Source organism: Sapajus apella, unplaced genomic scaffold (assembly GCF_009761245.1).
Source record: "Sapajus apella isolate SASKATOON/1434 unplaced genomic scaffold, GSC_monkey_1.0 scaffold10, whole genome shotgun sequence".
Classification (NCBI taxonomy): Eukaryota; Metazoa; Chordata; class Mammalia; order Primates; family Cebidae; genus Sapajus; species Sapajus apella.
Genome location: NW_022436950.1, coordinates 6,160,327 through 6,232,415, shown reverse-complemented (window position 1 = coordinate 6,232,415; position 72,089 = coordinate 6,160,327). Strand labels below are relative to the sequence as shown.

Below are 72,089 nucleotides of genomic sequence, written 5' to 3'. Positions count from 1 at the left end.
AAAACCACATTGAGATACCATCTCATGTCAGTTACAATGGTGACCATTAAAAAATCTGGAGACATCAGATGCTGGAGAGGATGTGGAGAAATAGGATCACTTTTACACTGTTGGTGGGAGTGTAAATTAGTTCAACCATTGTGGAAGACAGTGTGGCGATTCCTCCAGGATCTAGAAATAGAAATTCCATTTGACCAAGCAATCCCATTACTGGGTATATTTCCAAAGGATTACAAATCGTTCTATTATAAAGACACATGCACACGTATGTTCATTGCGGCGCTGTTTACAATAGCAAAGACCTAGAACCAACCCAAATGTCCATTGATGATAGACTGGACAAGGATAATGTGATACATATACACCATGGAATACTATGTAACCATAAAAAACAATGAGTTTGTGTCCTTTGCAGGGACACAGATGAATCTGGAAACCATTATTCTCAGCAAACTGACACAAGAACAGAAAATCACACACTGCATGTTCTCACTCATAGGCAGATGTTGAACAATGAGAATACATGGACATAGGGAGGGGAGCATGACACACTGGGGTCTGTTGAGAGGGACAGTGGGGGGTAGGGAGGTTGGGGAAGGATAACATGGGGAGAAATACCAGATATAGGTGATGGGGGGATGGAGGTAGCAAACCACATTGCCATGTAGGTACCTATGCAACAATCCTGCATGTTCTGCACATGTACCCCAAGGACTATAAAACATTCAATTATAAAAACACATGCAGACACATATTCATCACAGCATTGTTTACAATAGCAAAGACCTAGAACCAACCCAAATGCCCATCAGTGATAGACCGGACAAAGAAAATGTGGCACATAAACACCATGGAATACTATGCAGCCATAAAAAACAATGAGTTTGTGTCCTTTGTAGGGACATGGATAAACATGGAAACCATCATTCTCAGCAAACTGATACAAGAACAGAAAATCAAACACCACATGTTCTCACTCATAGGTGGGTGTTGAACAATGAGAACACTTGGACACAACACTTGGACACAAAGAGGGGAGCATCACACACTGGGATCCGTTGGGGGATATTACAGGAAGGATAGTGGGAGGGAGGGTGGGGAAGGGATAACGTGGGGAGAAATGTCAGGTATAGGTGATGGGGGGATGGTGGCAACAAACAACCTTGCCATGAATGTACCTATGCAACATTCTTGCATGATCTGCACATGTACCCGAGAATCTAAAGTACAATAAAAAAAAGGAATAGATACTTATGTCTTGATTCTTAGCCAGTTACTGAAATGAGTGAGCTAACATAGGGGAGGCACCTAAGCATAGTCCTAGCACATATGGTAAGCACTCAATAAACATTAGCTACGTTTATTGTTATTAAAAAAAAATGGCCTGACTGTATGCTGTCTATAAGAAACTTGTTTCATCAGTAAAGTCACTTATGTACTGAAAATACAGAGATAGTAAAAGATGTTCCACAAAACAGAAACAAAAAGCAAGCAGGAGTAGGTATACTTAAGTCAGATAAAATCAACTTTAAGTCCAAAACAGTAATAAGAGACAAAGAAAGTCATTATATAATGATAAAGGGATAAATTCAGCAAGAATATATAACAATGCTAAATGTATAAGCATCCAACACCTGAATACCCAGCTATATAAAGTAATTATTATTAGATCTAAAGGAAAAAGATAACCTCCAACATTATATTAAAAACTTAGGGACTTCAACACCCCACTTTTAGCATTATACAGATCATCTAAACAGCAAATTAACAAAGAAACATTTAGACTGCACTGTAGACCAAATTTGCCTAACAGACACCAACAGAACATTTATCAAACAGCTGCAGAATACACATTCTTCTCATCAGCACATGGAACATTCTTCAGGATAAATCATATGTTAGACCACAAAATGTCTCAACAATTTTTTTAATGAAATCATACCAAGTATCTTCTCAGACCACAGTGGAATAAAACTGAACATTAATAACAAGAAGAACTTTGGAAATTGCTCAAATACATGGAAGTTATACAATGTTCTCCTGAAAGACCACTGGGTCAATGAAGAAATTTAGGAGAAAATTTTAAAAAATTCTTCAAACAAATGAAGATAGAAACACAGCACACCAAAAACCTATGGGATATAGCAAAAGGAGTGCTACAAGAGAACTTTATAGCAATAAATGCTTACATCAAAAAAGAGAAAGATTTCAAATAAACCATCTAATAATACCCCTCAAGAGACTACATAAGAAAGAACAAACCAACCCAAAAAGTAGAAGAAAGAAAGAAAGAATAAAGATTAGAGCAGAACTATACAAAATAGAGACTATAAAATACAAAAGAACAACAAAATGAAAACTTGGTTATCTGAACAGATAGAACTGATAAATCACTAACTAGACTAAGCAAGAAAAAAGAGAGAAGATACAAGTAAACATAATCTGAAATAGCAAAAGAAATTAAAAACAGTAATAGAAATAAAAAAACAACTGATACCATAGAAATTCAAAAGATCATCAGAGACTGTTATGAACAACTATACATAACAAACTGGAATACCTGTGGGAAATGGATAAGTTCCTGGACACATAAACTCTGCCAATATTGAATCATAAGTAAATAAATATAAAACCTGAACAGACCAATAACGAGTAACACGATTGAATCAGTCAAAAAAGTCTCCAAAGAAGGATCGCTTGAGCCCAGGAGTTTGAGGCTGTAGTGGGCTATGATTGTACCACTGCACTTTGCCTTGGCAACAGAGTAAGAACCTGTCTCAAAGACAATATTTATATATAGGCATCCAATATAAAAGATATCTATCTATCTATCTATCTATCTGTCTGTCTGTCTGTCTGTCTGTCTGTCTATCCATCCATCCCAACACAGAGAAGCCCAGGATGCAATGGCTTCACTGCTGAATTCTACAAAACACACAAGGAAGAACTAACACCAATTCTCATCAAACTATTCAAAAAAATTGAAGAGGAGGGAATTTTCTCTAACTTATTCTAAGAGGCCAGCACTACCCTGACTCCAAAACCAGACAAGGACACAACAACAAAAGAAAACTGTGGGCCAATATCCTCATTGAACATAGATATAAAAATTCTCAACAAAATACAAGCAAATCAAATCCAACAACACATCAAAAAGACAATATGATATGATCAAGTGAGATTTATTCTAGGGCTGCAAGGATGGCTCAACATATGCAAATCAATAAACATGATATATTATGTACACAGAGTGAAGGATAAAAACCACACAATTATCTCAATCATTGCAGAAAAACAATTGATGAAATCCAGCATCATGATAAAAACTCTCAACAAACTAGGCATGGAAGAAACATGTATCAACATAATAAAGTCCATGTATGAAAAAATCACAGCTAACACCATACTGAAGGATGAAAAGCTGAAAGCCTTTCCTCTAGGTACTGAAACAACACAAGGATGCCTACTTTGACCACTCTTGTTCAACATGATAGTGGAAGCCCTAACCAGAGCAGTTAGGCAAGAGAAAAAAAAAATAGAGGCATCCTAATTGGAAAACAGCAAGTCAAATTGTCCCTCTTTGCAGATACATGATCTCATATTTAGAAAAATCTAGACTCCACCAAAAAACTCTTAATCTGATAAACAAATTTAGTAAAATTACAGGACACAAAATCAACATACAAAAATCAGTGTTTTTATACATCAATAATGAAATAGCTGAAAAAGAAATCAAGTAGGCAATTCTATTTACAATAACCACACAAAAAGTAAAATACCTAGGAATAAATTTAACTAAGGAGGTGACAGAGTTCTAACAGGAAAACTACGAAACGCTGATTAAAGAAAATGAAGAGGATACAAACAGATGGAAAGCATCCCATGCTCATGAATCAGAATAATTAATATTGTTGAAATGACCATACAACTCAAAGCAATCTACAGATTCAATGCAATCCCTATGAAAATATCAATTTATTTTTTCAGAGAAATAGAAAAAAACCAATCCTACTGTTCATATGGAACCAAAAAGTTTCCCAAATAGCCAAAGCAATCCTGAGCAAAGAAAACTGGAGCCATCACACTAGCTGACTTCAAAATATTAACATATTACAAGGCTACAGTAACCAAAACAACATGGTATTGGTATAGAAACATACACATAGACCAATGTAACAAAACTGAGAATGCTAAAATAAATGCATGTGTTTATAGCCAACTGATTTTTCACAAAGGCACCAAGAACATATATTGTTGAGCAGGCATACTCTTCAATAAATGGTGGTGAGGAAACGAAATTTCTATATTCAGAAGAATGAAACTAGATTCCTAGACAAAATGGAAGACCTAAAACTATAAAACTATTAAAAGACAATGTAGAGAAAACTCTTCTAGACATTGGTCGGGGCAAAGATTTTATGGCTGAGACCTCAAAAGCATAAGCAACAAAACAAAAATGGACAAATGGGGATATATCAAATTAGAAAGCTTCTGTACAGCAAAAGAAACAATCAACAGGTTGAAAAGACAGCCTGTTAAATGGGAGAAAATATTTGCAAATGATTCATCTGGCAACGGACAAATATCCGGAATACATAAGAAACTCAACTCAATTACAAATAAACCCCTAATAATTCCATTAAAAGATGTACAAAGGACATTAATAGACATTTCTCAAAAGAAGACATAGAAGTGACCACAAGGATATAAAAAATGCTCAATATCATTAATCAGCAGGGTAATGCAAATCAAACCTCAATGAGATATCCTTTTATTCCAGTTAAAATAGCTATTATTTGAAAGAAAAAAAATAGCTGATGCTGGCAGGGATGTGGAGAAAAGAGAACTGTTATCCATTGTTGGTGAGAATGTAAAATAGTACAACCATTATGAAAAACGGCATGAAAATTTCTCAAAAAACTAATAATAGAACTACCATACAATCCAGCAATCCCACCACTGGGTGTTTATTCAAAGGAAGGAAAATCAGTACAATCAAGGGAAATCTGGAACCCCATGTTTCTTATGGCCCTATTCACAATAGCAAAGATATGAAATCAATCTAAGAGTACATCGTGATTTGAATGAATAAAGAAAACGTGGTATATATACCCAAAAGAATACTATTTGGCCATTAAAAACAATGAAATTCTCTCTTTTATGGCAACATATGTGGAACTGGAGGTCATTACGTTAAGTAAAATAAACCAAACATAGAAGGACAAATATTACACGTTGTCACTCACATGTGGGAGCTAAAAAAAAAGATCTTATGGAGGTAGATAATAGAAAGACAGTTACCTGAGTATAGGAAGGGTGTGTGTGTGTGTGTGTGTGTGTGTGTGTGTGAAGGAGAAATGAAATGAGGTTGTTTAATGGGTACAAACATACAGACATACAGATAGATAGAAGAAATAAGTTCCATCATTAGATAGCAGAGTAAGGTGACTACAGCTAATGACAATATATTGTGTATTTCAAAATAGCAAGAAGAGAGGGCTTAAAAAGTTCCCAACACTTATAAATAATAAGTACATTCAGGTGCATCCCCTGAATACCCTGAGTTGATCATTAGACATTTTATGCATATTTCAAAATACCACATGTACCCCACCACAAAATACCACATAAAAATGTACAAATATTATACATCGATAAAAAAATTAAAAAATAAATCTAAGCATGCTTCTTTAACAAATAATAATATAAAGTATTTCATGGAGAAATTAAAGTGTAGAGCTTTTGTGTGCAATTGAAATTAAGTTGCTACAAGCTTAAAATCGATTGTTATAAGATGTCTTATGAAAGCCCTGTGGTAACTACAAAGAAAATACCTACAGAAGATATACCAAAAAATTTAAAAAATTAAACCATGTCACTACAAAAAAGTCAACATAACACAAAGAAGGACAACAAGAAAGGAGGGATGAAATAGCTACAAAAAAGGACAGAAACCAGTTAAAATTTGCTATAGAAACTCCTTCTCTATCAATAATTACTTTAAATGTAAATGGATTAAACATCTCATGCCATGTGTGTACCTATGTAACAATCCTGCATGTTCTTCACATGTATCCCCAAACCTAGAATGCAATAAAAAAAAAAATTCAATCAAAAGATATCGAATGGGGAATATATTTTTAAAAAACAAGATCCAACCGTACACTGTATACAAAATGCTGTCTTTAGAATTAAGGACACATATAGGCTGAAAGTTAAAGAATGGAAATGGATATTCCAAGTAAATGGAAACCAAAAGAGAGCTTGGGTGGCTATTCTTATAACAATGAAAATAGATATGAAGTCAAAACTGTCACAAGAGACAAGGAAGGACATCATATTGTGATAAAAAAAAAGTCAATTTACTTGGAAGATACACATAAAGATAAATACATATGCACCCAACATCAGAGCACAAAAATATGTAAAGCAAATATTGACAAAACTGAAAGGGGGAAATAGCCAGTAACAGAATCATAGTAAGAGCTTTCAATATACTACTTTCAATAATGGATAGAAAATCCAGATAGAAGATCAATAAGGAAGCAGAGGACTTGGACAACACTGTAGTCTGAATGGACATAATGGACGTATACAGAACATCCCACCCAAGAGCAGAAGAATACATGTTTTTCTTAAACACACAGAACATTCTTCAAGACAGAACCCATGTTAGGTCACAAAACAAGTCTTAATAGATTTAAAATGATTGAAATCACACCAAGTATCTTTTTCAACCACAATGGAATAAAACTAGAAATCAATAACAGATGGAAAACAAATATTCACAAATATGTAGAAATTAACACCTTCCTAAACACCCAATGGGACAAAGAGGAAGTGAAAGGGAAATCAGAGAGTATTGATACAAATGAAAACAAGTAATATACCAAAACTTACTTGACACAGACAACACAGTAGTAAGAGGGAAGTGATAAATATTTACATTTAAAAAAAAAAGATCCCAAATAAACAGCCTAAATGTACAACTCAAAGAACAGGAATAAATAACAGTAAACTCACCCTACAGTTAGCAGAATGAAACTATATAGATTCGAACAGAAATAAATAGAGGATAGAAAAACAATAGAAAAATCAGCCAAACTAAGAGTTTGTTTTTGGAAAAGATCAATAAAATTGACAATTTTTTAACTAGACTAAAAAGATTCAAATAAATAAAATAAGAAATAAAAGAGGAGGCATTACTACTAATGCCAAATAAATAAGAAGAATTCTAAGAGACTACTATGAACAATTACATGACAATATGTTGGAAAACAGATTTTTCTGGTAAATAACACATAATGAGAGATCTTCTCTTTAAATTTTAAGTATACTCACAACCCACAAAGACTGAATAATGAAGAAATAGAAAATCTGAACAGGTGTATAACTTGCAAGGAGATTAAATAGTAATCAAAAACTTCCCAATAGAGAAAAGCCCAGGACCAGATGGATTCACTGGTGAATTCTACCAAACATTTAAAGAATTGATGCCAATCCCTAAACTCTTCAAAAATATTGGAAAGACGTGAACATTTTCAAACTCATTATATGAGACCAGAATTACCCAGAAATAGAAACTACAAGGAAAGAAAATTATGGGTTAATATCCCTGGTGAATATAGGTGCAAATATCCTTAACAAAATACTAGCCAAATAAATTAAACAGCTCATTAACAGAATTATACACCATGACCAAGTGGATTCATTTCTAGGATGCAAGAATGGTTGAACATACAGAAATTCATCAGTGTGATACAGCACATTAACAGAACAAAGTATAAGAATCACACAATTATTTAAATATATGCAGGAAAATCATTTAAGAAAATTTGTCACCCTTTCATGATAAAAAAACACTCAGCAAAGTAGGAAGAGAAGAAAATTACCTCAACATAATACAGTCCATATATATAAAGCCGATAGCTAACATCATACTGTTAGCTATTCGTCATACATCAATAGTGAAAAACTGGAAGCTTTTCCTCTAAGATGAAGAAGAAGGCAAGGATGTCCACATTCACCACTTCTACTCAGCATTGTACTGAAAGTTCTAGCCAGAGTAGTAGGCCAGGAAAAGAAATCACAGGCATCCAAATTGAGAAAGAAGAAGTAAAATTATCTCTGTTCACAGATGACATAATCTTATATGTAGAAAATCCTAAAGATTTCACATAGTCCTGTTAGAACTAAAAATGAATTCAGCAAAGCTACCGGATGCAAAATCAACACACAAAAATCAGTTGCATTTCTATACACTAACAACAAACAATCCAAAAAAGAAATTAAGAAAACAATTTATTTACAATAGCATCAAGAAAAATTAAATACCTAGAAATAAATTTAACCAAAGACACAAAAGACTTGCACATTGAAAACTACAAAACATTGGGGAAAGAAGTCAAAGATGACTCAGATAAATAAAAAGACAACCTATATTTTAGGAATTGAAAGACATAATATTGTTAAAATGTTCACCATGCTACCCAAAGAAATCCAAAGATTCAATGCAGTTTCTATAAAAATTCTAAGGGCATTTAAATAGAAATAGAAAAAAAAGCAATTCTATAATTTATATGGAACCAAAAAAGACCACAAATTAATCTTTAGAAAGAATAAAAATGGAGGTGTTACACTATTTGATTTCAAAATACAGCTGTAGTAATCAAAACACTGTGCTTCTTAAAGACAGATAAACAGACCAATAGAACAGAATAGAGAGCCCAGAAATTAATCTATGCAAAAAATGATCCATTGCTCTTTGCCAAGGGAGCCCAGAATAAACAGTGAGGAAGAATTAGTGTCTTCAACAAATATGGTATTGGAAAAACTGGATATCCATGTGTAAAAGAGATTGTATCCTAATCTTGCAGCACACATAAAAATCAACTCAAAATGGGTTAAAAAGTTAAACATAAGACTTAAAACTGTAAAACTCCTAGAAGAAAATATAAGGGAAAGAGTTCATGACATTGGTCTTGGCAATGATTTCTTGGACATGACACCAAAAGCACAGGCAACAAAAACAAAAACAAATAGAATTAATTAAACTAAAAGACTTCTGCAGAGTGAAATAAACAACCAACAGTGTGAAAAGGAAACCTACAAAATGGGAGAAAATATTTGCAAATTGTACATCTAATAAAAGACTAGTGTCTGAAATATATAAGGAATTCCTACAACTCAATGGCAAAAAACCCACAAATAACCCAATGAAAACATAGGCAGAAGATGTGAATAGACATTTTTCCAAGTAAGACATACAGATAGCCAACCAGGTATATGAAAAGATGCTCAACATCACTAGTCATCAAAGAAACGCAAATCAAAACCACGAGAAGATGTCACCTTACACTTGTTAGAATGGTCATTATCCAAAATAACAAGTGTTGGTGAACGTGTGTAGGAGTTGGAACTCTTGAACACTGTTTATGTGAATGTAAAATGGTGCAGCTGGTATAGAAAACAGTATGGTGACTCTTCAAAAACTTAAAAATAATTACCTTATGAGTCATAATCCCAAGTCCGGGAATTTATCCAAAAGAACTGAAATCATGTTTTTGAAGAGATATTTACACTCCCATGTTTATTGTAGCATTGTTCACAAGGGCCGAGAGGAGGAAATACCCTGAATGCTCACTGATGGATGAATGGATAAGGCAAATGTGGTATGTACACAGGAATACTACTTAGCTATAAAAATAAACCTATCGTATGCTATGACATGGATGAACATTATGCTAGGACATAACACTAAGTTAAATAAGCCAATCACAAAAGGATAAATAGCGCATGATTCCATTTATATGAGGTTTCTAAAGCAACCAAACTCATAGAAACAGAAAATATAATGCTGGTTGTTGGAGGATAGGGGTTGGAGAAAGAGGAAAGAGAGTTGTTCAATAGGTGCAGAGTTTCAGTCATGCAAGATGTAAAGATTCAAGGGATCTGCTGTGTGACCTTGTACTTGTAGTTGACAATACTGCATTGTATACTTGAAGTCTGTTAAGACAGCGAATCTACTGCTATGTGTTATTTACAGTAATAATAATAGTAGATGGCTGCTTCATTACCTTGCATCCATTTGTGACTATGATGAACAGAACCCCTCTTTGGACCTGTGGTAGATATGTAGTATAAGCAAAAAATGAAACCTTATTATTTTCAGCTACTGCCACTTTGGAAATGTTTGTTACCACACTATAACCAAGACTTTCCCAACTGATAAACATTTCTTGAATAAATGTTTATTTTTCCTGAAAATAACATTTCATTGAAAAAAAGTGCTTTGTTTTCTTGGTATCTACCAGAAATTAAACTCTAAAACCTTCCATGAGACATATAAATCTCTTCTGAATATTCTTTATCAACGACTCCATTAATTTCATCTTTTCCTTGAGACTTTCCAAGCAAGGATGGCCCTCTAGCCTCCCGCACAACTGTCTTACTGGAGATGCCCTTCACCTCTATACTATGCAGCATAAATTTCCTGGTTTCTGCAACTCAAGTTGGCAACGTCTTGCTTACTATTCCAACATTTATCCTCTCAGTCAGTGGATTACATTTCCTGCCGTTCCTCACAGTAGGTTAACTCTATAACTTATTTCTGGCCAATGAGATGCAGGCAGTAATGCTGTATGTGACCTTTGGGAGGTGTCCTTAAAGAGATGAGGCTCACTCTTCTTTGCCCTTTCCCACTCCAGGGTTTTTCAACTTTGGCACTACTCACATCTTGGACCAGATAATTCTTTCTTGTGGGCATCCGTCCTATGCATTATATTAATAACGTTCAGTAGTAGCTCCCACCTACTAGAGGTCAGTAGAACCCTCTCCTCCAGTTGTGGCAATTGGTAGTGACTTCAGATATTGCCAAGTACTCCCTAATAGGCAAAATCACTCCTGCTGAGAACTATTGCTCTGTACCAGTGAATCTCAGACTTGAGTGTAAGCCAGAATCACAGGGAAACCTGTTCATGCATAGATGGCTGGATCTTCTTCCTCGAGTTCCTGATTTAGCAGGTCTGGGATAGGGCTTGGGAATTTGCAAGTTCCTAGGAGGTGCTGAAGCTGCTGGTCTGGGGACTGCACTGTGAGAACTGCTGATCTGTACTACTTTGCTTAACAGATAAACCTGTGGCTCCTACCAAATAAATGTAACAATAGCATTGAACATGGAAGTGTTGCAAACTATAGGCCATCAAGGTAAATCTTGAGAGTGGAGTTCAGAATTTTAGAAATCATGCTGTTACATGAAATTGGAAGGCAGCACCAAAAACTGTGGTTTATGCATTAGATGAAGGTTTGGTTTACATTTGCACTAAATGCGGTGATTTTTCTCAAACAATAGAGATGATCAAGATGAAAAGAATAATCTCAAAAGAAATGATAAAGATTGTAGCAAGGAATCTTATTAGTCTATAATGTGCATGCCCACTTGTCTTTATTCGATAGGTTTCCAATTGCTCTTGTCAAGCTTTCTGTGGTAAATTTTATATAAATTTCCAGAGGCTATGAAAAAAAAAAAGCTACTATACACAACTCTTTTCACTTAGTGCCACATAATTTTTAATAACTTACCTAAATATTTTGTGTTGGAGCAGCAGAAAACTGGGGGCGTTAGTGCTGTACACATTTCTGCAGATGAGAGAAAGACTAGTAAATGAAATTATTATGGCCCGAAACTTAATAGATGGCTTGTATTTAATCTTCTAGTTTACTAGACATGACAGAAGTTTGTGGAGGCATTTTTAGATCATCACTTTTTAGCGCTAATCAGTGCCTGCCCTGCATGTCTGGTGCCAATGTTTAATTGTAGCCAAGAGAATCTGCGAAATGAAAGCATCTCTCCCCACACCAGCAAGCTACAAACAAAATCAATAGCCCTGTGCTGGCAACATTATTTTATTGTTGTCTCCTTAATCTCCTCTACTCTTTTGCAATTACTTTTATTACTACTGCTCATTTAATGAGACCATGGAGTTTGGTGCCAGATGGTGCCATTAGTTAAATCTGGAAGACTCTAATGGAATTGAGTTCAAAGCAGGTTAAAAGTAACAGAACTACAAATTTTAATGGTCATCACCTCATAGCACATTGCTCTGTGTACCTGTTACATACCAGAAATTAGTGCCGGCTTCAAACAGCAAGACTTGGATTAAAGTCCAGAGAGACCAAGTATGCTCATTCATCATTCACTCATTCAACAAATACTTAATCGTATTCCTATCTGGGTGCTCAGGATATCATAAATAAGACAGTCATGGTTTCTGCCTCATGGAGCTTAGAGTCTACCAGAGGAGAATGACAACATCAAGCAAACCAGCAAGATCATGATCCATTTGTGTTAGGAACAGGGGAAGCAGGGAACTGGCATGGACAGGTAAAGGATAGAGTGGCTTAGGTCAGGGCTTGATCAAGGGAAGCTCTCTGAGGAGGTGCTCTTTAAGCTGAGACTTGAATGGTAGAGAGAAGCTGATTTGGGGACATGCAAGAGGAGTGTCATTATTATTTGATGCAGCGAATAGCATGTGGAAAGGCCTTTGGATGGAAGTCATTTGGTGTCCCCAAGGAACTCAAGGACACCTAGTGAGGGAGGGAGGATGGCTGGAGATGAGGCTGGAGAGTGGCCAGAAGCTGCTGGACCCAGAGTTGTACATGAGTGAGATGAATGAGCATTTAGAAGCTGAGATTATCCAGGGAATTTAAATATGCCTTTGCGCCAAAGTGCTGATGAGTAAGACTTGTAGCAAGAACGTCTTTCGCTACAAGTAAGACTTGTATCAAGAATGTCTTTACATACTGGTCAGTATGTAAAGTCATCACAAGCATACTTTTGTCCCTTGGTGAAGAGGGCAGGTAAAACTGAGGCAATACTTTGATTCATAAAGTTGCCTTATATATTAGTAGCAGGAATTTAAACTTTGCATCACTGCCTTCCTAGAGGGTGCATCTATTATGTTTAGGTCTCCTCCTCCTCCTGGTTGGTAACAGTGCCTGCCTGCTTTTAAAGAACATCCCTGCTTGCCTCTATATCCCTTGGCAAATGACTGCAGTCCCCTTGCCAGTGTTGCCTTTTCTGGTCTTTTGCCCTGGGCTGAGGAAGGATCTCTCCTGTTGAATAAGTTTTCATCCATCAAGGTCAAGGTCAAAGAGACACATGATCTCCTGGGCACTGAACTTGAGAGAATAACATAAACCACTAACGTTTCCACCATCTCCAGGAAGCCTTTCTTCAGCTTCTCTCTGAATTCCTCCAGGGATTTGTACTTCCTGTGTTGGCACACACATTTGCATTGTTTATGAAGGACAGGCTGGATTATCAGTTCATTTCAGATATTCTCTGGACCTGTTGCCTTACACATAGCAGATACTAAAAGTATCTATTGAATGGAGTTCTTACTAGTGGTTACCATTTGTTGAGCAATTAATTGCCAAGCACTCTTCTGAGAGTTTGTTATTCAACCCGTATATGATGACTAAGTTTATGTGTCAACTTGGCTAGGCCATGGTACTCAGACATTTTGTCAAACACCATTCTAGATGTTTCTGGGAAGGTATTTTTTAAAATGAGATAAACACTCAAATGAACAGACTTTGTGTAAAGTAGATTACCCTCCATTATGTGGGTGGGCCTCATCCAATCAGTTGAAGCCCTGAATAGAAAAAGACTGACTTCCCTGGAGCAGGAAGACATTCTGCCAGTCAATTGCCTTTGGCTGAAACAGCAAATCTTCACGAGGGCTCCAGCCTCCCAGCTTACACCAACACTTTGGACTTGCCACCTTTCACAATTGTGTGCGCCAACTCCTCGAAATCTCTTTTTCTCTCTCCCTCTATCTTTTGGTTCTCCTTTCTGGAGAACCCTGACTAACAACACACCTGACATCTAACCACTTAAGCCCATTTTATAGATGAGAAAAGTGAGGTTCAGAGGTGTTGAGTACCATGCCCAAGGGTATACACTTGGTGCATGGTAGAGCCAAGATCCCAGTCCAGGTCTTTCTGAGCCATAACAGCTTCTTATGCACTTTAATTCACAAATAAGAACACAATGACCTACATACAACACAAACTGTACTTCCGATAAAGTAGCCCTCCTTTTTAATGATTCAAAGCTACCTTGGGATCTTACAGTGCATGGGAATCATTAATATGTAAATACCTTATTATCCAGGTGACATGCAAAAGTGTCCAGTAGCACAGAAGGTTGGTTAACAGGATGGTGTGTTCCAGCTTTGCACATGTACTTGCTTCGAATATTTAGGAGCCTACATAAAATTATATTCTCCAAAGTCATAATTTCCAAGAAGATCTTGAAATACCCACACTATTTTTATAAGCAGTCAACTTCAAGATCTTTAGAACCATGAGGGAACTCAATGCACAACATTTTAAGATTAACCATTTTGTTGAAAGTAAGATTATATCCCCTCCCCCAAAAGAATGAAATTAAAATAGAGGAAAATAAACAGCATACGTGGAATCCTGAGCCTCCTGATGCCTTTTGCCTTGGGCTAAAGTTCCCTGGTGAGGTGTAAACTTCAAAAGTGTCCTCAAACTGGAACCATTCCATAGGAAAAGTCAGCAGAAAATATTGACCCCAGGATCAATTGTTTCTGTTTAAGTTACAGATTGCTGCAGTCAAAATAAGCAGCCAGTGTTTGATAAAGACAGCTCCTCTTAGGAAGAATTGTCATCCCGAAACACATAGAGAGACATTCTCTCTGTCTCTCAATTAAAATCATTATTTCCAGAATGGAGAAGAAGATGATGAAGCTATTGATTATGTTTGCTCTTGGAATGAACTACTGGTCTTGCTCAGGTAAGGTATTCACCCACCTGGCCACCTGCTCTGGATGATGCAGAGCCATGCTGGCACCTGTGTCTTGTCTCACCTTGCCCCATGTGCTTGTGTGCCCAGGTTTCCCTGTGTACGACTACGATCCATCCTCCTTAAGGGACGCCCTCAGTGCCTCTGTGGCAAAAGTGAATTCCCAGTCACTGAGTCTGTATCTGTTTCGGGCATTCAGGAGCTCATTAAAAAGAGTAAGTGCACAATGAAGTCTTCCCTATTCCTTACAATGCTGTCTGCCTTCTGTCAGTTCATTGGACATACTTTTAAGAAATTGTCTCCAGTTTAAAAATGAAAGTAGTTAGTCATCTCTTTCATAGTGTCTCTTTTCTTTGACAGAGAAAGGATTTAATTACAATTTTTGTCATGAGGCTTCTCAAGCCACTTTTGATGACTGATTCTTCTGCTGTATTCTTCTCTCTAACTTTGCCTTCTGTTTCCCTGCATCTTGCTTTTGTACTTGAAGTCCTCGTGGTTCTTTCTGAGGGGTTTTATTAAGAACTTCTCATGTGTTGAAGCGAATCTCCTTTCAAATTCAGCAATTCTGCTCCTAATACTTACTGAAAATAATCTGGCTTTTGAGCCAAAGAAATTCACCTTCCTGTGTCAACTTGGTAATAGTCTGTTTCCTCTTGGCCTTGGGAGCTAGAGAAAGAGTAATCACTTGGGGTTCCAGTGACTAAGTCTGTGATATGCAAGGAAATAAATGTAAAAATATCCTTCAAAGGAATGAGAAACATAAGCAGCAAGTCACCTCCCTTCTTCCTGTTCCTCAGGTAATTTCACTGCCTTGTTATCATCTTGATGGGGCTCATTAGGAAGTAGGAATGGATGCATTTGCAAGCAAATTTAGGTTAAGGTGGGAGATAGGGAGGTTCTATAAAGTTGCATGTCGTAGGAATGAAAGTTCTGTGCAGCCAGGCAGCATGAGAATGAGAATGAAGACACGATCGAAGGTCCAGGCAGCAGAGACGAGATGGGCATTGCTTTCTTTCTGCCTGCCTGTTCCCTTCTCCCATTCCTCCTGGACTCACTCTTAGCTTGTTCCCTCTGCTACTCTGTAGAGCACTTGGCTCATGGTTTCCTAGTTCTAGTCTCCAAATGCAGCATATTCAGCTTGATCTTCTTCAGAACCTGACTCCCAGTTACTCTTTTCCAAATTTCAAGGAAATGAATCAAATGGTCCCAGTTTTCTTTTCTAGTTTGGTTATAGTTCATAAAAACCATGGGCTGTGCTTTTGTTAGGTGCCATCCTAGGATGACGATCAGAGTGAGGTCACTTGACCTGGATGCTGTGGTGTGGAGGCACTGGTCAGCTGCCACAGCAAAGATTGAGCTGCTTCTGGATCAGAACACAGAACCCTCTTCCTTGCTTTTATTGTTTTTCAAATGCCAGTTTCCATGGGCGTTTAATGAAATCTACTTGTGGTGGTGTGGAATCGAGGTCTTGTTGCCAACCTTGCAGATGAACAGTTTAAATTTACTTTTGATTCAGCTATTGCTCACTACAGAAGAAAGTTAGTAGTTTATTAGATGAATCTGAGCATGAGGACAGATCCCAAGAGAACCAATTACTCATACCATGGAAATCTGGCCTGTGGGGATGAGCTATTGCGAGGCACAGCCATCAGAGCACATTCTCGCTCATGTGCCATCTTCGTATAGTCACCCAGACTTGAGCTCAGCCTCACATGCACTTAAAAATAGATATACTTATACATGATGTGTGTGACTCTTGATGGGCACATGAAGAAGGTTGCCTCTCCACCTCAAGTACACTGCTCCTTTACCTGGAGGTCTGCCTATTCTTGCCTCTCCCTAGCCTTTTCTGATTATTCAAATTCATTGGGCAAGCTACAGTCACCATGCCCTCTTATTGAGAACTCTATTTCTTCTCCCACTGGAAGGGAGATTCTCTTCCTTTGATCTCTCCTGGTGATATGTATTTTATTGGGAGTGTTTCATATTTTGATGTATGATGTGTGTATTAACCATGTCTTCTACAAACACCCTATAGATGGCTCCAAATATACCAATTCTCTCTACCCTAGCAGACGTGAGGGATACACTAAGATGGAAAACCCTCAGGAGATAGTTGAGTGAATGGATCACTAACAGTGGGGTTACAAACAATACACAAAAGAGGAAATACAAAAGACTAAGAAGGATTTGGAAAAGCATTCAACCTCTCTAATAGAAAGAAAAAAATGCAGAATTAAAATAGCAATGTGAAAAAGAATAATAACAAGGTAAAAGAATAACAAGGGGAAAAAGAAGCCACAACTACTGCTTGAGAGTTTGTAATTTTCTAAAATTGTCTTTGAAAAGCTAGTGGGAAATGTGTGTTAAGCATATTTATAAGCACGTTAAGCATGAAAATTAGTAAATATTTAAACCTTTCAATTGCATAGTTTCACTTCTAAGAATATGTTCAAAGCAAAATACTCATGATGTGGTTTAGTCATGAGTATTTTGGGGTACAATTCAATGGTTGTAGGGAAAAGGGTTGGGCCCTTCTACTTTTCCCCAAGTTTGCCTATTAAGCCTAGTGATTCTCGACTCAGACTGTACATTATCATCGCATGAGAGCTTTAAATATTTCTGATGTCCAGGAGGGATGGTCGACTCCTTAAAGCCCAGTCTCTGAGGGTGGGGCTCATATTCTTAAATGTTCTCCTGCTCATCCTCATGTGCAGTTTGGGTGAAGAACCACTGGGTATTACCAACAGACCTGGATCAAATATTCTTGTAATTGATTTCAAGTTGTTCAACTCTTGGGCTCCAAATTTGAAAAAGGTGAGAAAGGAAAAAAACCACATGACTTTAGCACTGATGGTTTTCTTGACCCAGCCTTGACATTAGGCTCACTTGGACTGTTCCCTCAGTGGACACAAGCAGAGAAAGGAAAGGTGAGCACTGGCTCTGTGCTGGGTGGGAGGAAGCAAAGAGGACAAGTCAGGCTGTAGTTTCACAGGGAGCAGTTTCTATCAGGCAGAGGGAAGGGAGATGGGGAGGGAGAGGAAGGGGAAGATGGGGAAGAAGAAGAGGACACAGTTAAGTAAACCAAATTCATTTCCAACAGTGGAGAGTACCATAGCGGAGGATAAGCAGGTTGACATGATGGACCCAGTCTCGAGCAGCAGTTAGATGGGGCAAAAATCTCTACTGAGGCTGCATCTTTGAGTTAAGACTCACTCGAGTGACAAGAAGTTCCCAGCATAGAAAGACCTTTTGAGGAAATATTGGGGTGAGCTGGCAGAGCCAGTGGGAGGGCCCTGAAGAACAAAAGGGCTTGAGAGGGAGGCTGGCTAGAGCCAAGCGAGCCTGGGAGAGAAAGGTGGAAGTGGAGAGAGGTCAGAGAGGTGGGCATGAGTGGGACATGCCTAGGTCATGATTTTGAGGAGTTTGGGGTCTGTTTTTGTTGTTGTTTTGTTTTTGAGATGGAATTTGGCTTTTATTGCCCAGGGTGGAGTGCAATGGCGTGATGTCGGCTCACAGCACAGGGCAACCTCTGCCTCCCGGGTTCAAGTGATTCTCCTGCCTCAGCCTCCCAAGTAGCTGAGATTACAGGCATGTGCCACCACACCCAACTAATTTTGTATTTTTAGTAGAGATGGGATTTTTCCATGTTGGTCAGGCTGTTTTCAAACTCCCAACATCAGGTGATCCACCCACCTCGGCCTCCCAAAGTGCTGGGATTACAGACGTGAGCCACTGCTCCCGCCCTGGGGTCAGTTTTATGGGAAGTGGGTAGCCCCTGGGGACATTTGCATTTGCAAAACATCTCTGCTTAGTTTGGGCCATGAACACATAACAAAATGGACTAGGTGGTGCATAATTTATTGTTTATGCAATTTATTTTATTTCTCAGAGTTCAGGAGGCTGAGATCCGAGATCAGGGTGCCAGCATGCTACTCTGGTCTGATTCTGGTGAGGCCTCTCTTCTGGGCTGCAGGCTGCTGATTTCCTGTTGTATCCTTACACGGCAGAAAGAGAGCCAGCTAACTCTCCAGCCTCTTCTTATAAGGATGCTAATCCCACTTATGAAAGCTCTACCTTCAAGACCTAATAACCCCCCAAAGGCTCAACCTCCAAATACCACATCAGGGATTAGGGTTTCAGCATGGGGATTGGGGCCAGGGACAAGCAGTCCATTGCAATCTCTCTAGCTGCCACATGGAGTGGGGTGTGGGGTGGGAAGCTGAGCATGGTGAGATGCTGGTGTGGAGTCTTAAGTCAGGGCAGGGAGGATGGGTGAGCAGATAGATTTGAGGCACATTTGGAGGCAAAATCATGGAAGTTTGGGGTCCCTGAGGTCTCCATGCCTTTTTTGTATGTGTTCATTTTACCTTTCAACTTCTTTGCATTTTTTTGGTTTTTGGTTTTCCAGATTATTCTCAGCTAGCCATTTCTGATCTTTACTTTTTGTTCATTAATTAGGGATTCATTTGAAAAATCCAAGTGATCAGTGACACTCGATTAGTGAGAGTTCTCCAGAGAAACAGAACCAATATGACATGTATACATGTATAAATGCATGCATGTGAATATGAGAGAGAGAGAAAGAGAGAGAGAGAGAAAGAGAGAGAGAGAGAGAGATTTATTATAAGGAATTGCCTCATGCAATTTCAGAGTGTGACAAGTCCAAAAGGAAAAAAAGTCTGATGAGGTGAGCCAGCAGGCTGGAGATTTGGGTACAATTTATAGTTTGAATCCAAAAGCAGTCTGCTGGTAGAATTCCTTTCTGATGGGAAGATTTCTGTCTTTATTCTATTAAGGCCTTCAACTGATTTGATGCACCCACCACATAATGGGGGGTCATCTGCTTTACTCAGAGTCCACTGATTTAAATAATCTCATTCAAAGAATAGCTTCACAGAAACATTCAGAATAATGTTGACCAAATATCTAGGCAACATGGTTCAGTCGACTTGAGACATAAAATTAACCACTACAATTGTCAAATGGAATTGTTATGGGTCTTTTATTTTTGCATATTTTTATTTCTTCTAGAAATAAAAACTAAAATATAGTCATTAGAAAAAGTCAGAAAACACAAGAAAGAGAAAATGAAAAAGAACATTCATTATTTATTTCTCTGAGAAATACTCACTATAAACCCACGAGAGGATATCCTTTTGGAGTTTTTTCTCAATATGAAGGTATAAAATATATTTTTAAAGAAAAATAGGACCATACTGCAACACTGATCATAAATTACCGTAACATATTTCAGCAGTAATGCTGGGTTTTTAATTTTCTCTAATCGATTTCTTATTGTTGAGCATTTAGGCTGTCCCACATTTTTTGAATAACACAGCATAGAAATTTACTGGCAGAAAGTGAGTTCAAATGAAACAGCAAAAATGTTAGGTGCTTCTCCCTATTCTTGTAAGATCCCTTAAAGATGCAAAAGAGTTTGCAAAATCACCTCATAACTCAATAAAATAATCTGTACCCCCCAAAAAAAGCCCACATTTTCATCTTTTCAGTGAAGATTTTGTGTTGCCAGTTTGCATTAAGATTAATTGCATTAAGATTAATTGCATTAAGATAATGCATCAGATTGCATTAAGGTGAATTGCTGAAGCATGCTCTGCAGTGGAGGGTCCCACACAACAGACTTCAGTTGATGGGAGAGGTTTTCATTTTTTAATGAGATTCAGATTTAACATACAATATATTAAAATTACAAATATATGAGGTAGTAATTGATGGTAAGGTTAAGTTTTTATTTCTACTTGTTTTCAGCAAAGCCTACTTTTATCAGTACTCATTATGCATCCTATGTCAGGAGACATAGAGATCCCCATCCTAAGCTTGGAGTTTGCCACTTTTTTACAAAACAAAATAACTGCATGTACCTGTTATTCCCTACTTGTAAGTAGTTCCCGCTCTCACAGCAAGAGTGCTGCCTCCCTCTCTCTCCTCCAGGGCAGTAGGTTCAATGTGTTGCTGACTTCAATTTGCTGCCAGGTGGATTCAGAAACTAAGAGGGAAGAAGTGACTTGGATCCTGGGGGTGTTAGGTGATGCTCCATGGCGGGCTCCCCACTGGCTTCCTGCTGCCCCCTTGTTCCGGCCCCAACCTGTTTACCTTGCAGCAGCCACAGTGATTCACGTGCAGCTCTTAAAACCCTCTGATAGCATCTTGCTGCAGTGAGAATGAAATCTAAACACCTTCCCATGGGCTCCAAGACCATATCTTGTCTGATGCTTCCCATCTCTCTGAAGTTACAGTGTATAGTTCCCACCTTGGTCAGGTTGCTCCAGCCACAGCAGTCAGACTTCTCCCTGCCCCAGGACATTGGCTCTGCTTTTTCCTCCCGTCCTTCAAGGCTTGGTTTAAATTTGCCTTCTTTGGGAGGATTTTTCTGGTATTTTCTCTAAAGTAGCTTCTTCCTTCCCTCACCCCCATTGTCTTGTTGTTTTTCTTGATAGTCCCATAACTATCTTGGATGATGATCTTGTATTGTTTTCTTTGATGCATCTACTGTGTGGCACCTTCTCTGGAATTTAAGCCACATGGCATCTTCCCTGCTCTGCCTCTGGTGCTGAACTCACAGTGAGCGTTCAATAAGTCGCTGGACTTCATGACATCAGAACTCCCCAGATTTCTCAAGAAGTTTAGACAACTTTTCTTTGTGGAAAGGAGTATAAAATCATTTAAATTCATTCACAGATTAGAACTGCTCAAGCAGGAAGCTAGGGCTGGAGAATAGTCTGTACTGCATAGATGCATTTGCTGCTTAATTATTTCTTTCTGGAATTATTAGGAAATTATGGAGCAGTCTTTTGGGAAAATGACACTTAGAAATATGTACAGTTGATGCTTGTTATTTGTAGTAGTTATGTTGTGTAAAATCATCATGAACACTGAATTAGCAAACATGGAATCATTGCTTCTATGGGAAATAAAAGGTTCAGGTTCTGTGAGCCTTAGGACACAACATTTCTGTCAACCCATCAATGGGTTTGTGTGTGTGTGTGTGTGTGAGTTCCTGCTTAAAGATGCTTAATTTAATATATGTTGTTGATTCATTAACATTGAACTCATGGTCATCAGCACTGTGACTCCTGCCTGAACAAAGCTTACCTTATTCAAACATTTTCCATGTCGGGGCATCACAGCCTTGTGCTTGGGAACTCTAGTGGGTTCTTCCACACCAAATTTGGAGGCCATCTTAAACACCAAAGTTACCAACAAAAAGAACAAAAATTAAAATTAAAAAAAAAGCCACTATAATAGACCATACAAAACTGCACTCGTTTTCAGTATGAGAGCTGAAACAAGAAGGCAGAATGACTCCTTGGTCTTCTTCTGTTGGTAACATGCACGTTGGGTGACTCAAGTTTTTGGTCATTCTGCACTTGTCCATAGATGGTTGCCAAAGTAAGTGCCACTAGTATTGATTTTGGGGTTACAAATAAGTTTTAGTGAGTAGGTGAGTTCACCAGTGTGGAATCCACAAATAGCGAGGATCAGTTGCCACTGTTAAAGTGTTAGAAGCAATACTGGCCTTGCCGTTAGAACACCTACATTCTGATTTCATTTTTGTCACTAAACTATGTACAACTTTGGTAAGTCACTTTTCCTCTCTGGTCTGCAGAAGGAAGGCATGGAAGTCAATGATTGCTAAGATAATTTATTGTTTTCATGGTGCACGATTCTGTAATTTTTTTCTCATGGGGCAGAAAGCATAGTTTATAGCATCAGGAACTTCAGAAATGCATTGATCACACTCTGTTACTTTATTTTTGTGAAGGTTGAGGTCCTGGATGAGAACAACTTGGTCATGAATTTAGAGTTCAGCATCCGGGAGACTACATGCAGGAGGGATTCTGGAGAAGATCCCTCTACGTGTGCCTTCCAGAGGGACTACTATGTGGTAAGCATGGTGGAAGGAGACCAGACCCAGAAACTAACAAAAGGAAGAGCCTCACTTCTATCACCTGGAGACACACAAAGAACTTGGCCCCTGCCTTGCTGGCATTTGGCCACACCAGTAACTGTGTGGACACGGTATCACCTGGTGGGGGAAGTGTCACACAGTGGCTGAGCATTGAGCTGTGGAGTCTGAGATCCTGAGCGATCCTGACAAATTACTTAATTTCTGGTGCCTCAGTTTCCTGCTCTTTAACATGAGGATGAATTTGTATCAGGTAAAGTGAATGCAGAGAAGCCAACAGCAAAGACAAATCCCAGACATACTTAGAATTTTCTTACAAAATTCTCTCTCAAACTGACTGTGTTCCCGGCGCATGTCATGTTCTCTTGCAGTTGACTGTTGAATATCATCTGTCTTCCCTACTATTTCAGGCTCAGTGAGATCAGAAACATGGCATGTTCGTTTTTGTGTCTCTCATGACCAGAACAGGTACTGTTTCACGGTGAGCAGGCCCATGCAAACCTAACACCAAAGGCCAAGGGAGCTGAGAGGCTGAAGAAAGAGGCTGCCAAATCCAGTTTCTCAGGAAACAATTAACCAACCAAACAAACAAGAACAACTCACAGGGACTTACAAACAGAACCCATGTCTTGGGTAGAGTTGAGACCATGGATCCCCATGCCATTACCTCTCAGACCCAGGGTTTATGTACTGTAGGGGATTTGACCTAAGGCCAGGATTTACAGTATTTATGTGAAAGTGGAACTCTTAGAGGGATTCCCAGAAATGGATTAATGAGAAGTCGACATGGTGGATTGGCATCTAAGGTGGAATACCTTGCGTCTCCACAGACACTTAATCAACACACATGAGCGTTAATCCCACCTGAACAGGGCAATGCCTGCAGTCCAAAATTTGCTTTCCAAAGTGTTTGTAATCTGAGGTTCACGCTTGTGGGTTTTGTTATTTAAAAGAGGGTTGTTTAATTTGTTATTTGTTTCATGAAACTATTCACTGTGACTCTGTTTTACAAAGGACTCATACCAAAGTGTCACAAGCTTCTATTTCTAATGAAATCTGAGGGCAAAGGAGAAGAGAGTTCAGTCCTGTGGGGTTCTTCATCATTTCTTTTTGTCTGAATGAGAATTGACTTAGGGAAGCCCACTCAGCACTCACAAATGTTTGTCTTTCCTAGAGGCTTGTAATGGGTCAAACACCAAAGAGACATTTAAATATCCATTTGTTTCTACTTCAGTCTTGAGGAATTTTCATTTTGGAAAAACAAAATACCTCTGTGAAGTTTTTCTTTCTTCGTCATTTCATCAAACCTGACAGTATTGCTTGATTTACTGGATGGAGGCTAAACTTTTCCAAGAGCAGCTGAAGAAAGAACTCACCGCTTTGTCTTTTTCAGCCCACAGCTGTTTGCAGAAGCACCGTGAAGGTATCTGGCCAGCAGGTGCAGGGCGTGCGTGCTCACTGCAGCTGGTCCTCTTCCACGTCTGAGTCTCTCAGCAGCGAAGAGGTATGATGGGGGCCCTGTCTGTTCCCAGACCGCATCTCTTAGGTTCTGTGTGGGTTTGTGAAAAGCAGAGTGGTTTGCTGGGTGACTGGATCATCACCCAGGCTCGGGGACGCAGAACTCTGCTGACTCTGTGGGATTCTCTCTTGGACACCTACAGCCTCATCGTCCACATCCCCTACTTCTCCCAGACTATTCTTTTGCTCTCACACTTTCTCTCTCTCTCTCTGTCTCTCTCTCTCTCACACACACACACACACACACACACATATACACAAATACACACACACACACATACACACACACACATTCTCTCTCTCTCTTTCTCTCGATTTCCCTGGGATTTGGGAAATGTCCTTAAAGTAACAATAAGCAAACCTTTGAAGTTTCAGATCTAAGTATGTGGCTCCCTGACCCTGTGGTTTAGTGCAATCAGGAAGGACATATTTGTAGGACCAGTGTTCAAAACTGTCTCTCAGCTCTGCAGTCCAGGTCAGGATACTTGACCATCATTTAATCCTCATGATCCACAGCTTCTTCATCTGTTAAATGCCAGCAATAATAAAGACCACCTGATAGGTTGTTGAGGGAATGTGGTAAGCTGATGGTCATGAAGGGTCTGGCCTGGCACTGGGATGCTCAGTGGCTGGCAGGAACCTTATTTTTCCTCAACTGCATTAAAAGTGATTTGCAATCATACTGTAAGATTAATAATATATACAATTTTGCCTTGAAATTATATTATATATTTGTCTGATTATTGCCTGCTTTCCTTACTAGACTGTATGTCTCATGAGGGCAGGGAATGTTTGTTTTTGTCAGCCTAGAACAATGTTTGACACAGCTCACTAAATACTTGCATAAATGCAAGAAATCTGGGGAAGAAATGGACAAGAATATGATGTGAAGAGGCCATCTCTTCACTCTAAACTAGGGATAAAAACGTGACATATTATTTGTTCTTTTGTAAGAGGAGAATATTATCAACAGATTTTTAAAAAATGTTCCCAACATTATATGGATGATTCTGTCAAACATAATCTTTCTTTCCATTTTAAATTTGTGTTCAGTTTTTCAAGGTTTAACTCTGTACTAAAAATTACGTGAAAATATTATACAATTTCTACTTTAAGAATTACACATAAAAGTTAATTTTTCCACATAATTAACATACTCACACCTTAACTAGTTTGTCTGGAAGTACATTTTAGAATTAGAAAGTAATGAAACTAATGACTGAGACACTCCTATCACAGAGGATGGCCTTATAGGTACAAAGAGAACTTCACACAGTTTATTAGGACTTTCTCTACAAAAAGTTCAGTTGAGCATAGCCTTATTGATTGATCCCGTTCACACTGGCAGCTTTTGAGGGTCAACTCTCAGGTGATCTCTGAACTTGTCCTGGAGCCATCGTTGAAGAATCTTTTCTTAGTGCTGGTACGAGTATCAAGGGCCTGCTTCCCTACACCCTATTGAAATCTTTAGGAAGTTGAATACATTCTGCCGTAACACACTCATACACCATGGCCCAGCGAACACAGAAATGACAAGGACCAAACTTAGCACTTCACAAGTCTTTTGTTAGTCTTGATTTGTGGTTTATATCAGAAAAAAGACAGTGGGGAGGAAGACAAGCACAGTCCTAGCCTTTGTGGAGTTTATAGACATGTCTGGGGAAAGGTACCCACTAGGCAGGAATTACCCTGACTTCCAGGCAGGCACTGGAGACCACATAGTGAGAGGAATGCATGTCACGTGGGGAGCAGACAGCATCCTTCAGGAACCGACCTTCCAGCCAAGAACTGGAAGGTGGGTGGAAGTCAGAACAAAGCAGAAAGAGGGTGGAGGGGGAAGGGTATTTCAAGTATAGGGGAAATCAAGTGGGGTACCCTGAATTGCCATTAAAACTGATGGGTTGAAATGGACAGAACTCCGTTACAACAGAAATGAGAAAAATATGGGGGGTGGGGGGCGCGGTGGCTCACGCCAGTAATCCCAGCACTTTGGGAGTCCAAGGTGGGTGGATCACGAGGTCAAGAGATCAACACCATCCTGGCCAACATGGTGAAACCCCGACTCTACTAAAAATACAAAAATCAGCTGGGCATGGTGGCATGCCTGTAGTCCCAGCTACTCGGGAGGCTGAGGCAGGAGAATGGCTTGAACCCAGGAAGTGGAGGTTGCGGTGAGCCAAGATCAGGCCACTGCACTCCAGCCTGGCAACACAGTGAGACTCTGACTCAAATGAACAAACAAACAAACAAACAAAACATGGGGAGAGAGGCACAGGGTGGAGCCGGAGGAGCATGAGCAGTCAAGATGGACTTCGAGGGTCTTGTTGAGGATGCCCGGCTTTATCCTAATGACACGGGGGCTATGAAAGGGATTTAAGTGTGTGTACGTTGGGAGTGGAGAATGGTGACAGAATCAGATGATGAATAGATTGGAACTAGGTAAGAAAACATATGGAGTAAATATGAAATAAATAAGAGGTGAGAGAGAATGCTAACTGTGTCTAGGGCTTAGTAGTGAATGTTGTGAGAAATAAATTCTGGTTCATTTTATGACCTTTAACACAAAATCAATTACTAAATGATGATCTAAGTGAATCCCTCTCCCACCCCTGATTTAATGGGTTCTAATTGTTCTAATTGTTTGGAAAGCCCACAAATCTGTTGCAACTTTCGAATTGCATAGTGAAGACCACTCTCTTTTCTTCCAATTCCAAGCTTTCTAAGAAGACTCAGATATTAAGTTAGCCCTTTGAAAAAACTAGATCTTAAAATAAACTTCCAGTTTGCTTGTCCTGAAGATTAGGTGATCATAAAATATTTTAAGCAAATGTATTTTTAAAATTCTCAAATTTAAAAATTCTGTGATTCAAAAGAAAAAGAAGAAAGAAGATAGAGACTTAAGTAATTCTTGGAAACTCTGAAATGAATTTCTTACATGAAACAGAGAAGAAGAGAAGAAAGGAGAGAACAGCTGATAATCATTTTCAGTGAAAAAAGTGATAATATAAATATGAAAGATAATAGACTATGATAAATTTAGTCATAGAACAAATAAATTATTGTTGGAAGGAAGAAATAGAAGAAATAAAACTAAAAAAACCTCCCAGAGCAATAAAAATAAAGATCACATGAAAAACATAGAGAGAATGTAGAAGAATTTTCAGAATGAGAAATACAAGGTGAAGAAAAATGGAAGCCATGGCAAATAAGCCCTAAAATCCAAATTATGACTAATAAGGACTTAGAGTAAGTCTGGTAAGGACATAATGAGAGACCTGAATATAAAATGTTTGGACTTTCCATGACATAATTTTAACAGGTATAGTAACCATAAAAAATTGAGAAAATAAATTTCTAAATTTGGAAATAGTCTCTTGTCCTTAACCAAATAGATATGTGAATTATTGATAGTTTTTATTATTTCTTTTTCAATCCTGAAAGAGAACTACGTAGAGGAGAAAAGCTTTCTATACGGTGCATAAGCACTCACTCAGCCTCATCATGGTGCAGGCACCACAAGAGGACAATGCTGACATGGTACAATTTAGTACAATTGTAGGCTGGTGCCCTCTCTTTCTTCAGTTTCTAATAAGTGAGCTTGACTTTAGACAAATCTTCTGATTTGGAGTGGATAGGATAAAGCCAGCTAGGGTTTCAGACAAGAGACGAAATAGTCCAAGAGAAAGAAACTGAGGAAGAATAATGACAGGAACTCTGAGCTCCAGGGAGGGTTGAAAGGCATTTAATTTATTTACTGCCTTTCATTTAAAAGGATAGATATTCAACCAGAAGTGGTCTAAGCCAAAAAGAGATAATTCCCTGGATCACATTCCCAGAAAGGAAGGAAAGAAGTTGGCCTCATGGACAACTCGACTGAGTGCCCTTCCGTCCTGTATGTGCCCCTTCTCTCCCCCTCTCCCCCTCCTCCTCCTCTTCCTCATTCCCCTGTCTCTCTCCCTCTCTTCCTCCCTTCCCTCCTCCCTCTCCCTCTCCTTCTCCTTCCTTCTCTGCCTCCTCAGTCTTATCCTCCTTCCTTTCTCTCTGTCTCTCTCTTTTTCTTTCTCTCTGTCACTGTGCCTCCCCGACTCCATGCCCACCTTTACTGCAGAGAGGCTTTTTCCTTGCAGTAGGAAGTAGAACCTCAAGCTACTCCAGACTTATGTCCTTTGTACTTAGAGGGAAAAGGAGGCATTTCTCTCTATTGCCAGTTAGGGAAACCTCTTGGCATTCCTCCTATTGGCCTGGCTTCGGTGTCCCCTCTTTTTTTTCTTTTTATACATTTATAACTTTATTATTAATTTATCTTAAATTTTACATATTTACTGTGTACAATGTGATGTTTTGATACCCCCCTTTTAAAATACATTTTGGTGGAGAGATTATTTACATACCATAGAATTTGCCTTTCTAATGTGTACAGTTCAACGGTTTTTACTATATTCACAAATACCACCACCATTTAAATCCAGAACACTTTCATCATGTTGAAGAGACCCCAATAACAGTTGTTCTCTATTCCTTATTCCTCCCAATGCCTGGAAACCACTAATCCACTTTGTGTGTCTATGGATTTGTCCATTCTGATCATTTCACACAAATGGGATCATACAGACTGTGTTCTTTTGTGACCAACTTGTTTCACTTAGCATCATGTTTTGGAGGTTTATCCATGTTGTAGCATACATCAGTGCTGTATTCATTCTTATTGTTCCATTTTATGGAGCCACATTGGATTGATCATTCATTCGTTGATTGACGTTTGGTTTATTTCTACCTCTTTGGCTATCATAATGATGCTAGAAGCATCCATGTGCATGTTTTTGTGTATACATGTTTTTAATTCTCTTGGGAACAGAAATCCTGGATCATATAGTAACTCTGTGTTTAATGGCCATATAGTGACTTTGTGTTTAACTTTTTGAGGAACTGCCACACTTTTTTCCATAGTAGCTGGACCATTTTACATTCTTACCAGTAATGTACGAGGATTTCCATTTCTATTTCCATTTCCATTCTTGTCAATATGTGTTGGTGCCTGTCTTTTTTATTTTAGCCATTCTAGTGTAGGGTTTTTTTTTTTTTTTTTTTTACAGAGTCTCACTCTGTCACTTAGTCTGGGGTGTAGTGGTACAGTGTTGGCTCACTATAACCTCGGTCTCCTGGGTTCAAGTAATTGTAGTGCCTCAGCCTCCCAAGAAGCTCAGACTACACATGTGTGCCACTACACACAGCTAATTTTTGTATTTTTAGTAGAGACAGGGTTTTTCCATGTTGGCCTGGCTGGTCTCCAACTCCTGGCTTCAGGTGATCTGCCTATCTCAGCCTCCCAAAGTGTTAGGATTATAGGCGTGAGCCACTGTGCCTAGCTCTCGTCATGGTTTAATCTACATTTTTCTAATGACTAATGAATGGCCATTGTATATCTTCTTTGGAGAAATGTCTATTCAAATCCTTGCTTATGATTTAATTGCACTATTTGTCTTTTTATTGAGTTGTTTTGAAATATTTTCCCCCCTCTGTGGGTTGCCCTTTACTTTCTTGATGATGTCCTTTGAAGAGCAAAATTAAATTTTGATGAAGTCTAGTTTATCTATTTTTTATTTTGTTGCTTCTGTAGTCTTACATTAGGTCTATGATCCATGTTGATTTGATTTTTGCATATGATGCGAGGAAGGGGTCTGGCTTCATTCTCTTGCATGTGCATATACAGTTGTATCAGCACTGTTTGTTGAAAAGAGTATTATTTCTCTCTTAAATTGCCTTGGTATGTGTTCCTGGTCCAATCACTGTGATGGAGACCAAGAGACTACCTGTGACTGTTCAGGATGGAGAGGGCAGCCTGCCAAGACTCTTGGTAGGAAGACTGTGAGCCAAGCAGCCACTTCACTTTGTGATGATTGCATGGACTTTCAGTGGTTTCATAAAAACTTCTTGTGGACAACTTTTCCTACTGAACATATTATGGTCACTTTGTAGAGCGAAAACTCTAAAATTTGACCTAAATTAGTCTTTGTGCAAGTCTGTGTAACAGAGTTTTGCCTTTCTGGGGGTCGGCAATGTTTGGGAGTACATTCTCAGTCTAGGGGAAAGATCGGTGGGCAATTTAAACTTCATGTAGGTTGCTCTTCCCCATGTGTTTTTTAGGCTTATGTGTTTGACACCATATAAAGTTATTTAATATAATGTATTGCCTATTTCCTTAAAAATGGATTATATAACCTATATCAGAGGCTTCCAGGTGACATTTACATTTTTCAGTGTCTTTCCTTTTTCTTTCTTTCATGTGCTGACATATCCTGATGTCTACATTTCTTTAGATGATTTTTAGGGACATGTTGGGATCTCATAAATGGAGAAACAATTATCCATTTGGTAAGTTAAGATCTATTTTATTTAAGTTTTTTGCTTAAAATAACTTCATATTGCAGCTTTTTGTTAGCGAGTCATTTAAAACTAGAAATATATATGTATATAACCTTTGAACAATTACAGTCATAGAAAATTAACATTTTGTTTTGCTTTTGCTCATTTCTTATCACTAGATAATAATGATACAACTATTCATTTAGATATTCCTTTGTATTCACAACAGAGCTTTTCCATACCTAATTCCATTTGATGGCACCAACATCTCTGCCAAGTGAGCAGAGCTGGTGGTATTGGTTTTCCCCTTAAGAATGTGTAGCTGGGAGAATCAGAACTAAACAGGGTTAATTCTATCATCTTTCAGCCACACCTCTAGAGCTGATCATCTCTTTGAGTGTCTTAGTTCAGGGAGAAAGGGCTCTCCTTCTTCCTTTTCTTGTGTGGCCTTTAATACAAAATGGGTTGGGTTAGTGTTCTATGACTTAGGAGGTGTTTTTCCTATTAGTGCTGATGGCAACAAAACTCAGTGGTGATCTCTTACTGCGTCTTTGCTTAAGAAGCATATTTGTGGCATTAATAATAAAGTCATAGAACATTCTGGAGTAGTCAGGGGAGTCTTGTCTTATGATTATTACTGTGTTGCAGGTCTCATTCCAGATGAGTCCATAAGTGAACAATTGTATGATCGATCACTTGGTAAGTTGTCTCTTTCCTGCTGTGCCACCAGACTCTTTTCTGATCAATCTGGACTCCTGAGAAATCCTATTTTATAGCTGTTTCCTGTTCCATAGGAGTTAAATATCTGAAATACAAAATATTTTAAGTAAAAATGAAAAGAATAGTAATGTATAAACTTGCTTTGCAAATCATTGAAAAGGTAACCTTGAGGCACTAGCTGACTTAAAGTTACCAAGAATCAAAATATCAAATTTGGCTCAGGAAATAAGCATTGACTTTTTTTTTTTCTGACATACTTTGAAGCATTTAAAAAAATAGCATGAACTCTAATAATCTTCTTTTTTTAATTAAAAATATTTTGAGTTTTTATGGGTATATAAGAGGTATCTATATATTTATGGGGTATATGAGATATTTTGATACAGGCATACAATGTGGCTAATGATCTTCTTTTTGCCATATTCAACCAAACTTCTCATCAAATGGATGAAACTGAGTTATTTTGTCCCTCTCCTATACAGATCAGTTTTCTCATTTGGTCCCCGTGATAACCCTGTAAACCAGGTGTGTTACCTGCTTATGTAGACGAAGAAAGCAATAAGAACTCATGGCATTAATTGGCATATGCAAATTACCTACCCTGTACTAATTGTAACATAATTTTCTCCTTCTGTGGGGTAGGACTACGTTCTTTCCCATTTTTAGGTGAGCTAATTGAGGCCTAGTGAGTTTCTGTAGTTTGCTTGTGGCTACATTGCCAATGTAGGAATTTAATCAGATTTGTCAGAATCTAAAACCTGTGCCTGTTTCATGCTGCTTCCCAGAAGAGCTGCAAAATCCACCTGATGTTCAGCATTCCCCATTAAAATGAATAACACAGATATTAACATTTCAATGATCTCAAAGTCTGACCTTCATTAGGCATACTCCAGTTTATTTGAAGTGCTAGGGCTTATAACTTGATGCTGGATTTTGTTTTAATGCCTGTTTTATATCTCATCCAAATTGTCACTTTGGGAGAATATGCAGTTATTATAATGGCATGACCACTGCTGAAATGTTTTTATGAACATTTCTTTAGGAATTGTCTTCAGAATCCATGAGTTTTTTTGTTTTTTTTTTCTTTTTTTTACTTTGAATCTCGATACTGGTGGCAAACATCTGCCCTTGGATTTGATGTTGGAAATATCTAAAAGACATTTGGAATTAAATCTGACGAATCAGATTAATAATCAACTTGGGCATGTTGGTTATCTATTGCTATATATCAAATTACCCCAAAATTGGACAGCTTAAAACAACACACATTTAGTCTCTCACAGTTTCTGAGGGTCAAAGACCCAGGAGAAACTTAGCTGGGTGGTTCTGGCTCAGGGTCTATCAAAAGGTTTCAGACAAGATGTTGATTGGGCTGTGATCTTATCTGAAGCTTGACTGGGGCTGAAGGAGCCACTTCCAAGCTCACTCACATGTTGTTGGGAAGCCTCAGTTCTTCACAGGGTAGTAGACGAAGGGCTTCCGTTCCATAGGACTTCTGAATATCCTCAAAACATGACAGCTGGATCCCCCCAGAGATGATGATTTGAGAGAGAGAGAGAGAGAGAATGAGCAAGCAAGAGCACCCAAGACAAAATCACAGTCTTTTATAACCTAATTTTGGAAGTGATATATCATCACTTTGCATAGTTTATTATTAAACACACAAGCCAATCCAACCCCAGTGTGGGAAGGGACTGCCCAGGAGTGTGAATACCGGGAAGCCATCTTGGAAACTGATTACTGTATTGGACAAATGCCATTTAAGACTAAAAATGTTATATGGATATAAATGAATGTGACCAATTCTTTTATATGTCTCAGAAGAGATTTCTAAGTAAAAACCTAAAAACACATTGGGCCTGGGGGAGCATCATTGACACAGAAGTACAGCTGTCTTAGAGACTGCTTTGAACATGATGATTTAATTCAATTCGACAAATGTGTGTGATAAGCACTGGGCAGATCCCATGGAGGACTGAAAGATAAATGTGGCAGTTTCTGCCCTCAAGGGCATCCATGGTGGTTGAGACATCACATGTGGTAATACAGAGTGAGGAGAAATGAGTGCTGGGCCCAGCTGTAACACAACACAGGGAAGAAGGAGAGAGAGTGGAATAAAGAAGATGAAGTTATTGCATCCTCAGGTATTCTCGTGGCAGATGGGTTCGGGTTATGCTTGTCACAATCCTTCTCATTAATTTGTAGTCACATAGTCCACACCATCTCAGGTCTTCGTGTGACTGACAGAGCCTACGCTTCCCTTTTCTACGTTTAGAGATCATGAGAAGGGCTTTTCCTCCTGGAAATAGAAGGTACCCAAATTACCGGCACAGAGCAAGAATAAATACTGACTTTGAGTAACAGTCTTGAGGTAAGAAAACACAGGTGATCACATGGGTATTTAGAAATAGAAGCCACGTGGAGTGAATGTCTTGAAACTGCCAACCTCCAAATATCTGCAATGTGCGATTCAAATCCTTGCCTTTTGGCTTCTCTGACTTCCTCTCCAAGACTTCTCCTCAGTTACCTCTTCAATCTCATGCACCCTCAATCTTTCTCCCATGACATTTGTATCTGTTGCCACTGATGTGATTAAGTCTGTCCACTTGAAGAGCAAGCAAACAGCAAGGGCACAGCTCCTTCCTTTGGCCCATCTCATCCATCTAAGCAACTGCCTTCCCTCCTTCCTTCCTCCCCTGCTAAACTTTTTGACACAACTGTGATCTCTGGTTGCTTCCTCAACCTCCTCACCTCATCTATGAAGTCTGATCTAGCTTCCTTTTATTGATGTGTACTTTATTAATCATTTTATTTTTCAAGATGGAGTTTTGCTCTTGTTGCCCTCACTGGAGTGCAATGGTGCGATCTTGGCTTACTGCAACCTCTGCCTCCTGGGTTCAAGAGATTCTCCCATCTCAGCCTTCCTAGTAGCTGGGATTATAGGTGCCCACCACCATACCCAGCTAATATTTGTATTTTTAGTAGAGACAGGTTTTCACCATGTTAGCCAGGCTGGTCTCAAATTCCTGACCTCAGGTGATCCACCTGCCTTAGCCTCCCAAAGTGCTGGGATGCCCAGCCGAAGTATACTTTAAATACTGGTGAGCATTTGTGTGATCTCCTTAGTTTAATCATTTCCCAATTCCGTAGATAACCCATTTTTTTTTTTTTTTTTTTATGGAGACGGGGTTTCACCATGTTGGCCAGGCTGGTCTCGAACTCCTAACCTCATGATCTGCCAGCCTCGGCCTCCCAAAGTTCTGGGATTACAGATGTGAGCCACTGCGTCCGGCCGATTACTCCTTTATTTCTTCCTCTTGCTTGAACTATCAATGATGCATAATTATTTCCAAACACCTCTCTTACTACACTCTATGTCCGGAACCAGGCCTTTATATCAACTGCCTATTGAATGCAGTTGCCATTGGGTATCCTGGGAGTCCCTGAAACTCAACTATTTTCCTATCAAGCTCCCTTTCTTAATTGATGGCATCACCATTCACCTAATTTGCTCAAGCTAAAGATCTTGAGGGCATCACTGACTCCCCTTCATCCTTCATCTTCTTCTAACGTACATAGGGGTCCAGTCTTATTCATTTCTCCCACACGTTTTCTCTGGCATTGGCCCATCACTTCACTACCATCACCAGTGAACTGTTGATTGTATTCTTGCCTTAGGTTCTGATCCCACACTGTCTACCTTGTTTGCTGTCTTCAGGTTTATCATGAACATGGAGAATATTCTGATCCTCACCCCGTGTAAACTCTCTAATGGTTGCTTCAGTTGTGGGACTTAGCAGAGCTGGGCAGCAACCAGACACTGAAAAGCCTATATGCCCCAGTTCTGTAGAAAGCTAGAGATGGAGTCCTGGTTTATCACACTGACAATGAGCTTCATATAGTCCCACATGTGTATAAATTCCCCGTTACTAGAGATGGGATTGGAGCAAATGTAGCTATCATGAAGGGCACACGTAAGAAGAATCTCAAGATGGAATGACAGATGTTGAGTCCATACATAGGTATTTTACGTGCACACACGTGTTAATAATGAAGCTGGAGTGTTCACGGGCTTTACAGTCTGTGTAACACTGCGTGCTTGCGGGATAAAGTCCAAACTCCCAGTGTAGCTCACGATGGCCTTCATGACCTGTGGGCTCTGCCCACATCTCCAGCCTCACCTCTCCCAAGTCCTCCTGGCTCCTCCGCTCCTGTAGCACTGTAGCATGTTAGCCAGGCTGATCTCAAATTCCTGACCTCAGGTGATCTACCCACCTTAGACTCCCAAAGTGCTGGGATGCCCAGCCAATGTATAATTTAAATATTGGTGAGCATTTGTATGATCTCCTTAGTTTAATTATTTTCCAATTCTGTAGATTACTTTTTTTTTTTTAATGGAGATGGGGTTTCACCATGTTGGCCAGGCTGGTCTCGAACTCCTGACCTCGTGATCTGTCCTTTGGCTGCTGCCTCTACCGGGATCATCCACCTGAGTAGTTCTGCCTCACTGTTCAGGTCCCAGCTTAGTTGTTGCTTCCCTTTGGAGGTCCTTGCTGACACCACAAACCACCACCACTGGGTCAGAGATGATGTCCCTGATTGGGCCTCGGTAAGGTTCTCATAACAGGGCCTGCAATTGGCTGTTTGCTGACGCCCATCTGACTACCAGACTTCCCAAGAGAGGTCTCAAGAAACTTCAGCTGCCACTGTCCCTGGTGCCCTTCACACAGCCCAGCACACCCAATAAATCACACTCAGTACATATTCTTTAAGTGAATGACATCCTTCCCTTTGGGTTCTTGAAATTCTTTTTCTAAAAAGTCAGTTAAGCATAGTATAATTAATTTTTAACCATGGTTTTTGAAAGAAGTCAACTGACATTTTACTAAAATAGAAGGGAAATTTACCAGTGAGGACTTCTTGGATGAAAGACACAAATGGTAGGTTTTCTTTTTAATCTATGGTGCAACTCTAAAAATAAAAGCCAGCTCCATGCTGAGATCAAGAAACCACTCATTATGAAGAAACAGACACATCATATTCCATTTTTATAAATGTAAATGATATCTTTTTTTCTTACAGAGCATCATGGGTTGGGGGCAGGGGGGATAGAGTTCTTGATGGGTTGGATTCTTCATTTATTAGTAATATGATAACGTTGGGTGTATATACATATGCATATTGCAATATAAATCCATCATCTGATTTTTATGATGAGATTGGTCACTCAAAGCATTTATTTTTAAAGACAGCAGTGACTAAACAGCTGTGCCACAGCCCTGACCTGAACACAGGATTTGACCGAAGTCCCAGTTATGTCTCTGCCCTCCAGGGACCTTTAGCAGGGCAGGTTTCTGCACTGCGCTGGGTTCCCTGAAATCACAGAGTGAAGCTGGTGAGGCCAGCACAGTGAGTCTAATGAGGCAGCCAATCCCATGGGACCTGGAATCCACGGGCCTGGTTCTGAGCCTGTTCTCCCATCTACGAATTCCTTAACCTCTCAGGGTGCAATTCCTTCAAGAGTTTATTATTACATTTTCCTTATTTTTGTCCATACTAGACCATAAACTTTCTTTCTTTCTTTTTTTTTGCAATGGAGTCTTGCTCTGTCGCCTAGGCTAAAGTGCAATGGCACAGTCTCCGCTCACTGAAACCTCTGCCTCCCAGGCGATTCTCCTGCCTCAGCCTCCCAGGCAGCTGGGATTGCAAGCGTGCACCACCATACCCAGATAATTTTTGTATTTTTAGTAGAGATGGGGTTTCACCACGTTGGCCAGGCTGGTCTCAAACTCCTGACCTCAAGTGATCCACCTGCCTTGGCCTCCCAAAGTGCTGGGATTACAGGCGTGAGCCACCACCACCATAAACTTCTTGAGGATGCATTCTCCTTATTAATTATTTCAGTTTTATAACAAGTAAAAATATTATTAATGATGCATCTATATGAAATTACTAAAAATATCCTTTGTCAATATCATAGTGCTAAGAACAGTGTATAGAATATAATCTATCAGGCTGGGAGGGAAGAGTGAATGAATACATGACCAGAAACAAAATTACTATTTTCAAATTGTGAGTGACATTTTTCCACTGGGGAATTCCTTGAAGGCAGAGACTTTGCCTTATTTCTTATGGAATCCCCAGAGCCCTAAACACTGTTCTAGGATTCTTCAATGTTGCCAGAAAATGATTTAATGTATGAGTGGATAGTGAAATGTAATATTTAAATTAAATGCTCTAAATTTTTTTCTTGTTTATTACTCTAAGGTAGGAAATGCAGAAAATCAGGTCCCACCTCTCATGTTGAAAAAAATCTATTTGAGAATCTTAGACTTTCTTATCTTTGTGGCTGGAATAGTTCAGTTCTGACTTTTCAATTATGTAGTAGCCAGGAGACCCTCAGCACCCAAGCCATAGCCATGTGAGTGATGCATTTTTCTTTATGTCACAATCTTGATTATTAGTGTGGTGTTCTTAAACTATGCCCAAAAGCAGCAAAGGGGGCAGTTCTTGTTGAGGCCTTTTGTCAATAAGGGCATAGTAAAAAGAATCAGTGTCATGATCCACTTGTTCAACAAATTAAATGCCCCTTTGTGCTTGGCCTCTGTGCCCATGAACATCACAGTGCTCAGGTGTGCCCGGGTCTGTGTTTGGACCCATCTCATACATTGCCTTGCATAAATCTTGCAGCAATCAAATGAAATTTTATTCTTATTGCTATCTCTGTTTCATAGAGAAGGAAGCAGAAGCAGAGGCATCTAGAGACCCCTGCTCTCTGAGATAGTGTTGGGAGTGGGATTTAACTCTTTATGTCTGTCTGTTTCCAAAGCCTCTTCCCTTTTCCTTCCTGTGATTCTCATATCTCCATATTTAAAAAATAGCATGAGAGGGCAAAATGTCAAGGCTTATTTGTTTAAGAATCATTTGTCATGTGTTGGGTGAAACTAGAAATGTAGTCACCAACTAGATGGCAAAGACTTTAATTGATTGGAAGTGTTAGCATGATATCTGCTTATCATCAACTATGTGGGAGAACTGGTCCCTAAAACCTCCACCACCTCCACTGGCTTTCTGAGTGAATTCCACATTCAGGTATCAGACTTATTCGTGACAATGTCCTATCATGGTCACCCATGACAGCCCACCTATTGAAGAGAGCAAGAGACCCCACAGAAGACAGAAAAGACCCAACCGAGACTCCAGAGGCAGAGACATGACTATGTGCAGTTGTATTCATTTACACTTTCTCTGATTCACATTCACAGGACACTCTATTAATTACTGCGCCATGCAGAGTTGGTTTTTTTTTTATTTGAGGCAGCTATGGTCTATAAAGTGCTTTGAACATTGAATTAGTAAATACGGAATCATTGCTGGTATAGGAAATACAGGGTTAGAGTTCTTTGAGCCTCTGTTCCCAACATTATCCTCAACTGATTGGCATATAACTTTGTTTATGTGTTTTTCTGTTTAGATGCTGTATTTAATAGATACTGTTGATTCATTAACAATGAACTCATGGCCAACAGCGCTATCACTCATGCCTGAATGAAGCTTCTCTAACACACATATTTTCTCTGTAAGGCACATCACAGCCTTTTTGCACTTAGAAATACTTGACAGCACGATACTTGGGGGCTATTTTAAACATTGACATCATCAACAAAAAGCATAAAAATGCAAAAAGTGGGGCACTAAACAGACCGCGGAAAGGATACTTGACAGCAGGAGAGTTGAGACATGGAGGCAGAGCATTGCCTTGCTTGACCTCAGCTGAGACGGTGTGGGTAGGATGACTCCAACTGTTTGCTGCTCTGAGAGTGTCTGAGGATGATTGAGAAAGCACCACGAGTACTGATTTCAGGTTTCAAGTAACTGTTAGTGAGCAGTGAGTAGGTGATTTCACAAATACGGCATCTGTGACTAATGAGGACTGACTGCAGAGTGGGTTCCCCACCCCTAGTTTATCCCTAGCTTGTCATTACCCTCCCTTGATCTCTTCTCATCCTGTCTTTTTAAAAACGCCATCTGCATTTGTTCCCCAAGGCTTCACACGGTCTCTCCTCCTGTACCTGACACTGCCTTGCGCTGTAGCCACCTCTTCGCTGCTGTTCCATCCCCACATCCACCCCTTTTCCTCCTGGACCTCACAGCCATTTTGGATGTAGATGACCACTCCTTCTCTCTTGAAACCCTCTGACCTCTGAGATCTGGTCCCCTCTCTGGCCAAGACGTCTTACTCTTCACAGACCGGCATCTTCCTGCTGTCCCTGAAACCATGATGTTCCCCAGGGTTCCATCCTCGGTTCTCCTTCTGCTCACAGCCCTCCCTCTGCTGAGTGATGCCAAGCACCCCCAGGGCTTTGACACCTAGCTGTTTAGGGATTCTTCCCCATCTCCTCCACACTGTCCCTCCAGCCTGGACTCCAGGCATGAGTCAACAGCAGCCTGCCAGACACCTCTGTCTGGGTATTCCACACCACGTTCAAAACGCAATTCTTCTCTCGGATTCACTTTTCTCCTGTCTCCAACTCATCTTCCCTGTTCTGCCAGGCCTGAAGCAGATGCATGTCAGACCTCCTCCCCACCTCACCCAGTTGGTCACAGAGGCCTGCTAATCCTCCTTCTAAAACGTTTCCCAGCTCTGTCCTCTCCATGCTGCTGGCCTCAGTTCAGCTGCATTTCTAGCCTGCTATGTTCAGTGTTTTTCTGGTGGCTGTGTCTTGTTCTCCTTGAAGGCACCTGTGCACTGTCGCCAGAGTTGTCTTATCACAAGTCCAGGGCCTTGCTCTGCTGGAGGATGGAGGATGAGCTCCCTCAGAGCATACACCTCGGCAGTCCTCTCACACCCATTTGGTAGTGTGCTCCCTGCTTGTGTCTCCTGCCTCAACTGCTGCTTCTGCCTCCCGAGTCACATGGGAGAGCCTCACCCAGATGACTGTTCCCCTGGGGCCCCAGTATGGATCTCGCCTCCACTCCCAGGCCCCCTCTGCTGGGATACAGTATCCCCACCCCAGCTTATCCTCCGAGTTCAGCTTGCACGTCCTCTCCAGGAACCCCTTCCCTCCGGGTTTCCCACACATGGGCATCTCTGGAATTGCATTTGCCAAGCTGTACTCTAACTTCTTCCATCCTCTTCACTAGGTTGTGGGAGGTTTTTGAGGTCAAAACTTGCCTCATTGATCCTTGGAACCCCCAGCAAATGCTCAGTGCATACGTGTTTACTGAACAGATGAACTGATAAATGGATGAATGGATGGATGGAGTATCCTGATCTCCAGCCCTACTCCTGCACACAATGGCAGCTGTGGCCAGCCTACTCCTTTGCTTTTGCTTGGTTCCTTCCTTCCTGACCTCACACCACAAACAGCTTCATAGGCCAGCCTGGGGCCCAACACCCGACTACAGCCTCTGCTTGGGGTCTCTTTCATTCTTCCCTTTATGAGACTTGAACTTCTTTTCTGGGGCTGTGTGTCTGCTCCCCAGACCCATTTACCTCTTCTTCTTCCTGTAGGTGTCTCTCACCCCTTTGGTTTGTTCAAGGAGCTGCTGCTTCGCAGAGCTGCTCTAGTGTCTGGTACCATCGGATCTGGTTTTGAATAATGCCCAGGACTCTGGGGTCCCAGACTCCCAAAGCAGGAATGTGAATGCATGTCACGGTGGTCTGACCCTCATGCTCCTTTTAAAATGCATTGGAAGGAAGAGAAGTTCCAACAAAGAATGATTTTATGAATTCTGTAATTTTTCTTCTGATCAGTTTCAATCTGTAATAAATGTCTTGTTTTTCCTGTAAGACTTTTTTCTTTCATTGCCTGTTTTTTTTTTTTTTTTTTTTTTTTTTCGTAAGTAACATTAGCTAGGAAATTTTTTGGTGAGAAATTAACAGGCTGAGAAGATTGGTATTAGCTAAGGATTTTAGGAGTTGAGGACTCATGAAGTGATGGCGTTTGGCGTGTTTTAGGTCAATTCACAATGGTTGTAAATTCTTTGTTATTAGAAAGACAAGAAGCTCAGTGTCAGAAGAGCTCTTTCTCTTTATGTCTGATTTTAATTTTGAAAAATCATTCATGGAGCTCAGGGGACTTTCAGGACAGTGAAACTCTTCTGTGTGATACTGAAATGGGAGATGCATGCATGACATTATGCACTGTGAAAACCCATAGAATGTACAACACTGAGCACACATCCTAATGTGCCACGCTCACGAGAGATGTAAATGGTTGGTGGAAACAGGTTTATAACATTGGGAAAAATCCACACTGAGACAATGGATCACTCAGCAAGGCTAGTTTACTTCCTGCAAGGTCTGAGGGACAGCATTGGGTCTCATTGGCAGTCTTGCCACAAGAGCACACCTGAACAAAGGAGACAGGGACGTTTATAACTTTCATATCCTGACACAATCGCCTTACTGCTGTGTCCAGTTTCCATCAGCTGGAACGGGACCTCGCATTCTATGCTTGACCCAGTTGGCTAAAAACTTGGAAATTTCCTGAATAGATAAGGAGAAAGAAGATGAGGAAGAAGAGGAAGCCAGTCAGGAGATGGTCAGGAGAGATTCCAAATAAGGAATGGTAGGCACCAGGGTTTGGAGCGTGCCTACTTCTGTTCAGAAATGCCGGAGTGAGTCAAGGTAGCTGATTTAGGGCGTAGCTGATTTAGAGAATATATATATACATGGGTATATGTTTATGCTAATAGTGGATAATGGACATAAAGCAAGAGATTGTAACTCCTTATAGTGTAGTCTAAGATACAAACTTTGAAGAACTTTTCCATCTCTCACAACGGTGGAGGAAATTATGTGGGGTGAGGTTTAGGGTGGGGAATGGGGTATCTGAGAACTCACTGTATTTTCTGTTCAACTTTTTAAGAAACCTAACACTGGTCTAAAAAATAAATAGTTTATTAATAAAAAAATTATGTAGTGGCTAAGGAGTAAGAGGTATCACATTGTCTCCATGAAAATACCCTTATTGCTTCTTTTCCTCCAGGTTTCTCAGTCTAGGGAATCAGCAGCAAAGTGAGCTTTCTGTCAAAGCAGGTATCACCAGGAAGAGACCCAGAAGACTGGGGCTTTTTGTTCTCCAAGCCACTTACTTAGAAATGTGCTCCCAAAGGTTCTGTTCCTGGAGCCAGGCCTGCTTTGGGGCTGACTGAGCAGTGAAAGAATTTGAGGATGTGAGAATCCCCCAAACCAATCACAGTCTCCTGCCAGGACTGAAACACACACGAGTTACCATGGCAGTGGCTGAAGACATCATGAACCCTTGAACACTATTTTCTGGATGAATGATACACTAAATCTTTATCAGTCATTTGTGCCTGGGTGTGGATGCGACTTCTAATTCTGCTCCATGGCAAACTGCTTTACCTATGACAGCTTTTAAATGTCTGATAAGGCCAGTCCGTATCTCACCCCAACTCTTCTATATTTTTTCCAGAACTTTATTATTTTCATCTGCTTATTTTATTTCAACTGTAAGATCGGCTTGTCAGGTTATGAAGGAAACTCTGTTAGCATTTCAAATCAAATTGATTATATCAAATTTACAAATTAAGCTAGAAAAACATGACATCTTTAGATTTTTGAGTTTTGCTCCATAAGACTAAGATACACATTTCCATGTACTGAAGTCTTCTTTTATGCTCCATGAGTTTAAGAATTTCCTCATATGTGTTCCACATATTTCCTCTGAGATTTATTTATTACTATAATTTTTTATTGTTATTATAAATGGGATATTTTGCCATTGTATTTTGTAATATGAAACTGACTAATATAAGATTTTGGCCTCTCTTCCTGCTGACTTTTCATATTGTTACTAACAGGTTTTCAGCTGATACTCTTGGAGATTCCATGTATTATAACCATACCTTTTTCAAATAATATTAATTTTGCCTTCTTTTCATTTTTTAAACATTACTTCTTTTTTTTTTCCTATTTTATTTGATGAGTCTACTCCAACAGGACTAAATTACAGGGTGATAATAGACTCCTCTGTGTCCTGTGCCTTACTTTCACAGCATCCTAAGAAGCATTTTAGTGTTTCTTCACGGACAATGCTGACTTCTGTGTTGGTGTAAGAGCGTCTATATTTTTAAGCACATTAAAGTTGCATCTGTTCTTCCACCATTAAGAGCTTACAACATAGATGTACGGTATACTGAACTTTAACAAGTGTCTTGAAATTATCTCATTTTTTTCTTCTTTGATTACAAAAAGTAAATTGTTAACGAATCACCTTATTGAACCGTCTTTGCTTTCTTGGGACAACCCCACTTGGTCATGGTTTGCTACTCTGTAAATACACCACTGTTTTGCTTAGGTGGTTTATATTAAGCTCCCTGAGTGAGAACCAACTCTAGTTTATTTCTGTGCTGTCAGTTTGGTTTTGGTATCTGGGTTGTGACGTCCCTTCCATCTCTGCAGTCTCTCCACAGCATCGCCTCCTGCCCCACCAACCTCCAACACTCTGGTCTAATAAAGGATCTATCTTTAAATATCCACGGAGGGCAGGTGTGATTTTTCTTTATGGTCTGAATAGCGTATTAACTGCATAAAAAGTAATATATATTAATTTACATAATTTTTATAATCTGCCAATCTTTGAATTCAGCAACCTTTTCCAAGCCTTCTTCTTCCACTTTCTTTTGGAAACATGGCAAAAATAGTCTTCATTTTTCTTCCCCTTTCTTCTGGAGAGAGAGAATAGTGGCAAACAAATACTAGTCTTGGAATGTTCGACCCTTGCTTAGCAATGGTCACTGGCCCAGGAGAATGCTGGGGTGCATAAGGGATACTGGCATCAGAACTGTCTCGTGCGTTCTGTAAATATGTCCTTTGGGATTGTGGGAGCCAATTCCATCATTAACCTGGCTACCAGGCCCCAGCTCAGCCTATGCCTTCTCAGAGTGCCGTGTTTCCTTGGGCACCTGCAGACCATCAGGAAGAGAAACACACGTAGTGGGGAACATGCTTGCTGGCAGCAACAGAGACGTCGTGAAAGATGCAGACAGAGGCTGTGGGACTCACATACTCTGGACTGTCAGCCGAGCCTGTTTTGGAAAACAAACATGGTCTAATTCCTTTAGGCCAGAATCCAGGTGTGTAATTAATTTTCTGTTAAACAAAGAGAACTCTGGCTGTTTTTGAGTGGAGCACACCTGTCCCTACTTGAGGGGTTGCGGAATGTGGCCACCGTCAGGATTCCCTCTCAGCTCTAACCTCTGTAGAAATCACTGCACAAGGCAAACAGTGGAAAGCCCCTCTATTAAAATGTCAGTGTGCCACTGTGAGGCTTGCAGCGGAACAATTTTGGCCTCTCTCCAGAGGCAGGTGTGACGGGAGCCAACTTGTCTGTAGTGACTTTTTTACTATGAAACCATCAGCCGCATGGACGAGCAAAACAATGTTGCATTATTTGGAGCCCCTGGGAATGTGCACACCCTTTATAGAATGACTGTGTTTACCCTCCTGTCTCTTCACAGCTGGGGTTAAAAATTGCCAGAGTTCAAATGTTTAATGTTTTTTCTTGTTTTCTATCCTTGGAATGTCTCAATGTTGCCAGACTTGCTGCCAACACGTACACATTGTTCCTCACTCGCCAGCTTACTGTGCGTATGAGAAGCTGGATGGTCAGTTCTTGTCACCTTTGGGGATGTGTCAGCCTGAAAATCAGCTGGTGTCCTCCTCAAGTTTGGAGGCAGCTTCCTAGGGAGATTCTGTTCCATGTTATTTTTCTTTCCCGATTGCAACAAGAGATTTGATTTTGATTATGAGAATAATTTTATATTGCATTTCACAATATGTTGTCTCATTTCTTCAGTGATTTGGGGATGTTAGGGGTCACAAAGAATGCATGCAGGAGAAGTGGTAAAGGTACAAGTTATGAATTACTCCATAGAATGTTCTGTACTGCAAGGGTGACAAGTTCTATCTTTCTTTCTTGCTCCATTTTCTCTAAGACCCCTGTCACATCAGACTGCTTGGCAAGAGGAAGAATTTGAGTGAGAAAGTGGTGCTCCCAGATATTTAGCAGACAAGACTGAGGTCTGATGTGAAGACACAGGCTACAAGTGGTGTTGCACAGTCAGGGGCCCAGCTACAGTTGCTATGGTAATGACTGCAGCCACTGGTTCAAGGAACACATGAAGTCTCTGACTGGAGTGAGCTGTAGGGAGCTTCCAGGATCACATAGGGACAAGGAAACAATGGCAGTATCTTAGTCTGCTTGGGCTGCCACCACCAGATACTATAGACTCAATGTTCAAACAACAGACATTTATGGCTCATAGTTCTAGAGGCCAAGAAATCCAGCATCAAGGTGCCAGCAGATTTGGTTCCTGGTGACTGCCCTCTTTCTGGCTGGTGGCTGACTTCTTACGGTGTGCTCACACAGTGGAGACAGAAGGAGCTCTGACCCCTCTTCCTCTTCTGATAAGGATACTCGCCAATCCCATCATGGAGCCGTACCCTCAGGATTTCATCTAAACTTAATCACCCCCACAAAGACCTCTTCTCCAAATACCATCACACTGGGGATTAGAGTGTCAATGTATGAATCTTGAGGGGAGACAAATACTCAGTTCATAACAGTCATGAAGCATTAGACACACCAGAGCAGTGACACATTCCACTGACTACAGGAGCTTTGAGAGCTAGGGTCACATATTTAGCTGTTGACCAACTTCACCCCCACTTTCCCTACCCAGTGCTAGCCCGTTCTCCAGATCAGCAGGAGTGTATCTGCTGCCTCTCTGGACTCTCACAGGTGCTGCAGTTTCAATTCAGCACCCCCAGATCGCCCTGCCAAATGAATGGACTCCCCAGGGTAAGAACCAGTCTTCCTGGAGGTACCAGTGGGCAGAGAAAGAGGAACCACATCAACCTGCTCATTCTTATTTATTTTCCAACCACATTTATTTCCATGGAACAGCAATAGGTTAGTGACAAAAGCCACAGTCTGAGACCCCCAGGTTTTTCAAACGCACATGTTTGAGTTTGCATATGTTCCCCCAAACCACACATTTTCTTGTTCCCTCTTTTAATTCCACCTTCGTCTGTGCCCGCCACCTCACCAGGATATTCTTTACCACTCCTGGGTGGGGCCCCAGAGCTGACTTCTTCCTTGCCCAGCTCAAGGTTGTACCTCTCCCTCTTGGTATTTTTGTGCCCTTATAATGTAGAATATGGTTTTGGTCCCAAATGTCTGTAACTGATTCCCATGATTTCCTTCCTTGGTAGTAGATTGCTTTGGCTATTATTCTTCTATGATATAAGTTATGCAAAGTATCAAGCATTTATTTTCTACCATATCTTGTTAGTAATAAAATGAGCTGAACATTTCCCTTCACTGTCCACTATTGTTTTCTGCTATTTGTTGTGCAGACCTCTTTTATTTCAAATGCTGTCTACTCATTTCTAAAGTTTTATTTGAATGTGACTATATTAATATAATTAATGGTCAGTTTCTCAATCAATATTTTCTTGCTAATAAGTTCACCCTGACTGAACCCTTGGACTATTGACTGGGAGGAAATTCCTTTCATAAAAATTAAAATCTTGGATTTTCTGATCCATCATGTAAGATGCTTAAAAGTCTCCACTCTGTCTCAACAAAAAGTAAAAGCTGAACGAACTGAAAAATCAAGATTTTTAGATTCTTAGATTTGTCAGAGCAGTTAGGTCACAGGACCAACTGCTGATCTTAAAGCTGGAGAGATAGATGGGTGGATACAGAGAGTCACAACTTTCCAGAGTAGAAATCAGCAAGCATAAACCTTTGGGGAAACCATGCCAGGCTAGGGAAAGCTGAGCTGTAATTGATGAATTGCTGAAGGCTCAGGATGGACAAGTCTGATGGTTAAACCAGGAGACCGACTTAAAGGAAGTCTCCACACCTTTATGTTTCACCATGAGACTCTCAAGGGTCCTCGCAGTGAACACTGGAGAAAAATACCCCCCAGAATCATATTTACCTTTTAATTAAAAACTTCAAAACATACTAACAGGAAAAAAACCCTACAGTTAGAAGAGACTAAACAAATATCAGAACCAGAGTCAGATATGGCAGGCATTTTGGAATTTTCAGTATAGGAATAATTAAAAAAAACTCCAAACTATGATCAATATGCTAAGGGCTTTAATGAAAAAAATAGATGACATGGAAGAGCAGAAGGATAATGTGAGCAGAGATATAGATACTTTAAGACAAAATTGAAAAGAAAGGCTACAGATATAAAATATTGAAAGAGAAATGAAGAATGCACTTGATAGGCTCATTAGCAGACTGAACACAGACAAGGAAAGAATCTCCAAGCTTGAGAATATTTCAATGGAAATTTCCAAAACTGGAAAAAAAAAACAACAAAAAAAACCTATCTCCTCCACCCCCTACCCTACCCCCCCAAAAAGAGGATATTTTCAAGAACTGTGAGATGTGAGATGACTACAAAAATGCATGACATATGCTTAATGGGGATACTAGAAGACAAAGAAAGAGAGAAAGAAGCAGAGTAATATTTGAAGCAACAAGGATTGATGGTTTCCCCAAACTAATGTCAGACACCAAAACCACAAATCCAGGAGGCCCAGAGAACATCAACCAAGATAAATACCCAAAAGAAATATACCTAGGCCAGGCATATCGTTTTCAAACTTCAGAAAAATTAAAGATAAAGAAAATATCTTGAAAGAAGCCAGAAGAAAACACCTTACTTATAGAAAGGCAAAGGTAAATTACATGTGACGTCTTCTCAGAAACCATGCAAGCAAGGAAGGAGTGAAGTAAAATATCTGAAATATTGAGAGAAGAAACTCACTTCTCTAGCTTGCATGTAATTATCCTGCTTAAAGAAGAAATAAGGACATTCTTAGGCAAAAATTGAGAGAATTTGTTGCCAGTAGGCCTGCCTTTGAAAGAAATGTTAAGAGAAGTTGTTTGATGAGAAAGAAAGTGTTATAGGTCAGAAACTTCTATCTACATTAAGAAATGGAGAGCATTGGAGAAGGAAAATGTAAAGGTAAAGCAGAACTTTTATTGTTCTTATTCTTTTTTTTTTTTTTTTTTGGGACTGAGTTTCACTCTTGTTACCCAGGCTGGAGTGCAATGGCGCAATCTCGGCTCACCGCAACCTCCGCCTCCTGGGTTCAGGCAATTCTCCTGCCTCAGCCTCCTGAGTAGCTGGGATTACAGGCACGCGCCACCATGCCCAGCTAATTTTTTGTATTTGTAGTAGAGACGGGGTTTCACCGTGTTGACCAGGATGGTCTCGATCTCTTGACCTCGTGATCCACCCGCCTCGGCCTCCCAAAGTGCTGGGATTACAGGCTTGAGCCATCGCTTGTTCTTATTCTTATTTGATCTAACAGATAATAGTTTGCTCAGAACAATAGTCACATTTTGTTCACACACACACACATATATATATATATATAACATGCTTATGTATAAATGAAATAAATGGTAACAATAGCACAAGGAAAAAGAGGGAGAAATTAGGAATATTTTGTTATTATAAAGTACTTGCACTACCTATGAAATGGCAAAGTGTTATTTGAAAGTGGATTTGGATTAGTTGTAATGTGTGTTGGAAACTCTGAGGCAATCACTAAAAAGGGTAAAAAAAAGAAAAAATATATAATATGCTATGAAAGAAGAGAAAATAGCATCATATAAAATGCTCAATGGAAATAAAAGGCAGAAACAATGTAGAAGACAAAAATAAGAGCAAAGAACAAGTGTAACAAACAGAAAACAGTAACAAGTTTGGTAGATATTAGTCTAATGATCTCAACAATCAGGTTAAACATCAATTTCCTAAATATTAGATTGGTGCAAAAGTAATTGTGGGTTTTGCTATTACTTTTTATGGCAAAAACTGCAATTACTTTTGCACCAACCTAATACATCAATTAAAGACAGAAGTTGTTAGAGTGATTCAGAAACAAGACCCAACATCTTGTCTAAGAAAAGCCCACTTTAAATATAAAGATACATATAGATTAAAAGCAAAGATATGGAAAAAGTATATATCATACTAACACTAATCAAAAGGAAGCAGGAGTAGTTTTATTAGTTTCAGACAGAGCAGAATTCAGAGCAAAGAAAGTTATCAGCGTTAAAGGGGGTAATAATACAATGTTAAAAGGGTCAATACTCCAAGAAAACAACCATCCTTGATGTGTATGTGCCTAACAAAAGAGCATCAAAATAAGTGAGACAAAAACCAATAGAACTGCTTGGAGAAACAGATGAATCCACTCTTATGATTGGAGTTTTTAATATTTTTCTATCAGAGATGGACAGATCCAGCAGGCAGAAAGTCAGGAAGGACATAGTTGAGCTCAACAGCACCATCAATCAGCTGAATATAATTGACATCTACAGACAACTTCATCCAACAGCAGCATATTACACATTCTTCTCAAGCTCACATGGAATATTCACCAAGATGGACCATATTCTGGGCCATAAAACACACCTTAACGAATTTAAAAGAATGGAAATCATACAAAATCTGCTTTCATACCACAGTGGAATTAAATTAGAAATTAGTACAGAAAGATAGCTGAAAAATTCCCCAATACTTGGAGATTAAACAAAGGACTTTTAAATCACAAATGGGTCAAAAAAATCTTAAGAGAAATTCCAAAAAAATTGAACTAAATGAAAATGAAATTATAACTTAATTTGTAGAGTGCTGGAAAAGCAGTGCTTAGGGGGACTTTTTAGCATTAAATGCATATGAAAAAGAGAAAAAAAAATCTGAAATCAGTAGTCTAAGTTTACACCTTAGGAAACTAGAAAAAGAAGAGCAAATTAAATCCGAAGTAAGCAGAAGAAAAATAATAAAGATTAGAGCAGAAATCAGTGAAATTGAAGATAGGAACCCAACAGAAAAAAGTGAATAAAATCGACAGCTGGTTCTTTGAAAAGATTAATAATATTTATCAGCTCTAGCCAGGCTAACAAAGAAAAGAGATGAGAAGAGAAGAGAAGAGAACAGAAGAGAGGAGAACAGAAGAGAAGAGAAGGAAAGGAAAGAAAAGAAAAGAGAACGTAAATTCCTAATATCAGAATAAAAGAAGAGGAATCGCTACAGAACCCATGGACATTAAAAGAACAATAAAGGAATGCTATGAATAAATCTAAGCCCAGAAATTTGATAACCTAGATGAAACAAACCAATTCCTTAAAGGATACAATTTGCCAAAACTTACGCATGAAAAAATGGACAATTGGAATAAGACTATACCTATTAATTACATAGAATCAGGAATGAATAACCTTCCAAATAGAATGCACAAAGCCCTGATAGGTTTACTGGGGAGTTCTACTAAACATTTAAGGAAAACATTATGTCAATTCTCTACAGTCTCTTCTAGAAGATAGACAAAAAGAAAATGTTTCCTAATTCTATGAGGCCAACATTAACTTAAAACCAGAAACAAACAAAGAGGTTACAAGAAAAGAAAAAAACATATAAACCAATATCACTCTTGAACATAGATGCAAAAATTCTCAATAAAATACTAATGAATCAAATAGAATAATGTATAAATAGAATTATTCAAAACAATCCCAATAAAGATCCCAGGAAGGTATTTTGTGATATCAATACTGGTTCTAAAATGTATATAAAGATGCTGAAAACACCAAATACAGAAATCAGGAACAACAAGAAAGCCAGAGGATTGACACTACTCAACTTTAAAATGTAAGTAGAGCTCTTCAAAGAAGGTAAACAAATGGTAAATGCGCATATGAAAAAAATGCTAAACATCATATGCCATTAAGAAACCGCGGATTAAAACAACAATGCAATAGCACTACACACCTACTAAAAAGGCCAAAATCCAAAACACAGACAATTCCAAATGCTTCTGAGGATGTGTAACACCAAGAACACTCATTCACTGCTGTGGGAATGCAAAAAGGTACAGCCACTTTGGAAGACAGTTTTGTAGTTTCTTACAAAGCCAAACATACTTGTACCCTAAGAACCAGCAATCATGCTCCATGGTGTTTACCCAGATGATCTGAAAGCTTACACTTGGATATTTATAGCAGCTTTATTTATAATTGCCAGAACCTGTAAGTAACCAAGATATCCTTCAGTAGAAAAATGGATAAATAAACTGTGGCATATCCAGAAAATGGAGTATTATTCAGTGCTAAAAGGAAATGAACTATTAAGTCATGAAGACATGGAAAAAACTTAAATGTCTATTACTAAGTGAAAGAAGCTAATCTGAAAAGACTTCGTGCTATACAATTCCAACTATATGACATTCTGGAAAATGCAAAGCTGGGAGACAGTCAAAAGACTGGTGGTTGTCAGAGGTTGGGAAACAAAGGGATGAATAGTTGGAGCACTGGGAATTTTTAGGGCAGTGAAACTATTTTGTGTGATACTACAACGGTGGAAAAATGTCATTATACATTTGACCAAATCCACAAAATGTACAACATTAAGAGTAAACCCTAATGAAACTATGGATGTGTCAATGCATGTTCATCAGTTGTAACAAATGCACCACTGTGGTGTGGGATGTTGATCATGAGAGAGACTGCGTATGCGTCGTAGTGGGGAGTATATGGGAACTCTGTCCTTTCTACTCAATTTGACCTAGAACCTAAAATTTCTCTGAAAATTAAAGTTTAGTAATTTTTGAAGAAGGAGTCTGACCCAATGTCATGATTCATGTGACACGTTTGAGGGGTTTTGGTTTTTATACTTGTATTAGTTTCCTATTGCTGCTAAAGAAATTGCCACAAACTTAGCCGATTAAAACAATTCAAATTTATTATCTTGCAGTCTTGGAAGACAGACATCTGAAATGGGTCTCGTTGGGCTAAAATGAAGGTGTTGGTAGGGCTGGTTGCTGTGGAGGCTCCAGGGGAGAATGTTTCCACATTGTTTCCAGCTTCTAGAGACCACCTGTATTCCTTGGCTCATGGTTCCTTCCTCTGTCTTCCCCATGTGAAACTCCAGCCATGGCTTCCATCATCATATGGCCGGCTTTCTCCCTCTTCTATGCTTCTTAGAAGAGCCCTTGTGGTTACATTGGGTCCGCCTGGATAATCCAGAATAATCTCCTTATCTCAAGATCCTTAACCTAATCATACCTTTGCCTTTTACCAAGTAAGGAACTGCTATGGACTGAAATTGTGTCTCCCAAAACCTGTATGTTGAAGTCCTAATCTCCAGCTTCTTAGAATGTGACTCTATTTGGAGAGAGGTCCTTTGAAGAGGAAATTAAAATAAAATGAGTAGTGTCCTTATAAGAAGAGGCGATTAGGACACAGACACACAGAGGAAATGTGATGTGAAGATACGGGGCCAAGATGGCCACCCAAAAGCCAGGGAGAAAAGCCTCAGGAGAATCCACACCTCATGACACTTTGATCTTAGATTTCCAGTCTCCAGAACTGTAAGGAAATACTTTTCTACTGCATAAGTCACCCAGCCTGTGTATTTTGTTATGGCAGCCCTAACAAGAGCAAAAGTAGCATATTCACAGATTTTGGGGATGAGGATGTGAACACCTTTGTGGGTGGGAGGGCATTTTTCAATCTACCACAACCACCACAAACCATCCAAATGGCTGCCACGTGTTGAATGTTGCAGGCCAGGCAGGAACCTTACATGCATTATATTAATTAATTCTTAAAATAACCCTACTGGGTAGCTACCATCTCTATCTCAATTTTACCAATAAGGAAAAGATGGCTTAGGGAAAACTTGTTGCATTGCTAGTAAGAGGCCAAATCAAGACTTACATTTTAGCTCTCTGGTTTCTGTCTTCTCTCTTCTATTAAAAGAAAAAAAAATCAATGGATTTGCAGTTCTCTGGATAGATGTGAAGCAAAGGGGATGATAGGCACGCTGCTGGCCTGATGTATCTCTCTGGCTATCAGATGTTGCCAGTGTTCACTTCTTACAGAATAATTGCAAGCCCCCCTTGCAGTCCTGCCTGCCTTTCTGAAAAATAGGTATTGAATAGCTTCCTAAGGAAATCTGGAAGTCTTGGTTCTCCGAGTCTGATGCAGCTACAGAAACTGCACATGGGAGTGTGGAATTATTTTACCCTAAAGGGCCTTGTTAAACAGTCACACTTTTGCCTAAACCCCAGACCAAAGGCCTGAAGTTTTCAGCTCATGAAATTAGACAAGGAGCTGGGGTTCATTCCAAGTTTCCCTTTGCCCGTGACCCTGGCATTCTTTCTTGTGACATCCAAATAGACACTCCCTTGGCTTCCACTCAACAGAAAATTGGCATCCTGAAAAGCCAAATAAAACCTGCCTCAAAAGGAAACACAAAATTAATGAACAGAGAGGAAATCTGAGACTTATTTTTCTCTGAAGTAGAATGTGGGGGAGGTAAAGGCTTTGTGAATAAACTGGAGGAGGAGGCAGAGTGAAACAAAGCTGGGTTTCCAAGGTTGGTTCCCCACCTGCTCCGGGCATTTTGAGTTAGAGGGCACTTGGTGGCAGAGTTTGCTAAGCACTGCAGCGCTGCAGGCTCCCAGGGCCCTGGGCTCGTGGCGATGAGAGCAGGCTTGGCATTTTCTCCAGGCTCCAGTCAATTATCACAGTTGAATTGGAAAACGCATGTCCTTCTGTGGACAGGAGTGCAGGGGCCACTGCAGCTTCTTCCACTAGAGCTCTCCTGGCTGCGGTAGCTGCTGACGTCTCCCTGCCTCTCTCAGCCTGCTCTTCCCCTCCTTTCTTCCTGCCACGACATCTCCCCTCTCCTGCTTCTCCTTGCTGGGACCAGGACTCGCTGGGACATCACCCAGTCTACCACCCTGCTGTCTCAGAGGGCAGGTGAGGTCACTGCTTTCTGTCCCAAACCACACGTGGCGTTAGGAACATTCCATTCTCAACTCTTCACAGGTTTGCTTCTGCAAGGGCAAAATTTAGATTAAAAAAAAAATGCATTGCATTGTAAAAGGATCCTTCAGATTCAAAAAAATCAAAATTCACCAAGAATCCCACCACATACATTTTGCATCTCTTGTGCTCCCTTTAAAATCTATTGTGGTTGTAATCCCAGCACTTTGGGAGGCCGAGGTGGGCAGACAACGAGGTCAGAAGTTCAAGATCAGCCTGGCCAATATGGTGAAACCCCATCTCTACTAATAATACAAAAAAAAAATTAGCCAGGCATGGTGGCATGCGCCTGTAGTCCCAGCTACTTAGGAGGCTGAGGGAGGAGAATTGCTTGGACTCAGGAGGTGGAGGTTGCAGTGAGCCAAGATCGTGTCACTGCACTCCAGCCCAGGTGACAGAGTGAGACTCTGTCTCAGAAAAATTAAAAAAAAAAAAAATCGATTGTGGAGATCCTCCCCTGACCAAGATTGAGAATGCTGGCTGGCCGTGGCTTATCTCTGATAATTAAAAGCTTTGTGGTCAATTCCAGTGCTAAAAGAGACCCACATCTTTAATTAGGATGATGTCAGGTTGCAGGATACTTGGGCATAGTGTGTATCATTACATATATATTAGCCTATGTCCACGATGCAGTCAACACTCTAGCCAAGTATCACCATTTCTTGCCTCTTCTTTCAGTTGCATTTGCAGCTGAGCATGTGTAGGGGAAAAGGAGGTGGTTCTGTTCTCCACCCTCACCCTGCACGCACGGGCTGGGACTGGACAGTTTGCAGGGGACTGGATAGCTTGGTGCCCGGGCCCTGGTAGACGGTAATCTGGTTCTTCCACTCAGGGCTCCTAAGAAAGGACCTGCGTTCCCTTCTCCCTGGTGTCCTTTTCCCCTGGGCCCAGAGTGGACCCAGCTCCATTCCAGGTATTACCCGCAGCTCCTCACTCAGCCCCAGGACAACCTGCAGCACGCCCTCCTTCCCTGAGTGTCTCACCCCTCCACACTTCCACATGAACCCACTCAGGATGACCCCATCTTGTCCTGGGTTAAATAGTGTCACCTCCAAATTCATGTCCATGCAGAGCCTCAGAAAGTGACATTATTTGGTAATAGGATCTTTGCAGATGTAATTAGTTAAGTTTAAATTAGTTAAATTCGTTTAATATGAAGTCATACTAAATTAGAGTGGTTTCTAACCCAATGATGGGTGTCCTTATAAGCAGAGAAAACAGAGATGCTGAGGCAGAGGAAGGAAGGCCATGTGCTGAGGGAGGCAGGATGGGAGGTGCACGCCCACAAGCCACAAAACGCCACGTGGTGTTGGAGCCTCCAAGAGCTAGGAGGGAGGCATGGAACAGATTGTCCCTCAGAACTTCCAAAGGAAACCACCCTGACAACAACCAGACTTCAGACTTTTGACCCCTAGAACTGTGAAAAAATTAATATGTGTTGGTATAAACCCCTTCATTTGAGAGAATTTTTAAGGAGGCCCCTGGAAGTGAATATACTGGCTTGCTGCATGCTTGCCCACAGGTAGTCCCAGGGAGCACCCAAGCATTGTTTGTCCTGATAAACCCTGGAGGGCAGACTGGTCCTTCTAGCGAAGTCCTCTCCTGGCCCTTCCTCTAAAGCCTTGGCACAGCTCTGCTCTGGTCCCTCAATCTCCTGGTGGCAGCTGGATCCCCGTTCTCTGTCCAATTTCTCCATCTCAGTTTTGGATTGGATGGCAGGTGTCACTAACTTCAAATGGTCCCCTTGAAGCTCCCTCCCAGGCTATGGCTTAGCACTGTCATGCCCTTCCTTTTCCTCAAGGGTGGGCTTCAACAGCAAGAAAACTGTTCTCTCCGGAGATCTCTTCACAGTCTATTTTCCAAAGCCTCCCTCCCTCTGACTTCTTTGCAAATCTGTGGTCCTGCCACGAGGCCCATGCCATGAGCCATAAGTTCTCCTTCATTACCTTTGAACTTTCTGAATATGGGGGTGGCAGAGTGTCTTTTTGGCCATTTTGGTTCTCCAGGCCCATCCTAGCATCCTGTTACATTTCTGTGTTCTTCCACTATGGAGGGAGGGCCATGTGTAGTTACATCTCCTGCCTTTCTGACTTGTTGTAGTGGGTTGGCTTGTGGTCCCCTCAGCCCCTCTCCCCTAAAAACATGTCCAAACAGAGCCTGTGAATGTGACCTCATATGAGAAAAGGATCATTGCAGACATAATTCAATCAAAGGTCTTGAGATGAGATGATCCTGGGGTTGGGATAGGCCCTAGCCCAGAGGCAGGTGTCCTTGAGGGAAGAGAGGAAGACACAGAGACAAAGAGAGAAGAAGGCAACATGACCACAAAAGAAATGTAGGAGTGATGCTACCACAAGCCAAGGAACACCTGGTGACACTAGAAGTGGGGGAGACATGGAAGCATCCTCCCTTAGAGTCTTGGGAGAGAGCATGGCCCTATCAACGCCTTGATTTTGAACTTCTGGACTTTGTAAGTGCGAGAGAATACATTTCTATTGTTTTAAGCCACCTAGTTCATAGTGCTTTGTTATGGCAGCCACAGAAAACTAATAGCCAAAAAATAATATAAACATTGCTTCCTAATGGCAGAACAGTATTCTGTAATATGAGGAAGGCAACCTATTCTTTATCATAAAATATTTAATATTTGAAAATTAAACTACAATGACTGATGAGAAATTATCGACATTTGAACATACATTTTGAGTATCTGACAATTTCCTTAGGAAATATTCCTGGAGATGGAATTACTGGGCCAAGGGATACACCCTCAGCATTGGCGCCGTATATGCCTCTCTTGCCTGAAGCCTATTGCTTAGAGCCTATAATTTCCATAAATATTATTTTCTACCAGTTGGTACAAGACGTGTAATAACTGTGATTCATTTATATAACAATGAGTTCAAATGAGTCCTTGTGAGCATGAAAAACAACCCCCTGAAAACCAGGCACAACCCAATACTTAGGCTGTCTGGGTTACCCATTCAATATATTTTAGTCACGATTAGCTCACATCCCTCAAATTTGGTGTCAGACGTGTATTTAAAAATGTGCTTCTTTGTGGCTTTTCTTTTATTGATCTCAACTCTAAAAGCAAATTCTGAAATATAGCAAGCTATTCTTAAGTACCACGAACAAAAGTGGTTTGGGTCAGCTCCCTCCTCACTCTTCGATGCCTAATAAAATAAATGCACCAGCTGTAGCAGTAAAGTTAGCTCAAGAAGGCTTTCAGCGTCTTTGTTTTGAAAAGTTGGCCTAGAAGAGCTGCTGAAAACTACGTTCATCTAGAGTCAAAGGATCTGGGATTCCACTTGTATTTTGCTAACTTACAATTATTTTTTCCTTGGGAATGTTTGTGAGTGTCACTTAAACTTGGTGACATATTCTGGGCAACAAGGATGGTGGGCTAAGTAAACTCTAAGACTTCCAAGCTTTGATTCTCCTGCTAACATTTATATGGCCCATGTGAAGGCCACTGGCATATCCATTTCCAAGTATTGAGGTAAATGTGTCTGAACCACATCATCTGGACAAGTCATTCTGTGTGCCCTGCTCAAAGACATATTCATAAGTTTAGACCTTGCCAAAATAACAATCATAAAGATCATAATTATATTAAACAGATGCAATTGTACCAGGAGATGAGCTCATTTTTTTCAGTTGAATAAAACATTTGATTGTTATATAAACACGTATCTGGATACTCAAGGCTATAATTAGAAACAATATAATAAATCACGAAATTATTACCCAACCAGCTATTGTGTTGAGGCACAAATACTAATTGCAAGTTTATAAGTGCCTCATGGCTTCTCATAAGCTTATTAAAAAAAGATCTGTGTAATTTTAACTCCAGGTCAAATGTCACTTTTAAAAGTGACATTAAAAATTTAGTCTAGAAAGAAGTTGATTAATATAATTAAATAAGAAAAACATTATTACTTTGGCCAATAACTATTAAGTAACACTCTTTGATTCTAAAGAAGAAACACAAGCAGACATGCACCCATTCATACACACATGTACATACACGTGCATATGAACACCTGCGCACATGTGCACACACACGAAAAGTCCAAAGCAGATGCACGCCAGCTCTCCACTCGCCTCTTTGCAGCATCTTTTCCCAGTGCCTCTTCTTTAGGAAGAGTTAACACCACAATATAGCATGAAGAGAGGCTGTCTTAGTAAAATTGTCATGAGCAGGATATTTCACATATAACATTCCTTTTGAAGTATATGAAAGGCAGAAAGACATTGGTCCTTAAGTTGCACACAGTATCACTAGAAGACCCAGGGACAATTTTGCTAAATTATTTGGACTTATGTTTCTTGAATAGTATTCCTCTAGTTTGGTTTCCTTGATTTTGCTAAGTTTTAATTTTTTAAAATTGTTTTACAAAACGTGTTGACTTTTTAGAGTTAGATGAAACTTTAGAGGACTTCTGCAGTAGAAGTACAAAGTCTCTTTCAACATCCTTTCTGTCTCTTTCACAGTTTGGGCCAATGTGGTCTCAGCCAGTGGTAGGAACACCATCTCCTTCCAGTGACTAGTTCAGAAATGGGCCCACGAGTCCATTCAGGCTGGGATGGGCAAGAACGAATTTGTTGGAGCCTGCTGGGTACATTTTCCTGCTTTACGGGGCTCTCCTTCCTCTACGTAGCTAAAGATGAAGTTGCTGCAAGGAGGAGAGAGGATCAGAGACGCTGAGCCAGAGCTGCAGAGTTCAATTAAGCCTCCAACCCATCCTGCTCTTCCAGAGCCAATGCATTCTTTACTGTTTAAGTCATTTTGGGCTGCCTGTTACTGCTAAAGTGTCGTAAGCGTGATATACTATCAAGTTCAACGCATTTCATTTTATGCAAGAAACCAGAGCCCAACAGGCCAAGGCTAAAGGACTTGTCCAAGATCATTGGTTATTGAGAGCAAGATCAGAAGCCAGGATCGTCTCCTGATAACAGTCTACAGTTCTTTCCACCTCACAGTTCGTCTTCCTCGCCCCTTTCTAAACATGCTGTGCTTTGGTGGATCAACGGGCTTCCCTGAGAGATCTTTAAGGTTAAGAGAGAATGGATAAAGTCAGTGAAGCAGCATTTGTTTGGGACATCATATCTTCATAGCCCAACTTTTGAGGTTTTCTAGTTTGTTTGCTTGTTTTTGAGACAGAGTGCCAGGGCAGTGTGGTGCCATCACAGTTCACCGCAGCCTGGAACTAACTCCTGGGTTCAAGCAGTCCTCCCATCCTAAACTCCAGAACAGAGGGAATTACAGGTGCCTGCCACCATGCCCATCTAATTTTGTGTAGACATAGGGTCTTGCTACGTTGCCCAGCCTAGTCTCAAACTCCTGGCCTCAAGTGATTCTCATTTTCTTTGCCTCCCAAAGCACTGGGATTACAGGCTTGAGCCCCCTCGCCCAGCCCTTGGTCTTTCTTGAGGCTTGCAGAAGCACTAAGGTGCCTGCCTGGCCAATAACATTTTAGCGTTTTGGTATGGGCAGACATGCTAATTAAGAATCTGGCTCTCCAATTAGTTCTTGCTTTTTGATGGGAATGTTTCTGCCCATTGCTGTTGGAATGCTCAGAAAGGGCCTTGGCCTCCTGAAGACATCTTCCTCACATGCCTCCTCTAGCCTGCGCTTTCTCAGGGAGAAGGAGAGGACCAGGGAAGCCTGTGGACATCCCTCCCTCCCGTAGGCTGGGACCATTTTCAGAGTGGGTGAATCCATTCTCCTCTATCTCTCTCCTCTTTGTGACTCACATTATTCTTCCCCAGACTCCTTCCCTCCTTAATACACCTTTTTGTTGTTGTTGTTTCGGGCAATATACTGAAAACAAAGGTTACTGGACAGCAAATCAGACAAACTGCTTTAACATCTGGAAATGACTTTGAACAGAGTAACCTAAGGTCTTCAGGCTCTGCCCACCCATCTGAATATGAAGATAGCAACATCTGCCCAGCACATTTTTCATCTGAGCTGCTCTGCACCCCAACCTTGTTGTGATGATCAGTTCTCCGACACGTTTTGGGTAACCACCATGTAAAAGGCACATTGCTAGGGAGGAAAGATCAACGTAAATTGTGAGCATTATCTAAATGTAAGGTCTTGTTACCATTAATAAAACACTCATCTGGAAACTATATGAAACATTTTATTTCTTCTTCAAGTACGTGTTCTCGTCCACATCCATAAACTTCCCAGCTCTTCTGTTACTCACATTAGAGAGAAAAACAAAATGCCATCTTTTTCATGCTCTGTCACCTTCCTCCACTGAGCAATAACCATGTCGACCGGCAATATGAGAAAGGTCATCCAGTGAAGCGTTTACTCCGCCGTCGTGCACCATTGGGTTTTGAGGGTGCTGGCTAAATATTTTAAGTGATGGATGTCCCTGCCACTTCTCACTTTTTGTTTTTTATTTAATCAGTCTCATATGGATCAGGAAAAACACAAACCTTTACTCCCAGTGAAAACATTGCAGTCAAAACAGATTAAGCTTGTTTAACTCAGACTGTAGGTAGCATGCTAGTAAAAAGCATCCTTGGTACAGGCTATGAGTTGAATTTTTCACTGCCTCCCACTGCCCCACTGAAAAAAGAGACATGTAAGGTTCTAACCCTAGTACTTCAGAATGTCGTTTTGTTTGGAAATAGGGTCATCGCAGATGTGACTGGTTATTTATTTTATTTTATTATTATTATTATTTTTGAGATGGAGTCACTCTCTGTCGCCCAGGGTGGAGTGCAGTGGCACGATCTCAGCTCACTGCAACCTCCGCCTCCCGGGTTCAAGCGATTCTCCTGCCTTAGCCTCCTGAGTAGCTGGGACTAAAGGCACGCACCCACGCCACCTGGCTAAGTTTTTGTATTTTTGGCGGAGACGTGGTTTTACCATGTTAGCTAAGATGGTCTCGATCTCCTGACCTCATGATCAGCCCACCTCGGCCAAAGGGCTGGGATTATAGGCATGAGCCATCGCACCCAAGCGATGTGACTGGTTAAATTGAGATTAGGTCATTCTGGACTAAGGCAGGCCCCTAATCCAATATGACTAGTGTCTTTATGGAAAAGGGTCTATGAAGACAGAGACACACAGGGAGAAACCGTGTGACAACAGGGGTGAGATTAGAGTTAATGCAGCTGTAAGCCAGGAAATGTCAAGGATTGAAGCAACCGCAAAAAAGGGAAGTATTTTTCTCTACAGGTTTCAGAGGAAGCATAGCCCTGCCGGCACATTCATTTCACATTTCTAGCTTCCAAAACTGTGAGACAATCAGTCTCTGCTTTTTTAAGCCATCCAGTTTGTGGCACAGTCATCCCTCAGTATCCCTGGGGGTTCCAGGACCCCGCGTGGATGCCAGCATCCACAAATGTTCAAGTCTTTTATGTAAAGTAATGTAATATTTGCATATGACCTAGGCACATCTTCTCGTATACTTTAAATCGTCTCCAGATTACTTGTAATAGTACCTAACACAATGAAAACGCTATGTAAACAGTGGTTCTACTGTATTGCCCAGGGAATAATGGCAAGAAAAACCTCTGTACATGCTTCAGCACAGATGCAGGCATTAGTTATTTTCTTTCAAATACTTTTGATCCATAGTTGGTCAGATCCATAGAGGCGGAACCCACAGATATGGAGGGCTGGGAAACTTTTTATAGAAGCTCTGTGAGACTAACACATTATATAAGAAGTTTGAGAAGAGGAGGTGGTCCAAATGGTGCTGTATTAGCTATCTATTGCTATGTAACAAATCACTACAAACTTAGTCACTTAAAACAGCATCCATTTCACAATTTCAATGGGTCAGGAACCTGGGCATCATTTACATCTTCTGCTTCAGAGCCTCACACAGGCTGCAGTCAGCATTGGCCAGGGCTGGTGTCTCATCTGAAGAATCAATTGGGATAGAGTCCATCATAAACTGGTGGTGGTGGGGCCTGGTTCCAGCTGTAGTTAGTGTGCAGGTGACAGAGGAGGCCTGGGTAGGCTCTTAAAATCAGCAATGGAGGCTCATCTATCTTCAGATACTAAGAGAAAAGATAGCTTATCTTAATCTAATTGTTAAAATCCGTAGGAACAGCTGGGCATGGTGGCTCACATCTGTAATCCAAAATTTTGGGAGACCGAGGTAGGCAAATCACCTGAGGTCAGGAGTTCAAGACCAGCCTGACCAACATGGTGAAGCCTCATCTCTACTAAAAATACAAAAATTAGCTGGGCATGGTGATGGGTGCCTATAATACCAGCTACTCGGGAATCTGAGGCAGGGAGAATTGCTTCAATCCTGGAGGCAGAGGTTGCAGTGAGCCAAGATCGGGCCACTGCACTCCAGCCTGGGTGACAAAGTAAGACACTGTCTCAAAAAAAAAAAAAGAAAAAAAAAATCTTTAGGGACAAAAGCAGAATATATTTAGTGTAAGGAAACTGTTACTTAAACGAAGACTACATGTTTGGTTATCTTTTCTGTAGTTCATATATTTTTGGAAATGTAATATTTTTAACTATGTCAAAATAAGATAGATTGATGATTTAAAAATGAAGGCTTCTTATCATTTCCTTTTGTGATATTTTAGAGAAATCTGTGGTAAGGCCTCAGTCCTCTGAAATGCTGGACTGTAGGTGAAAGCAGAAACAACAGCAGCACAGCTGACATTTAACACAAAGCTGTGTGCCCAATACTTGTATTTACATACTAAGTTACTCTTCTAGAACACGATGTTAATACATATATCTACCATTGTACATGTATTTGAGCCTGCAGTATATGCCAGGGACTATGCTTGGCACTGGGGATATGGCAGATCACAAGACAAGTTCTGTGGTTAAGATTTAAAGGGATAAGTAATTAAATCCCTTGTCATCAGAGTTCTAAACTGTGTTGCTTAGAAACATAAGTATCGGCCAGATGCGGTGGCTCATGCCTGTAATCCCAGGACTTTGGGATGCTGAAGTGGGTGGATCATAAGGTCAGGAGTTTGAGACCAGCCTGGCCAATATGCTGAAGCCCTGTCTCTATTAAAAACACAAGCAGAATTAGCCAGGCGTGGCGGTGCATGCCTGTAATCCCAGCTACTCGGGAGGCTGAAGCAGGAGAATTGCTTGAACTTGGAAAGTGGAGGTTGCAGTAAGTTGAGATCACGCCACAGCACTCCCAGCATGGGTGACAGAGTGAGACTCCATTAAAAAAGACATGTGTCACAACAGGAATACCGAGCCTTGCTGGCAGAGGAGGATCTCAGCTGGTGAAGCCTGTGCATGTCTTCAGCACCTCTCCACTCACCATCCCCTTAACTCTGAGTCCAGGTACGTGTGATCCAGCATCACACCTCCACCAGCCCCTAACCACAATCCTCAGAAAACACTGCCCAGATATGCAGTATTGTATTTCACCATGCTGACCAGGATGGTCTTGATCTCTTGACCTTGTCCAGCTGTGCTCTTCACTCCATACTCTTTGACCAACACCTCCCCTTTCCATTGCAGTTGCTTGTTCAGGCTCTTGAGTTCTGGAAAGATGTGTTCTTGACATTGCAACTTGGAATTCACAACACATTTTTCACGAAACAGTGTAGCTAGAAATAAAAAATAGTATGATTAGAGCAGGTGGGTGTTTGTGGGTTAAATAAGCTTTTGCGCACTGGCCTGGAAATCATACCACCAGGAATGAAGTTTCCACTGAGGAAGAATCTACTGAGGGTTGCAACCAGCTTCTATACAGAATTCAGCCTGGGCTTAATTGAGATTGTGGACTTTGTTGGAATTCTCACAGCAAAGCTTTTTCTCAACCTTAAAATATGCACCCCTTTTTGAATGACGGAATCTAACATGAATGGTTTTTACTTGTTGCCAACTTATGTGCCTTGAAATCTTGAGACATGTTCTTTCATGTTGAATTTTTCTTACGAATTAAAGAAATCCTTAGTAAATGTCTTACAATTATAATCAACTTTAATTACTTGTTGCTGTGGAGTTTTGCTTGGTTACAAATACTTCATCTGCTGCTTCTAATTCAGCTCAAGTTTCTGCACCTAAAGGGATATTTTGACTCTAATGAGAGAAAATTCATAAATTTTTAAATAGTTTTAGTCTTTCCTCTAGCAATGGCTATCCATCCAGTACCAAGAGAAAAAAAAACAGGGGAGAGTGATATTTCATAAGAGCGCTAGTACTGATCTTAAGAAGAAAGATTTGGAATGTTTGTCTTTTCCAGGATGGAAATTTTGCTGTAATAGCTTGAGAAAAGGAGACAAAAATATTTGTCAAAAGGCTAACCCTAACGCTAAGCTAATAGTGGGAAAGCAGTATCCCCATCACAAATTTTGTGCTGCTTTTTCCTGAAGAAATTTGTAAAAGTTTCATATTTGTCACAAGAATTTTGATAGTTTCATTCTACATTTGGTAGAGGAAAATAAAAATCATCTCCAGACCAGGCCAGATGAATCTAACAAAATCTTTTTTTTAAAAAGAAGATATTGTGTTAAATGAGAGCAGCATTGAACTGCAATCACACATGACCTTACATGTGTAAACACCACACCACAAGTGAGAGCCGAGCATTTGCCATTGTACATTCCTTGGTCAGCTGTTCTCTTCTGCCGTATAAGAGCGGGCCATGGGCATGAAGAATAAAGCATTTAGAGGTAAAGGGCCAATATTTTTTGAAGTCATGGCTTTATAATGTGTCAACTTGACTAAGCTGAACTAGGTTCCTTGGATGTTTCTCATTAGGTTGTACCACAAAAGACAAACAGGAGATTTTGAGGGCAGAGGGGAAGCCACAGCCATTTGGCAGCTCTAGTGCATCATCATGGAGTACCTGGCTCCCCTCCCTCCCTCACCTGTTGGCAAGAATTCTGCCTTCCCTGGGACCTCCTCCAGTGTCTCCAGCTCTGGGTCATGTGTGCGCTTTTAACTTCATAAGGAGGAACCTGTGGCTTCCCCTTCCCCTCACCTGTTGGTGTGAGTCAGCAGGCCTGCAAGCACTCTGCCTTCTCTGGAATCTTCCTCCAGCTGTTCCAGCTCCTGGGACAGGTGTGTGCATTTAGCTCCATAGGAAGGGACCCCTGGCTTCGGTAGGACACCCACTTCATCAGGGTTGGAAGCAACAAGGATGACAGGAGTCTACCAATGGTAGACTTACCTGCTCTCTGAAGACCGGCATCTGTCCATCCAGGTGAAGGCCCAGCTCACACTAGTGGGTTCCAGCCTGCTCTTGCTCTCCCCCATTCCATATCCATCTTGCTTTCTTGACTCCTGCTCTGTGGGCCTGAATCTCCAGCATAAAACATGAAGAATAGCCTTGCAGATATAAAGAAATACAGATAAATAGTGACTCTGCTTTTCTAATTGAACCCAGCTGATACGCAAGCCTACCTATGTATACAAATATGTACATAACTAGGTATGCATATGATGTGTATATACGCATTCATGTTTATAGAATATATGCACTTTTACTTTCATATAAACATATTTATATATTTATGTTTATATGTACAAACATAAACATATGTCAGTATATTTGAAATGTTAAAATAAATCGGATAAATTGTTAACAATCATTAAACCCAGATGGTGGGTGTGCGATTGTTTATTTTACTATGCTTTCAACTTTTTCTTGTATTTGAACTTTTCTATATAAATAATTTGGGAAAAGAAAGAATGGATCTTAGCCATGAGTAAAGCCTCCAGATCCTTGGTCCAAAGAGCTGTGGAGTAACGTCTCAGCAAAAGTTTTTTTTTCATTGAAATTAAATAACATTAAATAAGTATTGAAGTGCCCAATAGGTGCCAGGCACTGTCCTAGGTGCTGAGGAGTCAATGGTGAGAAAATCAAGAGTTCCTTGCTTCCTGCAGCTTATATTCTAGGGTTTCTCTAAACAGCCATGGTTCTTTGAGGTCTCCCATTCTGGCCCCTCATGGCCACTCCTGGTATAAACCAAAAACGCAAGTGGAAGTAATCAATCATAGAATTCCCCTGCTGTCTGGAGGGTAGCCATTAACTTCCTCGTTTGTTTCCAATGGGAACCTATCATATGCTTGGCCCTGACCAACAAATAAGATGCCAGGGACCTTTTTGGACTATGGTCTTCCAGTTGCACCTGGATAGTAAAACTGACCTCACTGGAGGAACTGTTGGTGTTCTGGGGGCCCTGTTCAGTTGGGACAAGCCTCTGAATTGCATATCTGGGCAGTGTTTTCTGAGGATTGTGGTTAGGGGCTGGTGGAGGTGTGATGCTGGATCACACGTACCTGGACTCAGAGTTAAGGGGATGGTGAGTGGAGAGGTGCTGAAGACATGCACAGGCTTCACCAGCTGAGATCCTCCTCTGCCAGCAAGGCTCGGTATTCCTGTTGTGACACCTGTCTTTTTGATGAAAGGTTCTAAATGTCTTGGATGACAGTATTTTAGGAGTGTTCTTTTGCTTTTTGGCAAACGCACCATAGGAAAAGCAAGCTTTTGTAGTTTTGGAAGGGAAAGAATAAGTGGAAAATTTCAATCTCAATATGCTTAAAACCATTCGGTTTCTGTAAGCTCGAAAGCAGGGAAGGTTGTGATTTTCATTGTCATCATCTGCCAGTGAATCATCTCTAGGTCAGCACTGTCCCTCTCTAATGATGGCATCAGCTTCTAGCTGTGGTGACACTGTGGTGAACCTCTGGGCTGACTCTCGCTGGGCATCTCAGCACAAACCTTCAAATGAGGGAAATGAAAAAACTATATATACATATGCACACATTAATTATGCATAAGTATTGATTCATATGTTCTTCAGCAAGTCTCTTGTTAAGCTGCCTTTCCAGGTCATACGGCCTCACTTCCTACTGGTAGTACCATCACAGGGCATGCCACCATTTAGTCAGAATCAACTGTGATTTGCTGTAGCAATGTTTTTATAGCTGGCGAGCATTGTCTATTTGTTCCTGAATAAAAAAAGGAAAAACAACTTTGCTTTAAGACGCCTATGGAAAATGTCAACTGTTAGGCTGCTATTGTTTTTTCATTGCACTAGGAAGCATATTACTATACAGTACTTTATGATCGTAAATAATGATAACCCCACCCATGACATTTCTGCTCTTATTATTCTGTCATAGCTGGCATTTGAGATGACTGCCTGTGGTCTCATATTCTGGTATTTACACCCTTGTGAAGGGCCCTCTACGTTGAATCAGAGTCGGCCCTGTGTGCCCTGTAGAATATGGCAGAGGTGCTGTGTGTGACTAAGGATAAGTCATAAAAAGCATTTCAATGCCCATCTTTGTCTCTTGTTCAAGTTTTCCATATCTTTAACGATTTTTGTCTGTTTGCTCTATAGTTTGCTGAGAGATTAGGATTGAAATCCCAGACTGTAATTTTGAATTTGCCATTTCTTTTTATTTCTATCATTTTTTGGTTTACGTATTTTGCGGCTGCTACTAGACAGGTATGCATGTAGATTATTATGTCTTTTTAATGAATTAACTCATTTGTCATTATAAAATTCCCCCTCTTTAACTCTTTTAATACTGCTCATTCTAAAATTTTTTGTCTATATTAATATAAGCACTCCAGGATTTTTTTATCAGAATTTGCATTATGTATATATACACATATCATTATATACATATAATATATATATATATACATATAATATATATATATAATATATATATATATATATATCACACACGTGTGTGTATATTTCTATCATGCTACTTTCAACCTGTCTGTGTCTTTATATTTAAAATGCATTTTTCTTAAACAACATGCTGTTGAATTGTATTGCTTTATCAATTCAGAAAAGCCTTTTAATTGATTGATATATAAGTTGGGTTTCAACCAGAAAAGCAAAACCAGTAGGAGATACATAGTAAGAGATTTACTATAGGAAATCGGCTTATGTGATTGTGGTAACCAGCTAGGCAAGTTGGAAATCACAGGGCAGGTCACTGGGGAGGGTGAGCTGGAGCTCAGGCTTGGTAGACGCTGCTGCCAACAGGCAGGCTTTCTTCTTCATTGGAGAGGCTTCAGCTCGGCTCTTAGGCATTCCAACGCATTGAACAAGGTTCAGATTACCTGGGATAATGTCATTTACCTAAAGTCAACTGATTATGAACTTTAATCATGTCTACAGAATGATTTCACAGCTGCATCTAGATTCACATTTGATTAAGATACTGTGAACTGTAGCCCGCAGAAGTCAACACAGCATTGGGCCGTCACAGTGAGGTTGATCACAAGCTGTTTACATTAAATGTAATCATTAATAGAGTTGGGTTTAAATTTACTACGCTGAGATTTATTTTATGTTTATTTCCTATTTCCCTTGTAATTTTTCTTTATTCACTGACATCTTTTGGACTGTGTACTTTTTATGGTAGTTATTCCTCTTCATGTTACTTTTTTAATGGTTTCTCGTGGATTTCCAGTATAACTTTTCTCACTGAGTGAAGAATTCTACGTTGATAGTTTTTTTTTTCTTTCAGCACTTTAAAAACATGGCTTTACTGCATTCTGATGTGCATAACATTTTATAAGATGTTTCCTGTCTTTCTTGTCTTAGTTTCCTCTGTTTAAAGTGTCATTTTTAAGAGCAAGTTTTAGTGTTCCATTTTTGGTCACCAGGTTTTAGAAATCTGGTTATGACGAGCCTTGAAATGGTTTCAAAGTTTATCTTACTTGACCTTCTTGGATCTGAGGCTTACAGTTTTCATAAAGATTTGTAAAACATCAAATGTGGCCAATATTTCTTCAAACATTTTTACCATCTCTACCTTTCCTCTCCTAGAACTCCATACATGTGTGTTAAAACATTTAACAGTTTGCATAGTCATGGATATTCTTATTTCCTCCTATCAATTTTATTTTGAATAGTTTTTTATTGCTTTGTATTCCCGTTCATGGATATTTTCTTCTTCAGTGTCTAATATACTGTTAATCTCATTTTGTATTTCAGATATCTTACTTTTCATCTCTAGAAGTTCTTGAGTCTTTTCATATGTTACATCTTTCACCTCACCATACTTATGTTTTCTTATACCTTCATTAACATCTGTGGGCTATTAATAACGGTTTTTATCATCCAGAAAACCGTTTTTTTCTTTTGCTAGTTTCATCATATCTGTCATTTCTGGCTCAGTGGCTAATGAGTAAATTTCTTTCATGCTTCTTTGTATGCTAACTTTTCTCGGACACAGAACATTGTAAATTTTTTGTTCACGAGTGCTAGATTATTTTGAATTCCTTACTGGTGTTTAATTTTGTTTTATCACTTAGTTAAGTTACTTGGAAGCAGATATATTTGAGGCTTGCTTTTAAGCTTTGTTAGGACTTGTTCAGTGCAACTTTTAATCTAGGTCTAATTTCTATCCCCATGAGGAAAACAGTTCTCTGAGGGTTTTACCCAATGCTTCCTGTATCACAAAGTCTTTCTGAATGGTGGAAACACAGACTATTTCCAGCTCTGGGTGAGCTCAGAGAATTGTTCTACATTCTACTTTCTGGTGATTTTTTTGCCAGGCTCAGATAATGGCCTCTCCCACAGTCATAGATGAACTCTCAGCCAAAGATTTGAAGGCTTTTCTCTGGCAATCTCCAGATCTCTCACTCTCTCTTTGTAGCTCTGTGCTCTCCAGTGTTCTGCCATGAAAGTTCTTCCCATCTTGACCAGACTTCAATTTCTTTTTTCTCAACTCGGGGAGACCACCAGGCTGTATTTGGATTCTCCTCCCTATGATGAATCTTGGAAACGTCTTCCAGACAGTGAGCTGAGAAACCGTAGGGAATTATTTGCTTACCTTCTCTACAGGCACCTGAACTTTTTTAATTGCCCATTTTCTAGAAAACATTATTTTTACCATTCTCTAGTAGGTTAAGACAGGAAGGTTGCTATTACTCCAACTTGGCCAGAAGCAGAAACATCCATTTATTTGTTTTGAATAGAATAGAATATTGTCATAAAATAAGCTTTTAATATTTAAAATTCAACATCGCAGAAAGAAGGAAAGAGACTTAATTATAAACACATTTAAAAACCTTGGAATTACATCTTACATTTGTAACTTTAACACAGCAATTGAAGTGTAAAATTCTCATAGTGTGATTAAGTTAATAAACCATTACCTTTTCACAGTTTTAGCAGTCAAATTTTGTACACCAACAGTGAGTCCTTCAGGCTTCATGAATTTGGTTACAAATTCTGCTTGATAGGAATCTGTCTCAGGCCACTGAGCCTCGAGTCTACTTTCCCCCTTGAGCTATGTAAGTATATTTTTAGGTAAGAATTGGAAATGAGCCCCTTACCTTCACTCTAGTGATTGGCTAGGTCAGCCCCAAATCTAATAGAGCTGACAACCTAATAACTGCCTTTTGAAGACCATCTAACAAACAGCCAAGGTTACTTAGCTGGCTAGGAACAGAAAAACAATTTGAGAGCTTCAAGTATATTGAATGTCTGGGAAGAGGTTTTACAATGAATCTGTAGAATTCTCATGCATATTTAATTTTTTATATTACATATAATGGCTCCTTTCATTAAATATGGCTCTAATTTTTTTTTTCTGTAAGTTACCATAAAAATTAAAATTTTGTTTTATATACGCAAATATTGGTTCTGTACACTGATTTTATACCGTTCTCTTAACACATTGACCACATCACTGCAATCATCATTCCTATAGAACAATTCTGTTTCATAAAAGAGCCATATATGCAAAGCAACCCCCCAAAATGCTGAAGGAGCCAGGAGACCAAAGGAAAAGGCAGAGAGATCCAGTTTGTCATTATGGGATGATTCGGTATGGGATGATTCAGAGGTGTGGTCTTGGGTGGCCATAAGACAGGTGGATTACCACACTGTAATCCCCCAATCCAGGGATTATGCTTGGAGAAGAAGGATACATGCTCTGGAAGGAATGTGTAGGCAGCTACAAGGGTCACAGCCTATGATTTCTGCAACAACATCAAGCGTTGTTTGGAAGAAAACCGACAGTGAATAGGTGTTCCTACATAAAGAGTAATTCATCAACAACATTTTGGAGGCATTCTCTTGAGTTGAGGTTAGTTAGAAGTTACATGCAGATTAGCATTTAAGATAAAGTCATTCTTGTCCCCATATCTTCCTTTTGAATATTTCAGCTCTTCAATAGGGAAGGTTATTTTGGCTTCAAAAGCCCTCAGAAATTAATTTTGGCATAATCCCTTTACGCCTTCCAAGCTTCTTTGAAACTTTCATCATATCTCTGAAATTATGACAGCATTTTTGTTTCCTTTGAAAAAGAAAATCCCTCATTTCACTTTGAAGCATATTTTTTAAAGCGTATAATACTCACTTGGTAAAAATATGATAATTTAAATTTAGACTAATGTCTATAAACTTGTATCATTCAAGAATTGTTTAATACATTTATTTCATAAACTTCCACTATTTCAAAGACTTAACAATGTAGTCAATACCTACTGCAATGTAAATCGTGTCTTACAAAAATTGTCAATTTGGGAGAGATTGCTATTTTCCTGCACAAGATCCATTTTCCTATCTTTTTTAAGAGAACCAGAGAAATAACCCTAATGTTAGCTGGTTGGAATAAAGACTACATTTCTCAGCTCCCCTTGCATGTGAGTATGACTATGCGATTATATCCTGGTTAATTTGACATAAGCAGAAGCATCCTGTATGCCTCCCGAGAAGCTCCTTAACGTCAACTGGCCCCACGGGGAGCTGTGTCCTCTTTTGGCTTCTCCTCTTTCGCCTTCTTCCTCGTAGCCTAGAATTCAGATTGATGGAGCTGCAGTAGCCAGCTTGGACTATGAAACCATACATTAAAGGGTAGAAA

At 40.0% G+C, this 72,089-nt stretch overlaps 1 protein-coding gene across 7 annotated transcripts; it reads left to right on the top strand.

The window, feature by feature from the left end:
• Positions 1–14,634: 14,634 nt before the first annotated feature.
• SPP2 (secreted phosphoprotein 2) lies at positions 14,635–44,266 on the top strand. 7 transcript variants are annotated; one of them, XM_032277845.1, is made up of 8 exons: positions 14,635–14,824; positions 14,924–15,048; positions 22,620–22,742; positions 24,157–24,267; positions 30,599–30,653; positions 31,293–31,343; positions 33,640–33,735; positions 44,252–44,266. In XM_032277845.1, exons 1-7 carry the CDS (start codon positions 14,758–14,760, stop codon positions 33,723–33,725), a joined length of 618 nt encoding a protein of 205 aa, XP_032133736.1. In that variant the 5' UTR covers positions 14,635–14,757; the 3' UTR covers positions 33,726–33,735; positions 44,252–44,266. The 7 variants fall into 7 exon arrangements, with proteins under 7 accessions (XP_032133736.1, XP_032133734.1, XP_032133733.1 ...); XM_032277843.1 differs by lacking the exon at positions 44,252–44,266 and adding an exon at positions 42,359–43,536; XM_032277842.1 differs by lacking the exon at positions 44,252–44,266 and adding an exon at positions 40,879–41,159.
• The last annotated feature ends 27,823 nt before the right edge of the window (positions 44,267–72,089 follow it).

What these genes read in the sequence shown, in the direction of transcription:
- SPP2 (XM_032277845.1), top strand. Translation starts at nt 14,758, where the DNA reads ATGGAGAAGAAGATGATGAAGCTATTGATTATGTTTGCTCTTGGAATG. An exon ending in GAGAAACAATTATCCATTTG is followed by an intron (nt 30,654 to 31,292) that starts GTAAGTTAAGAT and finishes ACTGTGTTGCAG; the next exon opens with GTCTCATTCCAGATGAGTCC. An exon ending in ATTGTATGATCGATCACTTG is followed by an intron (nt 31,344 to 33,639) that starts GTAAGTTGTCTC and finishes TTCTACGTTTAG; the next exon opens with AGATCATGAGAAGGGCTTTT.